Source organism: Streptopelia decaocto (assembly GCF_964273445.1).
Source record: "Streptopelia decaocto genome assembly, chromosome: Z".
NCBI lineage: Eukaryota > Metazoa > Chordata > Aves > Columbiformes > Columbidae > Streptopelia > Streptopelia decaocto.
This window is the reverse complement of record NC_138657.1, coordinates 67579598-67640545: the sequence shown is the minus strand read 5'-3', so window position 1 is coordinate 67640545 and position 60948 is coordinate 67579598. Positions and strand designations below refer to the sequence as shown.

Below are 60948 nucleotides of genomic sequence, written 5' to 3'. Positions count from 1 at the left end.
ACTGCCTCTTCTTCTGTCACTGGGCACCACTGAGATCAGTCTTGGTCCATCTTATTTATTCACCCCACTAGGTATTTGTACATGAGGTAAGATCCTGCAGAGCTTTCTCTTCTCCAAGCTGAACAATTGCAGCTCTCAGCCTCTTGTATGAGACATGCTCCAACTTGTTAGTCATCTTCATGACCAGATCATGTTCCAGATCTGGAACTCTGGCCAGGAAGTCAAGCTAACTGCTTTTGTATGAGATTTCTAATTTCTCTTGCACAATCTGATGACACCAGTACTTTATACTAAAGTCTACTATTTCAGTAGTTTAACACATTGATCTAGTCTAGACCTAGTAACTTGCTATGATTTTTACTTCTTTGTCTAGTGACAAGTCATTTGGAACTAAGAGAGGATCACAAGTCAGTAAGTCTGGAGAGCCTTGGAGAGATGGGATGGTGTCAAAACAGTTAGCCTCTGTTTAAGTTCTCATTGCCTTACCCTTTACTGCATGTTAACAAAGAACATCAACAGAACACTTGCACTTTCTACAGCTGTCTCAAGACCATTACAGCATTTTGTGCTATTAACACGTGACTTCTTGGTGGAATAAGACAATTATTGCACTTAAGACATTTTAATGTTCCATGCTGGAGGGAGTGCATTACATCATTTCTAGTTGGCTTGTCTATAGCAAACTACATTAATAACTGCTACTTTTATAGCAACTATGCAAGATGATGTAAACAGCAGAATGCATGCTGTAACATTCAGAATGGCTTTTTTTTTAATAAAAGTCTGACGCTAATTAAGTAGGGGAAAATGATACTAATTACGTACAGGAAATTGTTTTAATAGGTGAAAGATTTTTCAATTAATAATCTCCGAGCTTTTGAAAGTCCGTGGTAGCAGACAGACTGTAAAATTATGCTAGTTCTAGTGAACTAACACATTTTAAACACACCTCTTGTATAGCGGAAGGGATTCAAATACTAAAAACCAAGAAAGAAATAATCACAAAATATAAGTTTAATTACTACTTCAAAACATTTCAAAAGCAGCCAAGACTACTAAAAAAAGGAAAAACTAACACTGTAACAATACTTAAGTACAATACTCTAGAAGAGCAACACAGCTTTCATAAGATTTATAAACAGCATATCACTAGTTTAGAAAACATCTAACACCACATTTGTGAAAATAGCTTTAGACGTATATCCCCTTGGAAATAAGTTTCAGAACAGTCACTTTGAGCAGAGAAGCTGAAACTTAGGCCTATTTGTTGCTATGTTTAACTTAGTGTTGATGATATCATAAATTATTGATTACTGACATCTACAAATGAAATGGCATTTAAAAAGCAACAGACTATGGTCAGACATCATTTCAAATAAGTTAAAAGCACTTTTGAAATAAGCTATGTATGCATTTTCATGTAAAGGGCTATTAAACATGAGAAGAACAAAAAAGAGTTCTGCATAAAATGCAAACTAGACCAGAAGACAATGTGGGAGAAGTAAAGCAAGTTCTGTCAAAAATTAACAAGCAGTACAAGAGAGACATTTGAACAAATGTTGGATTCAAATACAAAACCATTGACCATTTAAATGCAAGGCTGAAGTTACAAATTAATGTTCTTTAAACTCTATTCCTAGACTAAATAAAGCTCAAAAATAATACTGCTTGCTTTCACTGCACACATAGTTCCATAGCATGTTGTAATAGCACTTGGTACAAACTTGTATAAAGTTGATCTTTTAATCATTGATTGCTGGTGCAATAAGATCTTAAAAATTTCTTAAGAGTTTGATGGTAATAAAACAGACAGTTGACAGACAAAAGAAAATTGCCCAAGCCTAAAAACTGCTGGTTTTCCCAAGATAAAACATTTCAGTCGATACAGTTGTCAGGTATGTTCTCTTGCATTAACATAAGAGAAGCTGTAGATTATTGAACTACTGTTCCAATAGGGACAATCAGTACAGCAATAAAAAATATTAAAGTCAATATTTTGATTTTGCTACTCTGTGAAATGATTGATGCCAAATAAGTTGCTATAAGCTGCATCCTTGAACTCAAAGTACTGCTGCAATCACAATTAGAACAACAACCAGTTTCTAAGACTGTACTGGTTATCAGAATTGCTAACTGCACCCCAACAGCCCACATTATGTACACAACAGTCTGGTCATCAGCTACCATCTCAGATACCCCAGATTTACAGTGGTTTCCACCCAGCAGTAAACTTAAAAGATGTGAATTTAACTTCAGTATTTAAAATTGACTCACTGAAATGAGATCAGAAATCTGATTGTTCTCAGTAGAAACCGTGACCGACCTAATAATCCTGTTGTAATACTTATGTATTCAATACGCAAATGTCTTAGAAAATACTAATCAGAATCAGTTCCAACTTAGCCATGAAAAGTAAAAGCCAGATGAGTGACATTACTTTTTAACAAGCAGTGTTCTGACCTCACAAGAAATACAAGTGATAAATATATGTATAAAAAAATCCACCTATAAGTAACTGGAATAACTGGGACTCGCTTTTCATAAGCAAAAGAACCCTTAACTTTTTGAAAGTGGATACATTTCTGTCAATTGAAGTATTCAGCAGATTAATCTTTAAGTATAGCTTGCTCTAAAAATGAAAGATGAGTCACAATATGCTGTATAGAACCACCCTATTTTAAGCCACCAGGCCTCACAAATCCCAGATTCTTAGAATGCAATAAATGTATTTTCTAGCGACTGGTTTGTGTGTGTGATTTTGGTTTTGTTTGGGGTTTGGTTTTTTTTTGTTTGTTTGTTTTTTTACAATAACTTTTAGCACTTAATGAGAAGCCATACAGAAGATAAGAGTTTTGTCTCATGCGCTGTATTGAAAATGCTTGATAAGTTTTAGAAATGCTGAAGGTTCACTTGAATATGTTTACAAACAATCATGAAAGATCTGGAACATCTATCTCATGGGGTTAATAAGGGCTACCTGCATATACATTGACAGGAAGTTACAGCTACATACAATAGCTCAAGAAACCCAGACTCAACTGAGTAATACAATGCACCCTTGATCTAAAGTTTAGGTAATATCTGTTTCTTAAAAACTGCCTTCTTTTTTTTTTTTTCCTCTGTAAACTGCTTTTAACAGATTAAATAGGAGTATGGTAGTTCATCAGCTGAAAGAAACAGTATGGATGTATCTTATACAGTTAAAATATCTTATAAATACATTTAAACTGTATAAGCATAACATCTAAAACCAGGTTCTTACATTAGCCTCATAAAGGGATAAAATTAAGACAGGATTGTAACTATTCAAGTGAACCTTGGTCTCAGAAGTTCTGAACAGCAATTTCTAGATACTTCTGGTTTTGAGAAACGAGTGAGAGAGTAGTTCACTGATCTCTGAAATGGCATATAGCAGGACAGATAGAGGTGTTATTTCCTGAGTTTTTAACCCATTACAAGAGGAACTTCATTTATTCATAGAAACACATAGCAAACTAAGAAGTAACTTATTGCATGTGTGACAAATTAAGTATATGGTTTGCCAGGAGAACCTCTGAAAGGAAACATGCACGAAAAGCCCATTTTTGTTTGTTTGCCTACAGCAGAGTTTGGTTGCTGCTTTCAAGAAAAGCTGTGAACTGGGAAACTATCATCCCAGGGATTATACCCAAGTTACAAAAAGAAAGTGGGAATCGGAAGTATTTGCAAGCAATCACCTTCTCACTCCTAAAGGCATAGAAGTTTGGCAAACAAGCATTTGCTGAAACACCCACTAATATTCACACTAATGAATGTCACAACCACCTGAAACGCCAGCACTCATGGGAGTCACACATCTGGCAGACATGTTTCAATAGTTACCCCACAGTACCAGCTGAGTATTTGGAAAACACAAAGCACCACTTCCATTCAGACCAAAACAAGATCAAAAGTTGTCATATCCTTTTCCTGTAATGTAACAAGTAATCAAGTATCCACTAAATACATGCAAGTAGTTAGGAAGGCAGTTTAAATTATTCCATCTATGTACTGGAGTCTACACTCCATACACTCTGGAAAAAACTTCCCAAGATGCTCGCTTTGAAAGCTACAAATAGCTTACTGTGTAGACATCTCTTAATCTTCACATCAATAACTTCATTATCAGAGTGTACTATGGCTGACACTATGCTGACAGCATTTCTACTGACTTGGCTGTTTCAAGTGGTTCTCACAAAAGACAGATGCTATGCATGTTGTTTTCAGCTACCAAGTTACACCTTCTTGTGTATTTTGACACCTAGAATTACAGCATCTTACATCCTGTTAACCTCATCTGAGAAAATCTATGAGAAGGGAACAAAAAGCAAGGAAGGATTTCTCCTATTCTGCTTCTTTTCACAGTACAAAATACAGATATTAAAAAAAAACAAACCACTAGAGTGATATCTGGCCTCATGGAAGTCTACGGGAATTTAAGGGACCTTGACAGGGCCAGGATTTCACACTGCATTTTTCTTCCACAGCTACCACCTCAAATATGCAAACTGTTCCCTTTGCTAGCACAACCATATTTATTCAGTATGTATCCTTTATAAAAGCAGAAGACTGGCTGCTTACTTTCATACTCTGATGAAGCTCAGTGTCTAGTGGTTAAACATTCAAGAAAACTTGAGGGAAGGTGATAAATCCCAAGAGGAAATCCAACCCAGGATTTTAAACACGTGTGTCCTGTATCCAACATGGTTTAGTTACAGCCTAGTGTTTTACATAAAATAATAACTTTCTTATAAATAGATGAATTAACAGTCAATACTTCATTTTTAAGCTGGCTTTCCTTTTTTCTTGGGTGGACCTTTGTAGCCTTTGGCCTTTCTCCGCAAGTTTCTCCGATCTACAATGGGTACCTCAATTTCGGCTTCCTCAGAGCTGCTGTCGGCAGCCCGCTCCACTGTTGTCTGCGTGTACTGATCCATCTGCTCACACTCTTCTATGTGCTCTTCAGACTGGTTCTTCTGTTCTTCCTGTCCAGAAGGCTGCTGTAAAGAAACACCCTCCAGTTCAACCACTACCAAAGAGCTCTGACTCAAGCCAGAGGCCTCCTGTGAGTTGTGCCCTACTTCCTCATTTTGATCTTCCAATGAGGAAGCTGTTTTGGGCAATACATTTTCAGAAACAGATTCTTCTGCTGGTTCAGTTGCGACAGAGCTGGGCAGGCCATTATCAGATGGTTCCTCCGATGCTGAAGCAGCCGCATTTTCAGTGGTGGGCTTTTCAGATTCTTGCTGTTCTTCAGTACCCTCCCCTTCTACTAATGGGCTTTCTTCAGTCAGCATTTCTGAATCATTTGCATTTAAAACCTGTAGGGGGGTGGGGGACAAGGGTGCCAAAACAACCAAAAGGGCAATTAACTTAAGATACAAGAGGCTGAACAACTACTGGCCCTAGCTAGCAACTTCAGAGGATATTTTGGCATTCAGCAACTTTTAGTACTATGAATACAGGCAACAAGCCGGTCCTTTCCTATTTTTTGCACCAGACTATTTTGTGAGCTGCATCTGATATCCAGAGTTACTCTCCTATTTTCAAATTCAAATGATTCAAAAGGATTATTCAGGTAAAAATATTCTGAAATTAATCCCATGGTGGGGGGGAGAAAAGTAAAATCTGTTCTAGAAGGGTATTTCACCAGTAATTGATTACTTGTACACTTCATCAGGGCAGAACCACCAGAAAAAAAATAAGGATGTGGCTTTTCAATTCATATCCAACTAATATTATAGTGAGAAAGAGCTCTTTCATTACTGCCAAGGCAAACTGGAGCAATGTAACTTTCTTTTTGGTATTGCATACATACATGCCTCACTACTGCATATTAAAACAGAAACATCAGTATATTCTGCTTATGGATTTACATCACCCAGCCTAACAATTGCTTCTCTCAAAAACTTCATATGATGGTAGGGGCTATGTTCTATCTGTTACTTAACAAAAGACAAACACAACAAGATCTGTATGCTCTGATGGAAAGATTACTTCACATTTTGTTTCAATTCTCTCACCTTCTCTGATACAGTGTCTTCTGAAGGTTTTGCCGGAGCCTCAAGAATTAAGGGAACAATCAGTGTTAAGGGTTCTTCTCCTTGACTCTCAACTTGCAATTTTGATTCACCACCTAGAACTTCATTTGCTGCTTCCTCTTCAGCCATAAATGATGTCTTACCAGTTTCTTCTGTTACCTCACCATTAAGAGGCTCTGATGGATTTCCCTAAAATCAATCAATCAATCAATCAAATGTCTAAGCCATGATTATGCCCAGCCATTGTTCCCCAACACCAGTGGGTGTGATTTAAATTTGCAGCTTAATGTGAGAAGCAGATAGCTCAGGTACCTAGAAACATGTACTAGGAAGGCAGAGCAGCTAACTTAACCAGAGACTGAGCTTGGTCTGTCACCTGCACTAAATTTCTGACCACAGCTTACAGTGTTTGGAGCCAAGCCAAGCAGTTTTCATGCACCTCAGAAGCATACATGCTGGAGTTACTCCTTGAACCCAACAGTGTACGATCCACTTGCCCACTGATCAGTAAGAACATAAAATCCTGGAGGCATTGCTAGGCACAAAGGGTAATTAGATTTAAATTCAAGTTGCTAGCAAGTTGTAGATGAAAGGTAGATCTAACATCAAAGCAGGCAAGTTTTATGTGAAGTAAAAAGGCAAACAGTAGTCATTGAAACATACTAGCTATTGGTTTCTTCAAATAAACTTGTTTTTTTGTTTAAATTAGAGATACTGGATGAGATCTTGACCTTATTCCCATTCTCCAGAATTTTTAAGTAGGAGAACTCAATTACAAAAATTGGGTTGGTAGACAAACTAGAAATTCACCTTACTGAAGATCCTACAAAGTCTGTTGTTCAAAGTAAGTATAATAGAATATTCCCTGAAATTAATTCTATACCAGCCTGCCTGAGGTTCTCAGATATACTTCTCAGCAAAGCACTGGTAAGAAAAAGAGTTGATAGTCACACAGATCAAGCAGCAAGAGCCATATTTAACATATTTAACTGTAGCTGTATTCTAAACTTATCTGCTATCACTATTGCACTTAGCTTACCTCCTTCTCACTCCGTTTCTCAGGGGGTGATACACGTGGCTCTGCTTCTGATACAGACTGGCCTTCATTTTCAACAATCATTTCCTCATCCTTCTCAACAGTATTCTCATCAGATATCACTATGGTATCTTCAGAGCTTTTAGATGTTTGGGTATCACATTCCAGCCTGCAGCAAGTATTAAGATACATCCTTTAATCTTTGAGATTAATCCATAATTTTGGCAATCTCAGCAGTTAAATTCTTTTATGACCAATTATAAAGTACTGTATCACATGCTTGCCATAGGAAATAAGAATGCAGAAAACTACCTACATCTAAAAATGGCTAACTCCTCATTAGGAAAAAAAAAAAAAAATCAACTGCTCTATCTCACTACAACTATCTCACTTCCATTGTATGGGAATAAAAGTCAGAAATGTGTTTGTTATTTTAAATCTAGAAAGTAGTAATCCATTACATATTTGGAAACCACAAAGGGGTGAGAAAGGAAGCAACTTCTCCTAACTCCCACTGTAGAAACATTTAAAAATTACAGAGTTATAAAAGCAAATGTTTGTATAAGTGTTGAATATACATATATTACCAAGACCATGACTGGAAAAGAATTCAAGGCCATAAACACATCATGGCTGAAGATGTATTCAGCTAGAGATTTAATTAAAAAATAGCTAAAGATGAATGCACCTGATGGGTAGTAACACTATCTCAAACATTCAGTCCTCAGTTTTGAGATGACAAAACTTAGATGATCTTGAAGCATTACATGAAAGCAAAGAAAAAATTGCAACAGATTTGCAGGAGGCTGCTTCATGATCTCAAAGGCAGTACTGGAGGGTTTTATCCCAGGTGCCAATCTTGAGATGAAGGCACTTCACCCAAAAGAGCCCCTAACAGAAGACCCTGCTACATTTGTTAATGTGCATGGAAGGTGAGAACAAAGCTGATCCTTGCCATCAGGATTCCCCTTAGCTCTGCTCACAACCACCACATTACACATCTTGTTAAAAGGAGCAGTGGCACCTCACTGACTTGATTTTGCAAGGCCCAAAATACTGACGTTCAGTAACAGGATAGTCCTCTCACATACCAACTAGGCAATTGTTAGTAGTAACATGGCAAAGAATTTCTCAACCCGTGGCAGTGTCAAACCATGCCATTTGGCCTGTCTGAACCAGCTTAAGGGAGCACACTGATAGTGCAGGACAGCAGTGCTTATCTCTGTAGTTCCACAGAGAAATTTAAACACAAAAAAATTGGGCTCCATCTAGCTGAAGACCTCAGCTTCATGTGGAAAAAAAAAACCCTTACAACAAATTTTCTTTAAAAAAAACTAATGGAACAAGTTCAAGGGATTTCCTAGAAAATAATCAGGTTACCTCCAGTTCTTCAATGGGGATTTTGGAGTTGCAGTGGGTTTTTTTGAAAGAACATAAGAGAGAGACACTGGGGGGACAACAGTCAGTGTGTACAGTAGCTACAGGAAAGGGAAGGAAGGAGCAATTTATTTATTTAAAATATCCACAGTTTTGCTTTCTAGATGGAAGCCAGTGCAAATTAGTACTTCAGGCCCCATCTTGTATGAATTCTTATGGCATGCAAGTGTTAAAATTCTTCACATCCTGATTACACAATCATTACACAGGATAACATCCTTTAAACTGGAGAAAACTTCCCCCATGGCCCCCAGGATTTAAGTTTGGATATGACAGTTTTGTATCAGAATTTGTCTAAAGAAAGGGCTTTACTTTGAAGACAGGTGGCTCCCTATAACTCTTTTGTTATTAAGTGACAAGCAGTAACCAGCTCCCAAACTAAACAGTGAGAGTTTATTTTACTGCAATATGCCACCGTAAAAAGAAGTCAGGAAGGGACATCTCACCTTTCCAAAGATCACACAGAGCATTGTGGATACATGTCCAGTTACGTTATCACAAGAAACTATACTGTATGAATACAGATGTTTCTACCTTCACGCAGACTCAGTTATAAGAACACCCTGAGCCCACACTGTTTTCCTGATGTTATTTCCAGTATCTGCTGAGTTTTCAGAGACACTGCATGTTGGTGTAGTCACTCCTCAGGTGATGTCTCGATTTCATTTTTCACATCAGGCTTTATTTTTAGTAATCTTAAAAACAAATAAGTAATGTAGAAAGAAAGCAGAAAAAATATCAAGTAGCACACTGTGAGACACTGATCTAGTATGGGACTGCCCAAGCAACAAAATAAGAAATCAGTAAAATATGGGCTGCTGTACCTGCTTTCTGACGCATGAAGAGCATTTTCCTCATCTCTTTGGGAAGTTCCAGGTTCAGACTCCTGGCATTTTTTTCCTATCCTGGGACGTTTTAAATGACTGCTTCGTGTCCGAATGGAAACGGGAGCTACATTAGGGTCTTAGCGAAAAATAAACAAACAAAAACAAACACAAAAAAGCACAACAAAATAAATGCAAGTGAACAAATACAGTCTAAGATCTGCATGTATTTTCCCCCCTAGTATTTCATTAAAGCAATGGAGTGCAAGTAATAGAGTATTTCGTTGTCATTTTTCTTTTTCAAAATACACATGCATAATATCTTTACCAATCATAACAATATTATCCAAAGCCTTCTAAAAGGTTTATGAGCTGAGCCTCAGCGCCTCAGTGGAAGGCATGTTTTTATACACCTTGCAGATGAACATGCTAAGACTGAAAGAGCCTGCTAACATCCACAGTAAACAATACTGATAATCAAGATTATTTTTACCTTCAGATGTGCTTCCATGGACATCTATTGATTCTTTACCTTTTTGAGGTTCAGACTGTGAGGCAAAAGCAAAGATAACGTTATTACAAAACCTGAACTGACTGAAATACCTTCATCTCCCTATCTGTGGTTGCATCCTCCTGAAGCATCTAAAAAGATTCCTAGTAATGATCCTACGGAAGAGCAGCTACAACTATTCTTAATTTAAGATACTTGTATGTATCTTATCTCTCAAGACATTTTAATTATTTTTATTACAATGATGAATTTTCTTTTCCCTGCATTTTACTTCTGGTCTCACTATAGAAGATAAGACTTGTAAGTAACTTGTCATCATAAACAACACTACCAAGTCTTTTTCCTAACCATTCCATTAGTAACAGGTGTCCACATCATTAAATGCTAGGAATTTTTTTTGTTTCCCCATTCTGTACAAACTCAAGGGATTACACTACAGTAGCTGACAAAATTTAATGGGAAAGCTTTATTTTTGTATCTGTATTCTATTCTGTAGTATTATTTTTATTGTGGCATGCAACAGAATACAGCTGCACATGCCAAAAAAAAAAAAAAAAAAAATCAGACAAGAAAAAGCAGAACTTAATGATTCAGCAGCAATGCAAGTTACATGCACAGCCAGTGCAAGAGGCTGCTTATGTCTGAGTTCTCTCCTCCTACAGCTCTTTTGCCTTTTGTTCTTCCTCATCATCCCAATATTCCCATTTTTTCTGCAAGTTAGCTGAGGACTCAGTGGTCAAGCACTTGATACTCTGGAGTGGGTACAAACCATACACATTCAAATAAAGTTACAGACATTGCTCTTCCTTAGCTGTTGGAAGTAATCTGAACTCGCAATAACCGGCATCTAGGTGTTACGCTGCCTTTCCAGCCCCACTTCCAGTACAACACAAGAACAACAGCAAGAAGTGGCTACACATATATTGTGCTGCTTGACATAGTTCCAAGTGTGTCTTAAATAAGTAACAATTTGCAGACAAATTATGACAAATTATTCTAGCATCAAAACACACAAAATAGAGAGCACTAAGTGGAAGGTGAAAATGAAAGCTGAAGAACGTTTTTTCCTGGTTTGGGGGAAGGTGGGGTATTTTATTTTGTCTGGTGGTCCAACAGTTTTCAAAGCATCACAGAACTGCTTATAGATAGTGCAGATGCCAAGAAGAAAGCTGCCACAAATTCTACCAAGCTATGAGAGTTGGAGCACTTTGGTATCCTCCGTTTTCTTCTTTTGAAAGAAGGCAAGAGACAGGGCTTGCGTCCTTAACTCACAGCAACAAAAACAGTAAGAAATGCTATCCCTCTGCTATCTTCTCTGAGTATACCTATATAGTTCTACAACCAAAACACACATTTTAAGATCATTTTGCCAACATGATCACTATTGGAATCTGAATCAGACCAGCTGCCACTTAAATTGAAGAGATAACAGAATGTACAAACTCTCTGCATAACCCAGGACAGTTCTTTGAGAACTTCAAATAGAAATATCAAGCAAGCATAACATACAGTTGATCAAACACACTAATCTGCTAAAATCCTTCATTTCTTAAATTCAGAATATATTCTTTTGTAGAAATTAAAAATATTTACTGAACATAAAGAACGGGTCAGATGAATAGGACAAGACGCATTATATGAGTATAGAAAACCATATATTTAAAAGGCTTGAGAGCTTTTAAGTTAACAGTGCGTGTACCTACACTTAGCTGTGTTTCTAGCTCCGTGTTTTGTCCACGTGCTTCAGATACAGCTGCAGACTGCAAACAATGATCCTCTGCTTGAGAACTCTTATTTTCTTTCTGTGAGGCCTCTGATGTTAAGATTTAAAAGAGGAAATAGGGAAACGGAAAATTATAGTACATTTATATCACAATTAACCATTCCAAATATCATCTCACAGATCTCAGGACAAAAAAATATTTCTGCTAGTTTCCATAGACAGTGCTCACAGAAGTCACTGTTGTAGAGAGTTAGTTCAATTTTTAGAAAATGTCAGAAAACAACAAAACAAAGCATCCATACCTGAAATTCTGAGCTTTTCCCTGTATATTATAAACATAATAGATGTTCTCTGGAACCAAGATCCTGGTCCTTCCACTTGCCACAAAAGGTTATGATCTGCAGGGTACTTCTCAAGATATTGCTTACAAGCTGAACAAACATAAGAAAAAAACAGCTATATTATATATACTATATACTCAGCTGTACCTCAGTTTTTAAAGTTTACCTGAAAACAAAATAATTTACAGTCTTCCATCATACACACAAACCACCCCAGAAAGAACTGTTCAACAGAACAGATGAGTCTCAAATAAACATAATATTGCTTTACCCTACTCATCCTTCTCAATAAAACCTTTCTTCAAGTTTAAACACTTTCCATTATTATCTTAAAACTGCAAACAAAGATGAGTGGGGTTTTCTTCTTCTTCTCTAGGCACGCACCTGAGAGTTTTACAGCTTCACTGGTCACTGTACCTGCTAACCAATCACATGTCCCAACCCAGGACAGAAGGGCTCTTAGGCAGAGGACACAGTCAAGTGATTTGTGTCACCCCGTGTTATTATAGGCACTTGTGAAAAGCACTCTATGAGAATGCTAACACACTAACATTGCATGGTTTATCACCCACACACTGTCCACTTCTGGAATATTTTCTTCTCTGCTGTCCATCCACGTCTCTTCTCCTGACACACATACTAAACATGCATGTGGAGTGGCATGCTTTGACATTATTTTTTAGCAGCTTCCAAGAAAACTACCATTTTTACCTGATTCATTATTGATGCATAATCTCAGTGGACAATCATAGAATGGAATAATAGAATGTCCTGAGTTGGAAGGGACCCACAAGGATCATTGAGTCCAACTCCTGTCCCTGCATATGACAACCCCACAGTTCACACCGTGTGTCTGAGGCTGCTGCCCAACTGCTGCTTAAATATTTTAAGGTTGCACATTGTGACTGCCTCCCTGGGGAGCCTGTTCCAGTGCTCCAGCACCCTCTGGGTGAAGAACCTTTTCCTAATGTCCAACCTGAACCTCCCTTGGCACATCTTCCTGCCATTCCCTCAGGTTCTGTCGCTGATCGTCAGAGGAAGAGCTCAGCGCCTGCCCCTCCTTCTCCCCTTGTGAGGAAGCTGTAGCTGTGTGTTTATCCAGCTGTAGGCTGGACATCTTGTAGAGGAGGATACCGTGAGAAACACTATCAAAGGCTTTACTGAAATCCAAAAATATCACATCAACAGGCTTCCCTTAGTCTATCAGGTGGGTAATCTTGTTGTCGAAAGAAATTAAGTGTGTTAAGCAGGACTTTCACCTCATGAACCCGTGCTGGCTGGGACTAATGACTGCTTTGTCTTTCAAGTGTTTTTCAATAACTCTCAGAACAATCTTCTCCATAATTCTGCTAGGAACAGAAGAGGATGACAGGACTGTAGTTACTTGAGTTATTCCTGTTGCCCTTCTTGAAGATTTGGACAACATTTGCCAGCTTCCAGTCAATTAGGACCGCTCCAGATTCCAAGAGCATTGAAAAATCACCAAGAAAGTTCTCACTATTACATCGGCCAGCTCTTTAAGTATACTCAGATAAATCCCATCAGGCAGATCTAGCCAGAACAGCAAATAGCACACAAGACTGATAAACTCATAACCATCCCCATTCTCACAGTTATGGTTCTCTGGCCCAGGGCTCTAGGAGTCCCGGAGTCCATTGCTGGTGTTGAAGACAGAGGCGAAGAAAGCGTTAAATGTCTTGGCTTTGTCTATGTCCCTGTTTGTGAGGTGACCATGCTCATCAACTAAGGGGCCAATGTTATTTCTGGCTTGCCTTTTGCTATTAACATATTTTAAAAAGCATTTTTCATTGTCCTTTACAGTACTGGCCAGCTTCAACTCTATTTGAGCTTTAACCACATGCATTTCCTTCCTCTGGTGGCAAGCAGCACCTTTGTAGTTCTGCCTGACCTTGCTTCCACTGGCTAAATATTAGGGTTTTTTTTGCCTTAGTTCTAGAAGATCCCACCTCAGCCAAGCTGCCCTTCTGCCTCACCTGCTTGACTTAGGACATTTTGAAATTGCCTGGTCCTGTGCTTTTAGGAGGTGGTACTTAAAAAGTGACCAGAACTGACAGATCCCAGCACCTTCAAAAGTTTTTTCCCAGGGGACCTTACTAAGTAGTTCCCTGAGCAACCTGAAGTCTGTTCTCCTGATATCCAGAGTTGAGGTCTTGCTGTCACTTTTCCTCCTGTTAGCATACATTTTAAACCTGACTGCTTCATGGTCACTGTGGCCAAGGCAGCCACCAATTGCCACTTCACCCACAAGATCCTGCCTGTTAATAAGCAGCAAATCCAGGAAGGCACCTTTCCTGGTCAGTTCCCTTAGTACCTGTACCAAGAAGTTATCATCCAGATGCTTTAGGAATCTTTTGGACCTGTTTTTACCAGCTGTGTGGTATTTCCAGTTGACATCTGGCAAGTTGAAGTCCCCCATGAGGACAAGTGCAGATGACTTAGAGGCTTCCCTTAGTTCCAAAAAGAATAACTCAGTGTCATCATCCTGGCTGGGTGGCCTACAGTAGATTCCCACAATGACATCCACTTTGTCTGTCCTAGATTCCTGCTGTATCATTCCTTGGCCAGGGAAATGGATTAATCATTAAATTCTGCTCAAGACAGTTTGCTGGTTGAAGCCTAAAAAAACAGGTCTAGTCAGATCCAACAACAGACAGTGGAACTTGGAAATGCAGATTTCCAGGGGCTAAGAAGGCCAGATGAAGATGTTCATAGAAGCAAGTCTGGCAGATGGCCTAAGAGTAAGACAAGTCTTGAGAAACAGAGTAAAGGAAACATGCGTCTTGCCTCAACACAGTCCCAAGCAACATCATTCCCAGGATGTATGCCATTTCCTAGATGACATAACCCTCTTGGGTTGCTAATGGAAGAGCTGTAAGTGTTTTCCTCATACATTAGGACTGTGCCTTTTTATACCCAAGTTAAAACATAGCCTAGTATGTCCATTTGACCAGAAGTTCTGAGAAGGCATGAATGAAATGACCTTGTGAGGCTTATGAGTGAGCAAGAAAAAGCTGCTACATAGACCTTAGATCACACACAAAAACACCTCAGCCCATTCTGGAGGCCTGGGTGGATGCAGTGGTGAACTTCATGGCAGCCGAAAGCCAACGGAAATCCAATAATCTGATCTCATGTAGAGGATTAAAAACCTAATCAGGAACTATTTCACTGTCTTAAACAAATCAGGATTTATAACCTTCAGTGAAGAGCAGAACATTTAATACCAAAAGTGAGGATGCAGCCACAAGCAGAAAGCTTGAATAACAGCACACATTTGGACATGTAAAGAAAGCACAAAGAAGAACAGAAGAATAAAATAAAGAGCTTGCCTGTATACATGAAGGATGACAGTGGGTACCGTAGGCCAAGAGAGTCTTCTTTAAAGGAATCCACAAAGTCTTCCAACATAATTAGACCAGAGTCTCTCTCACGATGTTTCTTTCTTACAAACATTGTGTCCATCACTGGCAGTGTGTAAGTCATATTACGGTAAGAACTGCAAACACTTCCTGAAATAACAGGAGGGGGAAATATCCATCAGTACTTCAGCATTAACATGCTGCAGCATGCATTTTAGTATATTCAAATGAAGAGTTCTGTAATTTATAAGATGTACATGAGAGTATAACTGTAAATCATATAAAATTATATTTTAAATTATTAAAATAATTTATAACATTCATTAAAAATAAATAATTGCTATCAGCCATTATTGCCTCCTTGAGCAAGCTTCATAATGTTGCCAAGATATATTAATAGATTAACATGTTAGAAAAAAAAAAAAATCAATAGTGGCAGAAAATAATAGCAAAGTTAAAGAGAGGAAAAATCTCACTTTAAAATCTCACTATATAATTCCATAAGAAAAATAATACTGAGACTTATACAAATTATGCATTGCATAATTTACTTTTTTAAAAAGGAAAAACAAAACGCAAAAACAAAGACAATCAGAACTAATTAGCTACTAATTCCTATCTTGGTTGGCAGACCAGAATAGGTCAGTGACGCAGACAGTTTACTACTTTTTATTAAAATTTGCAAAGGCACAGATATATGTTAGATGGGGGAAGTCTCCATCAATCCTCCAGTACCACCATTAATCCTGAATTAGTTAACAATGGATACAGATGGAACAAAAATGCCAGACTGTTTCTCCTTGATCCAAATATTTGTATTCTACAAAGCGCTATCAATGTGCTAAACAGCCTAAATTTTATTCTGCAAAACAAGAAAAACACAGTGAATTCCAAAATAACTAAAAGGAAATGATAATGTTTTAGAAAAAAGAGAAAAACAACAAAGTCTGTAACAGTAATAACAATTGAGCCTCCAGGTTTATGTTATCTCTGAGGGAATGCATGTGTGGAATGAAAAGGAATATTTTTGTTATCACCAGGTGTAGTTGAATCTTACAGCTTTGAGCAAAGTTTCTATGATGTCATGCTATAAAATGTTTAAGTGAGAAAGACATCTGATTCTAGAACCATTTGAGATATCATGTCAGATTAACAGCATCTCTGCATTCTGGAGCTAGGTCCAAAAAAATAAACCAACACCACCACCACACACCCCGGGCCCCCCAAAAAACCCACACCAAACACCACCAAGCACAGCCCAATCCCACCATAAACAATTGTTTTACAGAAAAAAAAACAGACAAAAAATTTTGGGGTATACCTCATTTCTACAGTTTTAAATGTATTTTGTGGAATATGAAGAAATCTAAGAACTTTCTTAGATTGCTAAAGCACATAAGCATTTGAGCTGGACATTTTAACAGCAATCTGACCTCTTATGGTTTCAGGAAAACACCATCTCATTAGGTCTGCAAGGCTTGTAAAGTCTACTAAATACAATATTCTTCAAATAAGCTCCCTTTCTCCCCCTATCTATCCCCCCAAATCCCACAATACTCAAGTGTTTTACCTGTAGGTTTAACAGAGTAGAATCCAATAGCCTCTCCTTTTTTCCACATGATCTTAGCATAGTCATTGCTACGATGACAGAGAAATGGGACGTCAGTTCCTTCCATTTCTTGCGTCCGATAGATAATACGATTCAGAACATAAAGAACAATCCTCTCTCCAAGAGAGTTCACCTAAAGAAACGCAGAAGAACATTTTAAAAGAGCGCCCAGATTAGTTACTACTCACACATCACAGACCTTATTTTTCCAAGTCACCAGTTAACACAACTGCAGAGTCAAGAGAAGCTGCAACTGCTAAAGCAGGATGAAGTTCTGGGGTTTGCCTGAGGACAAGGAGATGCTCAGAAGCCCTATCAACAGGATAAATAGAAAGTAGTACCACAGACACAGGGCACTTCACAATTTCTATGTAACTCCTAATCCAAAAGGTAAAAGCTGAGAGAAGTGCTGGTAGAGGGGCAGTAGGGGAAATTCTAAAATTTAAACTCAAAACTTTTTGGATTTAAGAAACATTCACCAAACACAGGAGCAGTACACCAGCCTCAAGACTTTCCAGGCTAGCAGGTAATTAGAGCCCTACAAAGGAGAAATGATGAGCCTCACAGGGCAGCAGGACTTGGCACACTCAATCACTGCTGGTAAGAGTGGCAGACAAGAGGAGATGATGCAGTGGAAGAACTAGGTAAAACCATTTCTGTGGCACAAAACAAAGAACTCAATATCCTTTTCTCTGTCCTGCAGGGTTCCCTTTACATATGAAATTTAAGCTAAGCACTATCCTACCCACTTGTGAAGGAAGAATCAGGAACCATGCTCTCTTCCCAATGCCCAGAGTTTCAGCTACCCTGCCTGTAAGAGACTGACCTTTCATGGTTTAATCACCATCCCACCATTAAGAAGCAAATGGAAAACAAGGCTACAGGGCGAATTCTCTGGAGTAAATAATTTTTTAAATAAATATATAAAATAAAATAAGAGTGCCTGGATTCCATGAGCAGATACAGATTACACTCCTGGAAAAATACAGATTTCCAGTTTTGGAAAAACAAACCAAAACAGAACAAACCTTCTTGCTACCCAGGTGTCAATAATGGTAACAAAGGTCAATGACAAGCAATAAAGCAGATACCACACAGTTTACTTTTCCAAACCTAATGTATTGTCACTGCAAGCTATCAGCTCCAACTCACCTCTATCAAACAGGCCCCTGACAATACTTTTAGCTTACTAGTCTCCTGATGAGACCAATAGGTACTGCTAGGGTACAATGCACCACTGTACTAAGATATTTCAATACAACCAGATATACAATGCTCTAAAGAAGAAACTCTCATCATCATTAACTTTTAAATAGCTTACATATGAAGCTACTGTACGAGAGTCACTCTTGCTCTGGACACTACCTTCACAATGAACTTCCCTTCCCCCTAGTACTTATTCCTCTATTCCCATTGACCTTGCTTTTGACATGAGACAGCCAACTCATTTCTGAATGAAATTAAAACATGTAACATCTCACACACTAGCTATTCATCATAACCTGCTATTATCTTGAAGGATAAAAATAACTGCGAGGTGAATGTTGCAGTGCTTTACCTGATGAAGCCCCTGTCTAGCAGGGACAGATGTTCTCACAATGTCATCAACTGACCACCACTGGTCAGCAAGATACAGGGCTACAGCTTGAAAGAAACACAGGAAATAAAAAGTTAGTGATTCTTACAATTCCAAAAGAAAGATATTATTTAAAGCTGCCAAATAATTAGGAATAACACTGTAATAACCAAGTTAAGAATCTTTTATTTGGCACTATATTCATGCAGCTCTTACTATGCTAGCACAACAAATGTGGTGCTATACACCCCCCCCATATACAATGCTCCCTAGTCCCAAATTTGCTTGAAAACCACGAACAATAAAAACACAGATTTTGTGCAGTACAACATAGAGGGATTGTTTTCAGACATATGCACTATCCTTCATCACTGTGCTCTAGCACCTCCTTCCACTAAAAACCAAGCCTGCCAAGAGAAGTCTCATTCACACATATATTTTAGTTTTGGGTTGAGAATGGCTATTGATATTGAAACTGTGCAAGCTTCAGGGAGTCAGATGAATATAAAAAAGGCTGATGGCCATAAGATTAATAATCAGGAAGAGGTTGATCTACAGGGATTTGTGGCAAACTTGGCAATCATATACATAGCATTTAATGGAAAGAGAAGAAAACATGGAGGACTGGAAAGGAAGGGAGAAATCGGGAAAAAGACCCCAAAAAACAGTGAAATGTCACCTTAGCTAGAGCTATGTCACTACCTAAAGATGGTGCACTTGGTGACGATCAATCACAGCTAATAAAGAGCATCTAAATTAATGGGGAAATAACTGGATACTATGAATTCTCAATAAACTCCTTTTGGAGAGGTGAGAGACCAAGAGATACACGTTGCACTTGATTCAGACAAGTGCCATGTTATTTTGCTAAGTATTTCGTTAAATCAGTAAGTCCAGCTGTACTCTGATTAGCATGCAAATTTCAATAACTTGTGTGTATGAATCCACAACAAAAATATAGTATGGAAACAAGAACACAGTAAACAACAAATGGAAAATGTGGCAAAGTTATGAGATACACTAGTGTGAAATGAGCGAGGGACTGGTTACATCTATTTGTCAAAGAAAAACAGCAGAGATTAAAATCTTAAAATGAAACCTGTGAGTGAGTCCCATGGTGGAAACAAAGCAAGAACTTTGTGTGACTGCTCTTCACCATAAAGAGGAACGAAGCCCACAGTTGACAAGCTAAGAGGAATCTGAAACAAGAGTATACAATATTTCAATGACTCTTGCTAAAAAAAAAAATTAGTAAAATGTACAAAGAATGTTTAGCTGGGTGAGCAAGCCAAATGTTGAAAACCAAGTGCTTAACAGCCAACTGTAAAGGACAAGCATCAGTTTCTGGCCCCTTAGATTGTTCTTCCTAAAGACAGAATACATTATAAAGAGCTCTGACTCTCAAGCTCTGGCAGAACTAGCTACAGTAATTTATACTGTTGCAGCTCTCTGCTGTCAGCAGTTTGTATTTACGTGCACAACTGAAGTAAGATGCGCAAGGAGCCAGCAGTATGTTCACTTCAACTGCCCCAACGATGCAAGCTGCCAAAGCCAACAGAACTACGAGGCAGACAGTCAAGTAAAGAAACAAACTGCTGTTTGTTAACACAAGCCCTAATGTGCTAAACTGGGAAGGCTGGATTCAAAAGAGTTTTCTTCCTTCAAATTGCACACATTTTAGAAATTCCAAAGTCGTCTGCTTGATTTTCCCTCAGGAGCAACATGAGAAGGGTTAAATCAATCTACCCTTCAGGAGCTGAGTACCTTCGTGGAAATGCATTTAGATATAATTTCACATTTCTTCAATATTTAATTAATGCATAAAAACTAGCCAGACATAAATTATGAGGTAAATAGATTTGCTTATCCAATTTAAGAAGATTATGATATGCCATGCCACAAGTGAGCATGTTAATACAAGCAAATACTCAGGCATACAGCACTTGCAGAGAAACGCAGGAAAGTAGTAAAGACTCCGCTTCTGCCAAGGAATCTGCAGCACTAACCTCTTGTTCCCACAGAGTCTCAGCTCACTTATTTTTCATTTAAGTTAGACACCATTGTTTTCACTGGTTCATCTAGACAGAGCCAACATTGACCAACTTAGCACACAAGTGACAAGTGTTTAAAGCATGAAGTGTCACATCCAGTCTACACCAGAACAGCAAGGAATATTTCAGATAAAAAGAATCACTTCTGAAATTAGTGAAACTTGCTGATCAAGAATTGAACCCAACCATGAAGAACACTAAAAAAACTGAGATACAAAGAGTCAGTTCATTTCAGTAAATCCTTAAGTCCTTAGTTAAAATGACAGGTTGTGACTGTAGGTTGGACTAGATGATCTCCAGAGGTACACTCCAACCCCAACCATTCTGTGCTTCTGTGACTGTGAGACAGTGCTTTTTTGGAATTTGACTCATCAACTGAAATTTTAAGGTTTTTAAAAAATTATTTAATGCATACAGACCCATTGCCTAGATGCAGCAAATTGTCACTGATGCCCAGTTTAAATTCAATAACAAAATTTCTTAAAATGTAGAGCTTAACACACAAACAGGAATTGGAAGATACAAAAGCTTTGCTAAAATAATTATGTAAAAATGTAAAAATAATTATGTAATATTTATGGACCAAAAATGTTAGATCTTTTAGATCTATGAGTATGTCAAGAAAACTGGGACTAAGGTATTTGCTGGTTCTTACTTTGCGATGGTTTGGCAGAGACAAGAATTCAGGTTGGTCTGGATTCCCACAGCGAAGGTCAGACAAGTAGTTTTCTGCTGAGGTCTCCAGGTCCTCATGGCTGTAGCTGTTCAACACATCCACAGGGAATGACATCCTCTTGAGAAATAAGCAAAATTATTACTGTTGATAGTTTGAGAGACATGCTGCACTGTTTAACACATAACTAAACACATAACTAAGACTGCTGAACACTCCCCGCTCCCTCCAGCACTCTAGAGCCCTCTATATCCAAGCCAGAAAGGAGAAATGCTGCAGGCACTTAATTAGGATGGTGTCTATTAACAACATCTGTGAAACAATACATGAACCCAACCTGTGTCTGTAAGCAGAAAAGGATGAGTTTAGCCCAAAGATCCTCCCAGACACAAACACAGAAGATTTGCAACACACAAGCCCCTTGCTTGCAGTACATATACCATAGATCACAACATGCTGCCTGAGGCAGCAAGCTCAGTTACCCCCCCTCCCAGCGCATGTTTTTGAGGCCATAGATCAAGCAATAAGCAACCAGTCAAATGAAAAGCAAACAGCTCAAAAGATAACAACAAGGTTAGATAAGACCAACAAGAAAGATAAGGTCATTTATTTTGGACACCTGGCATTTAAATGTATCTCTGAAGAAACCAAAGCACTGTTCAGAACTTCTCTCAACAGCCCGACAGTTAATGTGCCTACTAGTTGGTTGTTTCCAAAAGCATTTCAATCGCTAACAACAGATGCTACAAGCTCACTAAAAACAAGAGCTCACAACAGACCAAAGAGACGCTTTAAGGTGGTGAGCAGACAAACTAAACCACTGAAGACCAACCACAGTGGCAATAACCCCTTGAAAGCTCTTAAGATTCTAATTTTTCTTGTTGAAGTGGTGTCAAAGATGAACAAAATCTCCTGAAATCCACTGAGTCCTCTTCAGCTAAGGCTCTTGCAGCTCTATAAAACTATACACAGAAATAGACCTCTCAGCTCATTTTGAGCTCCAACCCAAAGTCTCACAAGCATGAGCTACCACAAGTTCATGAGAACCTGTTCTGGCAGAACACAGCCATCTCCTTGACCTGTCTCACTCGGCTCCCAGGGACTCAACACTCAAATCCCAAAACCACAAAGCTTTTCATAGGAGATTTACAAATCCTAGTCATCACTATGAAGTACTTTTTAAAAAATTTTATTTTAAATCATAGTCTCCAATGATTTTCTCCTTGATCTCCAGTCTCCTACCGTTAATCCTCCATTCGGTGTTCTATTGACAGAGGTAAATCACATGCAGAATAAGTTTTTATTTCAACTTACCCAGTAGCAATTAAAAAGTCTGCATTTTGAAAGCTTTTTAACAGCAATAACCTACTATTATTAAGCTGCTTGAATAGATAAGGCTGCTCCTTCTACAAAAGAGATTTTTTTTTTCCTGTTAAAATCGAAAAATAAACTTGGACGTGATTTCATTGGCATTTACAACTGCTGGCTTTAGTGCTTTTCGTGATGAAAACACAAATGCTATTGTTTAGATAAACACAAATTGCCACAGCAATTTCCTTTCAAATTCAGCTCATTCCTTCCCCTAATCTGTTATGTGGGTTTTCTCTTGCTTTCTCTTCCAGTCTCTCACACTCCTCCTGCTTCTGGTCACTGTCTCCTTCAGATGCTCTGCTGCAACTCTTAATTTTCCAGCAGTGTCTTCCCACCTTCCAGGTGCTGTCCTTGCTAACAGAGCAGAAGGAAGCAAGAGACACTTGGCACCAGCCAACTTCATTTGCTCCTTCTGTCTGCAAACCAAAGGTGAGGCATGCGTGCCTTTGAATGCAGCAGCAATGACCAGCATGGGAAGAAATTAATCCACTGCTGGTTTCCTCACCTCTAGCAGACACAGTTTTATCCACCCATACTATAGTTCTGAAACACACCAGCAATATCATAATATAAATAAGGTGACTAGCTTGATGTATGTATTTTGGAAGAGAAACAAGACAAGAGGTATAGTGTGAAAGTACATGTCTCAGCTACTACAACAGGATCAGGCTTTAAAGCCCAGTAAACTGCAACAGGCCTGGTAAATTCTGTTTTATAGGAATACAGACACATGAAAGTCACAATTTAATTTTCTGTATGCTGGCAGAAAGGGGAAATCCCCCTCCACTCTTACAGAAATACCTAAGTGCTTGAGTAACTCCCACAATAACAGCCAGACCGAGATGAGTTTTCATTATTAAATGACAAACAGACAAGCAAGCCACAAGCTATAACTGAAAGCCTCTAGGTAATAATTCCTGACATTTTTTAGAATAAAAATATGCAAGACCAAAGCAGAAAACATGCAATAAGAAATTCAGTAGATTATTTGAGTTCCAACCACTATACCACTATGAAAGTAAAAGCAATGACCGTATCTTTGCCTATAAGTAAAAAAAGACAAAAGACTCTATTCTACTAATTAATAAATACATTGAATTGCACCCAACATCATTCAAGGACATTCTTTCTGTTTAGCTGTTTGGGTTACTTGGCACTTTCATATAGCGTACTTTGATTTTTATCCATTCCCAACTCATTTACATTAGTCACTTTTGACTTTTCATCTCATATCATTTACAGAGAACAGGTTGGGGGGGAGAGGGGAGCGAGAAACAAACAAACAAAAAAACACAACCACAAAAAACACCAATACAGAGCAATCTTCAAGACTAAACCAAGCATTCCTGCTAAATAATCATCTATCATTTGTAACATGCAGCACATTAAACATGCATGGTGACAAGCTCTCAAACACTTGTGTGGTATAATTTTTCTCATTGTTGATGAGATGAGAAATACTTTACAACAATTAAGTTCATGAAATCCCTGGAGAAATCAGTAACCACACACAACGTTATCATATTACATCACAGGCATTAAACAGCTGATAAAAGGAGAACATCCCACACCACTCTACAGCAGAGTTGTAAGTAGTTCAACAGTCCAAAATGCAAGCATCTTCATTTTGAAAGGCAAAATAACTTAACAAACACAAACCAAATGGCTTCCAATAGTAATAAATTAATAGATTTCCCTCACAAAAGCACACCTGGTTTTGTCAACATCTTTAACCAAGTAAGAATACAGGTGGCTTCACATCTAGCCAATCTCAAGTAATACAGGAGGAAAAAAAAAAAAAAAGGAAAGAAAAAACAGCTTTTTAATTTTTCTTGACAAGAGCATTACAGATTTTTCTCCACAGAGGCAGCAGCAACAGCAGAGGTCTCTGCAACAGTCTCTCATGCCCTTTTTTGTTGCTTTAAGCCTCTATGTGCTGCATGACTGTAAAACTGTCAGGTCAAATCCTTGTCACACACTGCGGGACCACGCTCTGGTCATGGGGTACCACTCCGATTGGTAACCAAACAGTCAGGATGACCGAGCACATACGATGTAGCCTTAAGCAACCAAACTCATCACGACCATTTGTACAAAAGGCATATTAAAATGTGTGTTTGGAGGGGGGGAATAAAATTTATTTTATTTTTTAAATGAGGCAAATAATGTTTTTCATGTTTCAACTGAATGAAAATAAATGTTACACTCTTCAAAACCGTATCATTTCACATAACAGTAATAAAGATTGTATGTCTTAAACTCACATGAACAACGTTTGCTTTAATGTGGAATTGTATCACTTTCCCCCTTGTCAACATTACGCGAGCTACTACGGGACAAATGGCACGTCCTTTTTTCAGAACAGCTGCAGCACCAGAGGTTAACAGAGATCAATTCAAGAACACCAAAAACCACACATTTAATGAAATGAGTGAACACATTCCTGTACAACTGAGGCTGTTCTTTATTCACAAAATCTTTATTACTATAAGCGTAAGGCTAAAAAAATACCTTTCAGTAGAATAAGTGGGCAACGTTGCAAATTGATTTAATTATACATTATAGCTGCAACTCCTATTCTATCTTAGAAGTGCATGAGGGAGAGATGCACAGTACATGCAGCTTCCAGCTCATACGTGAATTTCAGCAGGAACTAAGAGATCTGTTCATCCCCTTGCTGACTGTCAAAACAAGTCACACAAAACAGCACGAAAAAGCCAAAAGCTGTATTATTTCTTACAGCACGTCAGAGGGCTTAAATGCAGCTTAAAACTGTTTTGGGTACATTGATCTTAGAGGGACTGAAGTCTAAGTGGTTTAGATTTACAGGAATCAGGATTAATTTCCAGCTCTGGCAGACTTCACGTGAGCACATGTTATTTGATCTGCCTGAACTCCTCATCTACAAAACGCAAATAATCATTACCTTATAGCAACCAAGATCTTGATAGACTTTACCAAGATCTTGATAGACTTGAACACAAATTGTTTCAAAACTTGACAAATGCTGGAAGTAGACAATTACTTACACAGCACAATTTAAATGCACAAACAATCCACTAAGGACTTTTCAACATAGAAAAACTGGGACAGATAAAGATGCCTGGTATAATGAATATGTGCAAAATGAAATCAACAGCTACATAGCAGGTGAACAATCTTCAGATTTAAATTTGTGCTTAACAAGAAATAATAATTAGGGGTTTTTTGTTGGTTGGGTTGGGGTTTCTGTGTGATTTTTGTTGGTTGTTGTTGGGTTTTGTTGGTTGTCTGTTTTCAGGTTTTTTTGTTTGTTTTTTGTTTTGTTTTGGTTTTTTATTGGTATCTGAAGTCTAGAGAGCAGATACTGGGGTGCTTAAGCTATGACCTGCAGAAATTTTCTGGTAAACCAGGACAACTAATCCAGCCTCAGCCCACAGGACACACATCAGGTCCAGTCCTGTAATGAAGTATTGGCCTATGGGGACAAAAAGTAAAAAGCAGTAGTGCCTGACCTAAGCTTTAACCTATTTAAGCAAGCGCTGAACTACTGTATCACAGAACTCCTCAAAGACTGCCACACATTCCTTCATAATCATTGCACACCTTGAACAAAGTTCTATCTTAAAAATATAATCCTACCACAATTTCCTAGACTAGCAATAAGCTACACCTGCATAGCATAATGAGAAGATACATAAACAACAAACTAAATATATATCTTCATATATACCCTAGCTGCTGATGTTCCAGAGAAAACAAAGCCATGACTGCAGAAGTCTCAAGCCACGCTCAGGAACCAGATCTGATGATGCACCAAACCAGCAATAATCCTCTCAAACAGAGCAGCAGGAAGGAACATCATTTGCCATGTCAGTTTCCCACCCTGAAATGTCCAATTGCTGGATTGGTGAAAGCTGTGACACTATACAAAAGTTGGATGCAAAATAAAAAAATTTAAAGCTTCAACTACAAAAAACAGTCTCACATCTGCCCCTTCTAAAATTGTTAAGCTCCACTAACACTAATTCTATTAACAGACAAATTATATAAGTGTTTCTGTTCTTAGACTACAAGCTGTCATATATACAAAACATTTTCATGGCTTTTGTTTCTTCTTTACTCAACATCAAATACGTTAAATTGGGAGAGGTTGTTTTTAAATATCATTTTTTCTTGTTTCTATCCAAACACGGTCTGAAACATTTAATTAAGTAAAAACGTTGTTCATCTTTTTCTAATATAGAAATAAGTAAATTTTAAACCTATGTTAAGATATTCAATCATTCAAATATGTTTTATGGTGACTCCGGTAGTTTGAAATTCCTAGAGAAACCTGTCCCATAATTAACAGTTTAGATCACTACTGTAAAGAGGCTTTCACATTTTATAAATATCCCCATGTCTTTTAATTTGTAATGTAACGTATCTTGATTGTGGTAAGAGAAAGACATTTAGGAAAGGCAAGCTGTTCTTTGAACACTAGAGCATTTATTAGGATTTCTTGAAAATCATACAGGCTCAAAGAAGCAACAACAATACTCTATTTCATCTGCCACGCTGAATAGACAACTCAAATCCTCCTTGCTCAAATAACTACATATTTAAAGGTATTTTTTCTTGGGTTTTAATTTTAAAAGCTTGGTTTTATACATTCCTAAGTGATCTTCAAGCCATTATCTGCACCATAGTACTAAGTCACATAAATACTATTTCCTGCAGCATGGCTTCTGTTCACGTTTTTAGAGGATAAAGACACATTGATCTTAAATACAAGCTCTTGTCAACTCAGATATATTTGCTCTGTTTTAGGGTTTGTTGTTTTGTTTGGGTTTTTTTTTTTTTTTTTCTAAAAAGGAAGAAACTGAGGTTTTGTTTTCTGTTTTGGTTTGGTGTTGTTGTTGTAGGGTTTTTTTAGAAAAGGAACATAAAACCCCAAACAAGGTCTATTCATACACGATAAAATCCCAAATAGAAAGTTCTTAAGGAAATGCAGGACAGTGGTCTAGAAATTGTTGTCAACATCCACCAAAAGCTATGGATTAATACGTCAACCACATTATCCGTAATCTGCTTGAAGCAGCTTATGCTGCCCTGCATTTCTATCAGAGACACAAATCTAAGGTGTTGCTTTGAATGCAAACAAACAAAAATAAACATTTCCACTCATTAATTAGCCACCACAATTTAACTTTCATTTTCTTGTATAACATGGAATTATGAAACCTACAGAAAGGATTCAATTCCCTAGTCCTGGTATAAAACACAATTGCAGTGGAGATCAGCAAGAATTATGGTCAAAAGGTCTATGTGACTGTGTTCAAATAGTCTCCTGTCAAATGAAACATAAAAGAGTCCTCCACATTAAAGAAAAAAAGTATTTGCACATGACTTCTTTTCAATTAAAAAAATAAAGTTTGAAAAATGTATATTAATGTCATTAAAAACAAATTACAGTCAGAAAAAAAGTATCTAAAAGTTCATCCTACAATTAAATATATCCAGGATGTCCTAACATGTCATAAAAAAAATAACATCTGGTAGTTCTAAAGGACTAAACTGCAAGCAAAATGTGCTACTATAAAACTTGACGCTCCTAATTAAAGTATAAGCAACAGCATTAAAGAGTACTTTCAATCAACTAGTGGATAGACTTGCAAAAAACATGAATGCATAGAATGGAATTACATGGCTTTGATGAAAACAGGACAGAAAGTTGACAAAACTGAGGTGACAGAGTAGTACTGGGAGAATATATTACACAACTTCACTTTCATACCCACCTTAGGCAGGTAAGGTTCTTAAGCATATGCCTGATTAAACACCTGTATAACACCACTGGCATTTTGCTCAAGTGATTAAAATTAGGTATTTGATTAGGTAGCCTATTTAAATCGAAGACTAAGTTTTAGGTATACAAACTACTAACCTGTTATTTACATTTTTCTATACAGTCTCACATTTTAATGAGATTATCATCTGGTTTCTTGAAGAGCAATTTCTTCAGTAGAGAGTTTTGAGAAATTAATATGTGCAAGCGATTCCTACAAGGAAAGGGTGCCGGAGATTTAATAAATCAAAATTCTGTGTTTGAGACTACTGAAAATAGCCATAATTAACAAATCAAGTTTTTCTTAAGCCTTTCATGCCTTCCCTTTCAGCTTCTCAGATTCAAGGTGACTACATCCATACACAAAACGAAAATACATTCCAATTGTGTTTGAAAATAATGAACAAGTGAAAGACAGGCATGCAGGACAAAGTTGGATTATTACTTCCTGCATCAGCCTCTCTGACGTACATCTGATCCCTCCTGTACTCAGCACTCACTCTTCTTCCTAATCTCCTTCTTTCCTCTGTCTCCCCTTCACAAGATAAACCTGCTTAGGGTCTAAAAAACATAACACCAAAACCCACACAGATACCCTTTAGGGACCCACCTTTCCTCTCTGGCCACTGCTTTTTCTCTCTTCTGTGCCTCAGCAGTTTAGAGCAGCTGTTTTGCAGTTCTCCAGCTCCACCTGCAGCTTCCTCCAGTTTTGCTCCTGCACTTTATACCCCACAGCATCTGCTCTTACAGGCTCAGCACTGGTAGCCCACACTTAGCTCCCTTCCTCAGGTGGCTGCTGGCCACCTGGGACACATCCAGCCATGCTGCTCTTGCCCCTGCTAGTCTTCCACAACTACACATCCTTACGTTGACCTTCTGCTTCCCAAAGCACCTCTTCAAAAAGGCAAAAAGATGCATCTCCTCTTTGTTTTTCTGCATCTTTATTTGCCACTTGTTATCAGAAGAATATCTCCTACTACCACTTGGTGCCCATGTTTCTTGGCAACTTGTTCAGTTTTCAAACCTTCAAGGCTTCCTATAACATCATCCCTACAGTTTGGAAGGGCCACCTCAGAAATACATCTAGCTATTTTAAAGATAACTACAATAAAGCAAACTCTTCTCTTGACCATACTTACAAAAAACCCCACTGAATCTGGTTAGACAGCTGGTGGACTATCAAGCCTAACATAACCAGCCTAACACTGCAGTGACACTGGTGTTGCAGTAAACCTATGTACAAATTTGCATACATTTTCAAAACGCATGGTTGTGCCATCCCCCCCCCTATCACCACAACTGGGGTGGACTTCAAAGCTGAATAGATCAGGCGAGACAATTGCAGACACATGTTAGCACAGTCTAATGAGTTACTGCTCATCAAACCAAAAAACAGCAACTCTCTTTATGGCTGCTTGGAGGTTATTCCACATGCAAATTCAAATGTGATGGTGACCATGGTTACTAACGGTGAGCAGCATGTCATTAAGCTTTGCAATCATACCCTCCATACCCGAGGAGTTACTAAAGCAGTTGCCTGAGCTACAGCTACGCCACATGAAGTCTCGGGATGTTGTGGCTTTCAGCAGAGGAGCTGTAGGAAATTCAAGTGGTATTCAGGCTTTTTTTGCCTCTTTTAAATTATGGTTAGGTGGGTTTGTTTTGTTTTTAAAGTCATTCGCAGCAGGAGACCTGTAACTAAGAAGGCAGCAATTGCCTTGGCTTTGTGGTGATTCAAATGAAAATGCAGAAACTGGGCGGGGGTGGGGGGACGGGAACACAACGCTGGGGGGTGGTAGAAATTAACATGGGATCTTCCCAGGAGTAGGAGTAAATCACCGAAGTGAAGCAGAGAAGGCAAATAAGACTGCAATAACAGATCCCTGTCAATCAAACCAAAACTTCCTTGCAGACTAGGCAAATCAGTGCTACAAGAATATATTTGGAGCAGTAGGAATTCAAACCTTACTGCAAATTAAGAATTCCTTTTTCCAAAAAAGGGAGCAGGCAACCATCCAACTGCTATTACAATTATCTTCAGAGGATGACAGATGGTTAAAAATATAGTGTTTAATAAAAGTAAATGCTGAATTTTACCTGCTGTTTGTGGTCTGTGTTCCACAGTAGCAAACTCTTTCAGCTGCACACAGCTGGAGTCCTGACAATGTACAACAAAATTATGGATGTCCTGGCAATGCAGTTTGTGGATTTACCAAAACAGGGTGGGATCAAAGAACACCAGAAGAGCCAGGGACACAGATAACTAGAAATAAATCTACCCGCCTTTCTTGAGGGACTGGTAGGGTGAAAGTCAAATGACAAGAATACTACAGACATAAAAAACAATGTTCAAAGAAAGTAATCGGGGCTTTCACATACCATGCTTGGGCCACAGACATGATGAGTAAGTCATAACTGTGTGGCTGTCTGAGCGCAGTCACTTTGTGAAGAGACATTTCAAGCTACCATCCCAGCTGACAGATACCATTCTCACAAATGCAGTAGTAAGTGTAAACATCTCCATATATCAATGCAAAACAGCACCAGTGCTTCCTCACCTTTACAAAAGCCACACAGACAGACTACCCTAATCTATCTCACAGCTCGACTTAGCAGTAAGTTTGTCTTCTTCGCCCCATTTTCAGAAGGAAAAAAAAAAAAAAAAAGGCACATATGAACTAAAACTATAAAACTACAAATAAACTCCACCCTCTGAAAAATAAGCATCCAAGAAACACAAATTCAAACCCAGCATCAATGTGAGTAAGAAGCTATGAAAGAGTCAGGCATCTTGTAGGCTCTTCCAGATAGAAGAAAAAAACATGTAGCAAGATCTGGTATTTCTTGTTTACGTAGAAGTCCTGTTCACAAAACAATGGAAGAACAAAGCATCAAAAGAGTATTTCATTACTCAGAGCCCTCAAGAATATGTTCAAAAATCAACTGACTCACATCCCTCTTCTCTAAGCCTTCCAATGGGACCACACAAATGAGCAGCAGCTTAAGGCACATCATCTTGCCCAAAATGAATCTTTTCCCCTCACTATCGATACCTGCTGCCATCAAAACCTATATTTAGCAAACTCCTTAGCTGACAGAGCACATTCCTGAGCAGCTCTGTGTTTGCCTTCACTTTCAGCAGTCTCATACTTGTAGATGGTTCACTTTTGTTTCCCTCAATTGTCTGGGTACAGCTACTGCTGGTTTAGTTCAACTCACCACAGCGGCATTATAAAAAAATATTCATTACCTTGCATTCACTAGCTATGAGTAAACATGTTACCACAGGACTCAAGTTCTGTGTCTCAGAACGTTGGCAAGAATGTCTCTAATAGCAGAAAGGAATTCACACACAACCTCCTCCCTGGTGTCATCCTGGCCTTATCTTGTTCATCAACCACCCTGACATCCTTCCAAGAACCTGGGCGCTTCTGTGAATACACATTTCTCCTGCTTCTCACTGTACTACACATTTGTTAGGTTCAAACTTCTAAGCTACACCTCCTAGTACCTAAGCTATCCTGTTACAGATGTACTTTATTTTTTTAAAGAATTCCTTAAAAGTTTCAATAACTGTTCTTCCCTAGAAATACAGACATTACTTTCCCATTATGGATTGGTTTAGAAGTTAGCAAGTTAATCATGCCTCTGAACATATCACCATACGACACTACACAAAAAACAGCAACAGTATTAGCACTGCTAACTCATTATATTAACCCTAAATTAGCGTTCAGCTTTAAGCCTGGGTTGCAAGAATCAGGCTGTTAACTCCTGCTTCTTCAGAAAACTCTCTTCTGCAGCTTCAGACTAAAGGCTCACAAGATGAACTCTAAATGCTGCAGTATCAAAAGAAATAAAATACTACAACACTTTAAAATCCTTTCACATTGTCTGTGCTGCACTGTAATGACATTTACATTGTTATTGTTAACATCCCCAACTATTTTATCACTAGCAACTCACAAATAATTTTAATTCCACACAGTTATAACTATTGCTGGCTAGTTCTACAACAGCTTTCAAGCTACAAAGCCTCACAGGATTTGCTTCCTGCAAGGGACAGATAAAAGACTGGTCTTCTACCAATACATTTGTTAACTTAAATACATTTCACATTTTTACACCTGGTGTATTGGAAGTATAAAGATAGGGTTAATGAAGAATTTCGTACCATTCAAAGGTCATGGATGCTCAGTGTTTGGGCAAGACCGGTGCAGCTGCAGGCTCACAACCACTGCTATGCTCTAATTTCTGAACAGGCTGTGTTTGCCTAGCACTGCCTCAGGGGCTACCGATTCAATGGAGACCACACCTTTTACCAATTATTCTTCCTCTTTAGTGATCCACAGAATCAAAGAAACCTGCTTAACCACCCTTACATGTTTTGGTGAAGCCTAGAAGAAAGAGTAATGGTGACTTCAATTCATCCCGGCCCACAAACAGTTTCTAACCATAAGTAGGGGCGAGAGATACTGGCACTGTAAATACACAGGTCCCCTGTTCTATAGCGCAGGACCAAGAGCGGAACAACTCAGATTTGAAAACAAATCAAAAATCTAAAAATGCTATTTTGAATAGCTGTACAACACACAGTCCAGTATGCAATTCAGACAAGTGCATCTTCCTAGATTTTCAACTCAATGAATCATTTTATTACACACAGATGTATAATTTAAAACACGAGTAGGTTTTCCAGTTAGTTTTAAAAACAATGAAAAAGATATGTTAGTCCTGACAATTCTCACTAATTTCAGTGAGATTTTAGGAAAGATTTGAAAGCTCATCATTGTTTTGGGACAGGATTCTTTTACAAATTTTAGGGAAATATTTAAAACTTCTTTGAAATCTCATGCTCACTGGAGAACACCAAGTAAATTTACAGTGATTAAATAAATATATGCTGTCACATGCCATGTTTTTTTTTTTTTAAAAAAAAGCAATACCAGACAAAACTGCAAGAATGCCAGAGAAGAGATATCAAGACACTGCATATGCCATTTCAGTCATATTTAAAACAATGAAGTAGAGGAAACACATTAAAGCACATGTTTCCACTCAGGATTGTTTAATCGGTACTGTAACAGCTGGAAGAAGTTTGAGAGGATAGTTGAATTTTGCTTGATTTATTTTTTGTTTTAAACCCAATTTTATTTTATGAGAAAGGTTTTGTTTTTAAACAGTTTACAAAATTATTACCCAAGAGACACTGATTAAAGCAGTTCCAAAGAAAAGAATGCACCTCTACCATAGCTGTCCCAAACTTTACTTTTCACAGATGCAAGGATGACTATAGCCTTCTGGAATGTACAGCTGATAGAACTGATCACTAGATTACAACCTGGAGAAAGGTATTTATCTGTGAGGAAATGTGAAGTGAGTACTTGAATAGAGAAATATTTAATGAGTAACAATGTGAAAATAAGCATAAGTAATAAGCAAGCACTATTTCAGTTCTGTAACTACTACTTGTATTTGAAGTTTAGAAATATAATTGAGAACACCTTCAGATGATTACTACTACTCGATATTCATTGATTGCTACAAGACAGAGATTTATAAACCAAGTACTACTAGACCCAAGAATGAAAGCAAGGGCTCTTCTAATCTGATGAGTTTCTCTAATACTACCAAATTCAGTGCTCTTTTCTTAGTGATTTCATATCAAACATTTCAAATTTTCACATTAAAAAATTAAAAGAAGAGCATTAGTAAGTGTCAGCCTTAACATTGATGTGCACTTCATCCATCTTTCCCTGGCAAAGATTCTGCACTGTAATAGGCGTCCAGTTTAAACCTACCTGCACAGATAGGATGTTTGGATAAGTAAGGAGAGTTCCAAGTTCATTCTGAGTTGTGCTCTGCAAAACCAATAGGCTAAAAAACCAAACACACACACACACACACACAACCAAAACACTGTTTCTAATTATTGAAGTGAAGAGACATTTTTCGACCTTAATATGCATACAGAAGAAATTAAGAGTACTTTCCAAATAGTTTCTCAGAGTAGTGCCTCTTTGTAAAGGAGTTATGAAACACTCCAAAAGACATGTCACTGTGTGCCTCAATCACACATTGCTGGTGAGAATAAACTGGAAAACTATGGTAGAACCCCATTGTAATTACTCATCTTCCAAACAGTAAAGAAAGGCACTGTAAAACATTTGCTTCCATACAGAGCAGATGCTAAGATCAGACTGGGGGAAGAGGATTGGGGGGCAACTTAAACACCTGTCTGGTAAATATGAGTCCCCAGTGGCTTTTCATTTATTAGCAGTGTTAAAATTGAGATGATCACCAAGATTAATAACTGAATTTAAGCATTTTTATTATAAACCTCTGTCTGCCCTGATGTTTTCCCTCTATGAAGTAGATGCCAAAATGACTTCTTAATAGCCACTACTAAGATAAGAAGTGAGAAGTTCTTCACTATTTAAGTCAAGTGGAGGTCAATTAAATAACAAGAAACCAGCTGGTGTGCTTAAGGAGAGAAGATGCATTTAGTTCCCATACAAAGCACTTGAACAACTGAGACCACGATCACTCTGATCTGCAGCAATCTTTTACAGGTCCTCCATAGAAGCAGCACCGCTCCTCTTATACTGATCACTAACGCAATAATTATTCCCCTAAAAAACTGGGCGGTTGTCTACCAGCCTATGACAATGGTGCTCCGAACAAACAGAACAGGTACCTGCACTCAAAAAGAATAAAAAAACCCCTCCACTCTCTTGCACGCACGTACACACACAAAAAACCCACCACTACAGTATCAGCAGGACAGTGCCTCCACACCACAGGCTAGTTTTTCCAGTTTCTCATTGTTAATACTGAAAACTCCACAGCTCAGAAACACCTAAAGATGACTCCTTAATGGCTTCCTCTAAATAGGACATTGTGTATAAAATCAGTAAGCTAATATATTTCGTTTTCCATTAATGCTACTAAAAGCTTTTGCTCTAGCTCCCAGAGTAACCCACCTTCTCAGGTTGGATTTAACACTCCATAAGCAGGATAGCAATGCTACGTCAACAGATATCTTAGGCGAGAGGCCTCCTGTTTTAAGAGGGAAGACTCAATCTTACCTCAAGATAAAATTAAAAGAACTCCACACATCACGCATAGAAAAATGGAAGTATGCATGACTGTGTGTCCACACATATTCACACATACATGCAGACACACAGCCATCTTTTGTGGGAGGCATCTATTGTAGCATTGCAATTCTGTTTTCATATATATACATAAAGGTATTATGTAGATATAACAGATCTTACCTATGTGTGTGGCTATAATACGCAAATTAAAAAGCTACAATAGATGCTGTCACAAAAGATGGCTGTCCCTACCCAACACGGAGTGGCCTGGCCCAAAACTCACACTGAACTCGGCACCACGCAAGCCCCGGCCCCCACCCCACGGAGGCCAGGCGAGGCGAGGGGCGGCTGCCCGGGCCGAGGGGAGGCCGGGCCGGGCCGCTCCCCACCGCGGGAGAGCCTGGCCGACCCCGCCGCCTGACACAGCCGCATCTGCCCCGCTCCCGCGGCCGCGGCGACCCCGCCACGGCGAGCTCGCTGCCATGGCCGCGGAGGGCGGCGGGGGCCGAGCGCTGCCCCCCGTGAGGATGCCCTGGGGTCGCGGCCTGCCGCGGGCCAGGGCCCGGGGACCGGCGGCTGCTCCGGCCCGCCCACCTACCTCCCGCTGGGCAGCACGGTCCGCGCCCACCGGTGCGGCCGGGGCCTGCTTCCCTTTCCCCAGCCTCTGCAACCGGCCGCCCAGTCCCCCACCCGCCCGGCCAGGCCCGCTGGGCTACGCGGAGAAGCGGGACGCCCCAGCAGGTCACCCCTCACGCTCCGCCGCGCCTCACCTCAGCCGGCCGGGCGGCCTCCCGAGGACGGAGGCGCGGAAATGAATGGAGGCGGAGGCAGCGTTCACAGCGGTCCCTGGCTCACCTCCGGCTTCGCCCAGTCCTGCTGCCCCGCGCCTGATACCGTCTCCCCCGGCGGCCTCTCCGCCCCTCGCCGCTGACGCACTCCAGCTGCTACGCCCGGAGCCGCCGCCGCTCGCCCCGCGCCCCCCGCCATGGCGGCTGCTGGGTCTCCCGCGCCATCGTCCCTTGCCGCGGCGGGTAGGGCGGTGGTACCTGCGCCATCGCCCCCCGCCCTGGCGGTTCGTGCGGTGGTGGTACCTGCACCATCGCTCACCGCAGCGGCAGCTCTGGTACCTGTGCCATCGTCAGCTTCGGTGGCTGTGATGGAGCCCACGGCGTCACTCACTGTGGTGGGGGTGGAGGTACCTGCCTTGCGGCCCCGGCACACAGAGGGAGCCCAGGGCTGTCCTGGTGATGGGTGGTACCTGCAGGGAGGAAGGAGCAAGGCCGCGCAGAGCAGCTCGCCATGAAGCTGGGCGTGAAATCTTCCCTGTGTGAGAAGGCCGACCTCACGGCCTCAGCTGGGAAGGGCTGCCTGCCCGTCTCCAACAGAACCCGCACCAAGGGCCAGCCTGAAGCCTCACCACTGCTCCCGTTCACCAAACTGGGGAGCCAACTGAATTGCATTCTTTGCAAGGGCATGTTTTCCAAAGGAAAATGGTCAACCCTGTTTCCCAGCACTGACCACCACTGCCCACGGCACAAGAGCTTCCACTCTCAAGAAGGTCTGCGTGCCGGGGAGCTGAAGAGCAATAAATCAAATGGGTTCTTGCAGGAGGACAGTGGTGGCCCTTGAATCAGGCCATGCAACACACCCTTGCTTTATAGCACATGATCCTTTGTTCCGAGCTGGGGAGGTACTAGGTGCACAGCTGTGGTGACATTGGTGGGACAGAAGAGGCTGGGCACAAAATGAGGTCACTGCTGGATGGGGCCAGCAGTCATTCCACCTCAGTGCTGTCTGCTAGAAACAAGTTTGTCGCTCCAAGGGCCAAATAAGCAGCAATTCAGGGCATTAATAATGATTATGTGTGTGTCCAAAATAATTTCACTTTGCTAAAACTATCAGAATACGAGAGCAGTTTTGGGACACAGCACAAACAGAACTTTTTAAATACAGTGATTACCTTAAAAATCTGTGTATGACCAAGCTTTGACGAAAGATCTGTTGGCAGCGGAAAAGTAGATTAGTATGGGGATATCCTTTAGGTCATACTAAAGCACACCTATTCCACCAAGAATGTGAGCTCAAGCATCAACTCATACAGCCCGATGTAGTAGGACCAAGGTTTATGGTACTTCAATTTTTTTCTCCTTATTAGAGTAATACTGATTATGTTTTGTACTTGCTTTTCAAATAAAGAAATTGTATGTGTTATATAGTGAAATTTGTTATATAGTTACATAGTGAAAATTGTTCTGCAGTATGTAGTAGAAAACAAGACATGCTAATGGAGTAAAACTAGAATTTGACCCTGCCAGGAAATTCTTAAAATTAGTTAATTCTGCTTCCTGTATTTTTTGTTCAAACAATAAATGAAGGAAAGAACCTAGCAATTGGTTGTATGTTTCTATCTTCTCTTTTGCTGACAGATTAGTGGAAGGACCAAGAATCTTTGGGCCTTTCTTGATGAAAAATTTTTCATGCATTTTTTATCATAGTTGTTTACTGGGTATTTGGAATGAGATAACGAGACTTTAACATACAGAATGTAATTTAATAAAAATATTCCCCTTCTTACTTGCTTAGGATATGGATGTGCTATTAAAATCCTGGCCACAAAGTCTTTTAGGAGAAGAAATACAAAGACAGGTATGAGCTTAAGGCAGAAGAATAAATTCAGACAGAAATAATTCAATAAATTATTGCCTTCACAAGCCACCTCCAATCTGGTTTAGAAATAGATTTCCATTTTTGTTTCTTTTTTTCCATTTTTCTTTTTCTTTTTTTCCTGTTGTTGCTTCTTTCATGACATGTTTTATGTCTGGAAGAACCTTTGTGCAAAACCCACAAATGAAGATGTGCTTTCTGCTTTGTCTTTAACTTCTGTCGTAAGGCTTACAGAAATCTTGATAGAAGGTGCTTGGTCATGACTAGTTCTTATTCTGATAGTCATATTAATCTCCCTGTGAGTTTGTGCATCCATTCCTTCTCTCCTATATCATGTTTACATTGCAAATTCTTAAAAGTATATTCAACATTACTAATAGGACCGCTCACACCAATAACATTAAATATATGCAGTGGGGGATCCTACAAATTACATTATATAGAAGTGGGATGATCCCCTGTGCAATACGTTGTACAAACACACATTCCCACTGCCACAAGGCTGTCCTTTGGTATTTTGGATTGCCATGATAATTTTTCCCGCGAAGACCATACCCCACCACAGCCGTGGTTGTGTACAGGAAAAGGAGATGCTCCTACAACTAAATACTTTCATAAAACCTTTGCACTAAAGAGAGAATGTAGAATTGGAAGGTCTAGCATTTTACCCTGTATTTTTACATCTTCTGTCTCTGGTATCTTAGAACAATCAATACTTTCCAAGAAATGTCAAATTGGAAGGAAACTCAACAAATTGTCTGGTCCATCTTGCAGAGAGGCAAGACCAAGACTGGGAGATGTTTAAGTTGATCTTTCATAGATCTCCAGTGAGGGAGGTGCCCATAGCCTACCTAAGTCGACTTCTAGATTAGATTTTTTTCCAATAAACAAAGAGTAAAATGAAAGGTGGCAAGTTCTTATGGTGCTATGGTCATGGCTGTTGCATGCTAAATGTCAAGCATGCTATGTAGCTACAACATACATATCTGACTGTGCGTTTGGCACAGCTTCCATAAATTGTACTCCAAACACATGTTCCAGTGACATATGATGTACTTAGAAACATATAATCGTAGAATGGTTTGGGTTGGAAGTGACCTGCGAAAATAATCTAGTTCAACCCCCTTTCCAGGAGAGGGGACATCTCTCAGTCGATCAGTTGCTCAAAGTCCTGCCCAACTTGCCCTTGAACACTTCTGAAGATGAGACATCCACAACTACTCCGGGCAACCTGTTCCAGTGTCTCACCACCCTCACTGTGAAAAATTACATTGAAATATACTTATTAGCAGATGTTACAGCTAGTGATCCTGGGACTTGTCACTAGAGAAAATCAAGAATTTAACAGACAAAATGCTGGGGTTAACAGTGGGAGACTTAGGTTTGACAAGTAGAGAACTGGTGGCAGGCATTGCTGAGGGAGCTCTGGTGGCTACACACTTGCAGAGGTGCACAGGTACGGCCAGCAAGATTTGGCAGTCAAAAAGAAATTAGTGGTTTATTGCTAATTGTTTGGGAGTGCCTAACCCATCTAGAAAAAGGGACAACCTGCTCTTTGCAAGATTTACGTAACAGACCAAAGCATGACAAACCAAACGCACAAAACATGCAAAATCACAGCTTCTGACCATCTTGCTGTATTTTTTTTCCTTTCACTCTTAGAAAAGGGCAATCTTAGGAGTGTTATTAAATTAGCTATAAGGAAATAAAGATGTATAGAAAGAAATGTGCATCTTGCAATTCCTTTTACTGACAGGTTCTTTTAGGGGACATCAAACAGCTGTGTCAGGTACATCTATCCTCCACCTTTCTCTTCTTTAATCTCTCCCACCACCCTCCACAGCATGGACAAATACAGCCTTGGTGTCCTTTGCAGAGCCACGTTCACTCCAGTAAAGGTGACGTCATTTGACATTTTCATTTATGAGATTTGGGGTCCATCCATGTGACTTATTAGTTAAAGACTGTTCCATTGTGGAGGGTTGACCTTGACTGTCACACATGCATACCAAGTCACCCTATTGCTGCCCCTCCTCAACTGGACAGACTCGTGCATCAAGATAAGGACAGGGAGTCATTCACCAGTTACCATCACAGGGAAACCAGATTTGACTCAGGGAAGTTAATTTAATTTACTACCAGTCAAATTAGAGTAGGATAATAAGAAATAGCACCAAATCTTGAAACACCTTTCTCCCACCCCTCCCTTTTTCCATGGCTTGACTTCGCTCCTGACTCCTTTATCTCCTCCCCCTGAGTGGTCAGTCCATCATTCATTGTCTCTGCTGCTCCTTCCTCCTCACACTCTTCCCCTGCTCCAGCATGGAGTCCTACCCATGTGAGACAGTCCTTCACAAACTTCTTCAATGTGAGTCCTTCCCACAGGCTGCAGTTCTTCATTAACTGCTCCAGCATGCTCTGTGCAAGATCCTCCAAGGGCTCCAGGGTGGGTGTCTGCTCCACCATGGACCTCCATGGGCTGCAGAACGACAACCTTCAGGTCTTTACCATGGGCTGCAGAGGAATCTCTGCTCCAGCCCCCCCAAGCACCTCCTCCTTCTCCCTCTTCACTGACCTTGATGTCTGCATAGTCTCCCATATTTTCTCACTCCTTTCTCCTAGCTGTCGCATATCAGATTTTACCCTTTCTTAAATGTTATCACAGGGATGCTACCACCATTGCTGTTTAGCTTAGCTTTGGCCATCTTGGAGCCAACTAGAACTGGCTCTATCATACATGGGGCAAGCTTCTGGCACCTTCTCACAAAAGCCACCCCTCCAAGCCCTACTGCTACCAAAACCTTGTGACACAAACCCTGTACGTCCATAATCACATAATAAAGTTTGCTTCTCCCTTATATTCCTGCGGTAAAGCTAGAAATATCTCCCTTTCTGGCGATCTTATTCCACATGCAAAAGGATTTTACTGTGTCATCACAAGATGAATTATCCAACAGCATGTAACAGAAATAACCATTCTAAGTTAACGCCTCCTTTTAAATTTCCAGTTTCATAGCTTGAAATCTTCCCTTTCTCTCCAAATACTGTATGAGTTTTGTGTTCTCACTCTGAACTTATTTTGCCTAGCCCTTGCTTTCTGAAATACTCCACATTCTGTCTTCATTATGAAAACATTTTTGTGTAGTTGTAGTAAGTTTTACCAGGAGATTAAGACTTTTGGAGTAATTCAGGATATTTCATAAGCCTCTTTCATCTACATCTTCAATTTCTTGTCAAAATTTTCTTACTCCCCAAGTATAGAAGGGGCATTTATAAAACCAAAAGTGCTGTAAATGAGCCAAATAGAAAGCTTTATCTTGTAAAACTGGGAGGGAAAGAATAAAATCTTGATAATTCCTCCTTATATTGTTTTGAGGGGTCATATCATCTGTGTGGAGATCATCTGACCTCAGGCAAGTGGAACTGCATTGTAAATCACCAATACAGATCTCCTCTTGTGCCGTGTTGATACTGCAGTCAAATCTGTGATTGCCACATAGGCACACATAGGAATGTGCATATAGTGTCCAGGTCTTTAACTACATCAGCCCTGCTATTCATAGCAAAAGGGCATTAGTGATGCAGAGACCTCTAAGTGTGTTTGAACATGATACCACATGGAAGTGTAGATGCAGAAAGTTTTCTAGGACGGCTCCACCATCACAGAGCAACGCAGGAGAAGACATTTCACAAAGGCTGAAAAACAGCTTCATCATTCTAAGACTGCACCTTGTTCAAACATGCAGATTTTTTATTGTTTTGCCTTGTACATCTTCCATGATTAGGACTGCCTGCAATCAGTAGTCTGGCCTCTGCAGGATGCATATCCCCTCTCCCCCATCTCCCTCTACAATGCTCTTACTATGCAGTTAATTTGAAACCTGGCCTTGTGGCCCCTGTCCTCTTGCTGGCCCCATGACTTACTGCTCCTCTGGCCCCAAGGCTCATGGCCTCTTGCAGTTATCCTAGTGTGAAATGAAATACCACAGCAGTCCCATCTGCTCTGTGCAGCAGAAAGTCAACCAGGCATTCACTAGTCACAGTCTTCAGCAGTTAGAGAGGCCCTGTGCAGGGCACATGTGGGAAGAAAGAGGGGAAAGACACAAATGGAAAAAATTGCAGTTAAATTGCACAGAAAAACTTAAATCAAATTTACAAGATATTACTTAAATGGTGAAAAGCAGAAAGAGCTAAGGTAAGAAAGCTCAATTTACCTGATCTCATGTGTGAAGTTAGTGTGAAGCAAGTCTTGGTGTGGATTTAATTGATCTATAGTAACTGTCCATGAGAATACCTTTTCCCAATTATGAGTATGAGGACAAGGAAGTTACTGCTTTTGTTTTTTTAAAAACAAAACAGATTTCTACTATGCTTTTACCCTAACTTAACCCTGAGATGCTTGGTAAAGTTCAGCAAAGGGTGACAAAGCTGGTGAGGAGTCTGGAGCACAATTCTGATGAGGAGCAGCTGAGGGAACTGGGGCTGTTCAGCCTGGAGAAAAGGAGGCTGAGGGGAGACCTTATCGCTGTCTACAACTACCTGAAAGGAGGTTGTAGCATGGAGGGTGTTGGTCTCTTCTCCCGAGTAACAAGCGATAGATGAGAGAAAAGTGTCTCAAGTTGCGCCAGGGGATGTTTAGATTAGATATTAGGAAAATTTTATTCACAGAAAGGGTTGCCAGCCATTGGAACAGGCTGCCCAGGGACGTGGTTGAGTCACCAACCCTGGAGGTGTTTAAAAGACGTGTAGATTAAGTGCTTAGGGACATGACTTAGAGGTGAAGTTGACAGTGTTAGATTTATGGTTTGACTTGAGCATAAAGGCTTAAACAAAATGATTCTATGAAATACACACACTTCCCTTTGCACTTTAGAGATTTTTTCAATAAATACCAAAGCAGCTCTCCATGGCTCCCTTCAAGTCTTTTCTTTATACATTTTCTGTGTGTGATAGCTGACTACACTTGATAGCAGACGGGTAGCCACTAGTGGGCTTGAACCACTCCTGGTCAGGCTGGTCCCTACTGTGTCCCTGTTGCCTCATGCTTTTTTGTTAACCCATAAATCCCAATGTTTCTTATCATGAGACTGTCAGTTCTCTAAACAGTCGGGTCATAGATAAGACCATTCCCCATCAATGGCAGGATTAACATTTTATAGCAGAGGAGAAAATGGAAGGACAGCCATTGTCCAAAATAACACACAGGAACTACCACAGAAAAACAGTAATCCTGAAGCCAGGATTTCATCCCATAGCTTCAACACAACCAAAAGAACACTAGGTTGTTGTACATGTGACAGGAATGTTGCCTACTCTATGCTTTTGCACGTAAAAATGTCTCACAGCCTTATCTTTTCACTTGCCTAAGAGAGTGATTTTTAAAAGGAATAGGTATCCCTGTGGATTTGTGACAACTTTTAAGGGATTTCTGAAAGATAACTTAAAAAAAGCAAGTTTGCTGTCCTTAGACTTAATTTTGCTATATAGAAGTGAACATTGCAAAGCAGAGATCTGCAATGTGGGAAAGAGTGAAAACAATTGCTCTATCTGAACACATTTTTAATGTCAGAGCATTAGAAAACACCAAACTCTTTCTTTCATCTTCTAATATCTGTGTATATTTATTACTACAAAACAGGAATTTGGTAATTGTTCTGATTAGCTCTTGGCACTTTATTTGTTCACGTGTGTTTTCACTTGAAAAGCTGTGACCTTACCTACTGTACAGACACATTTTCAGAAATAAATTATTTTCTGCTTTTTTACTCTCAAAATTCACAGCAAAAATTGCTTTTACAATTCACTTGACGCTCTATCTGAGTACCACTTGTTTCTATATTGAGATTCCCCTGTGGCTGGGGAGGGTATGTCTGTACATCCTGGTGCACAGAGCAGTGCTGGCATCAGCACTCACTGCTGTGTGACCATGCTTATGCTCTCCCACTCCATAGCAAGTGCCCGTGTGAGGAGAGCAGTGTGCTTCTGAAGTGAGTAGATAAAAATGTCAAGTCTTCATTTCTTGCAGTCTCCATCAAATAGCATTCTGTGTGAGGAATAAGAGAGATGACTTGTTGGGGAGATGGTAAGAAGAACTTCTGAAGTTGTGTCTGGAAACCTGGGGAATGTCCTTCAGCAGCACTCTGAAGGGAAGCACTTAGATGACAGCAGGTAGGGGGGAACTCCCACTGAAGGCCAGAAAATCATCAATGCACATGAAGGAACCCACCAGAGCTCTAATCATGGACAGGGAGTGTAAGGCCACAGAAATAAGAGTTTAAGACCTTGGTGGGGATGTAAGCAGGACAGAGAGTCTGTCCGACAGTCTAGCATTATTTTTCACAGTTTCTTTTTCTTCTCCATCTGATAGCAGGAAGCCCTCTCTCAGAAACATGGGACTAAAATGACTCCCAGTCCATCCCTTTGTACTGAGAGATGAGTGAGTCTAGGCAAAACTCTAGCAGTTACTAGTGTAACCTTGCTCTTTTAGCCTCTAGTGAGGAAGAATCCACAAAATCAGCCTTGCATTTTAAAAAAAACCTTTCTTTGATGTCTAATAGAACACCATATCAATGTAAGTAAATTATTTTTTGTCCCTTGGCATTGTGTCCATGAGCCTGATTGATCACAGTCCCCTTGCAGCCTAAGAGAACATTTTTATGTGCAGTGCTGCACATTTTTTCTTATTTTCTTCGCTAACCACCCCATGCTTTCATGCTTGACTCAAGGATCATGCTTACAATCTTCTTTTCACCCTTTATGGTTCTTCTCTTAACATTGCAACTTGCAAGTTACACTTGTAAGTGCAGTACACCAACTGGAAAGAATATAAAAACTACAAACTGTAAAACTGAGACTCCAACAGCACAAGTAGACCAAAATAATTACCATAGTCATCATCACTTCTCTTAATGCATCCTGGAAAACTGAAACGAGACATTCTGACAGGGTATAAGGAAAGACTTTTTAAATGATGAACAGTCAGGCTTGGGAATAGGTTGACCAGAGGGACTGTGCAGTCTCTGTACATGAAAGTTTTCACAGTAAGACTGGGTAAGGCCCAGACAAACTTGGTGTGACCTCCTAGGTGACCTTACCTCAAGCAGGAAGCTGGACTAGAGACTTCCTGAGATCCAACCTGAATTACCTTATGGTGCTATTGCTTCCCTGTCAGTAGTATACCATTGCTGACCCATATTCAGTTTGCAATGTACCATAATATAATACTTAGGTCCTTTTCTAAGGACTGCTACCTGCCCTGTTAGTCCCTATTTTATAGGTTTGCATTTGATTTCTCTTTACAAATGGGGTGCCTGTTCTTCTTACTATTGCCCCCAAAGAGCTCCTCTTTGCCATTTCCTAAGTTTGGTTACATTTGTTTTTTTCTGAAGTCCACTTATCATTCTGTTGCTACTATATCTTCTCCTTTCAAGAATCACCCACCAGTTTTTAAGAGATTTTTCCTATACTGCAGAGAAACTGCTTTTGGCACCATGTTACTTGTGACATGCAAGCCACGTTACTTACAAGCCTTTTGCTAAGTCAGATTAGCAGGTCTGGAAGAATCTGAAGCACAACGATGGAACGATACTTCAGCCTGGGACGTCCTGTGGAGTTTCCTGAAAAGCAGTAATATCTGTACAAGTAGGTAGGCATTGTGGGCTTAGTGATCTAGTCTTGAAGGCGACAACTTGAATTCCAGTCAGAAATTGATCTTCATGTTCCATTCTCTTCAAATTACACACGTCCTTTTATGCTTCCAAATAACAGTCTGAGATTTTTTACCCTGAAAAATCGAACAACCAAGAGGATGAGCAAATGTAAATATAGAATGAGATGAAGCTGCTGTGACAGTGACTCTGAACATGCCTTACCTTGAAATGCTATAACCCTCTAACTTGGATTCAGATCTTCTTTTTTTAAGGACAAACTCTTGAAGAAGCTTTGAACAGAACCTCATCACCTGGAAAAAGGCAGATCTCAGCACCTGCCAAGGAGGATTTTTCAGCTTTCTGAGAGCAGTGATCTGCAAGAAACTGTTCTGCTTTGGAGTGTTTGTGGTCAGGAACCCTAAACCTCAGTTTATCTACAGAATTAAAGCTTTTTCATAAAACAAGGATAATCTTGTGCTGGTTTTACTAAGTTAATTTTCTTCATGCAGTTAGAAAACTTTCTTTTTCATAGCTAGTACAGTTGTTATTTGGACTTAGCTTGAGAACAAGAGATAACACCCCAGCACAGAGATAATGTTTTTAATTGCTCTGGTCTAAGAGCCAAGGACATTCTGAGCGCTCTGCCCACAGGTGTGAGTCAACGTAAAGCTCTCTGTGGCACCTTTCAAGCTGAGGGAAGTTACTGCCTAGGGCTATGTGACTCTTGAGATTGTGCTGGTTTGGGCTGGAATACAGTTGAATTTCTTCATAGTAACCTATATGTGGCTATTTTGGATTCGTGCTGAAACCAGTGTTGATATCACAGGGGTGTTTTAGATCTCTGAGCAGTGCTTACACAGAATCAAGGCTATTCTACTTCTCACACCACCCCACCAGTGAGTGGCCTGGGGCTGCACAAGAAGCTGGGAGGGGACACAGCTGGGACAGCTGACCCCAGGAATACTCCATACCATATGACATCATGTTCAGCAATAAAAGCTGGGGGAAGAAGAAGGAAGGGGGGGACATTCAGAGTGATGGCATTTGTCTTACCATGTTGTCATGGTCCACTTGGTGATGGACTCATGATGGTTCGTTTGCCTTGATCTCAGAGTGCAAAATTAAGGCAACCAAAAAGCCAAGGGGTTACAGCGTTACTTTATTAATTTGCCCGTAAAGCAGCACGCAACAGAGAGGGAGAGTAACACAAACAAAAAGGGAAAAGAAACAGGGAAAGAAAAAGTAAAGATGGGAAATGAGGATGCGTTTACCACCAGTCGAGCTTCAGAGGTGTCCCTCTGGTCTGCGGTCCTGTAGAGTCCTGCTGGTCCTCCGTCGTGGTTCGGGATCCTCTGGTGGGAAGATCTTGGCAGTGTCCATTTGGGAGTCATCTCTTATGCTTCTTCACCCTGCCTCTCTCCCATTGTTTGAGGCCAGTCTCCACCTTGATTTCGCAACCCAGGCTTATCCTGCGCAGGCTCGAAAGATCCACGCTTTCTTTTGCCAGCGCTTACATGTTCAGGTGTCTTTCTCTGGTCCATTGGGTGACCTCAGGACCCCTGGTGAGCTTCTGGGAATGCTCCTTTTCATTGGCCATTGTTTGGGGGAGCAGGTGTGGGACAGGTGTTACTGAGACTGCAGGTGGGAACACATCTTCTGGACGGCAGCAGTTGTCCCTGTGTCGAAGAGACCCTCATAACAATAGCCTTCAGGAGGCCGGGGCTGGTTTGGCTGAAGCAGCAGGTGAAGTCCATACAGCGGCCATTGTAAGCAGCAGCCCGCCCGTATCAGAGAAACCAGTGCAGCACAATGCTTCTCCTTGGGCCTCTCTCCAAGTCACTGTCTGCGAGGGCGAAGAATCACGGACTCCACACAATCCAATATGAATTCCAGCGAAGCCGTTTATTACTTGTTATAACTCTCCTTAAATATCTTTTTGACCTGTCCACGCGCTGTCCATGCATCAGAAGGCTGTTTGTAATTGGTCAATAGCTACTGTTCACGTGCCGCAAACTAATAGGTGATTGGACTATACAATTCTTACATAAACTCTAATATTAAACAAAATGTATCTATATTATAGCTGACTTGCTGATTCTTTTCTTCACTAGACAGTCTTTCTTTTGTTTTACCCAAGGTTGTATAAAGTCACGTAAGACACATAGGCTGCTCGACTCTTGCTCTCTTGCTCTCTTGCTGAATACATAGGCCTCAGAGGCCTGTTCAGTTCAGTTCCATACAATGTCCATTAACTTCAAGAAAATCACTCAAATCACCCACAATTCCCCCTTTTTGTTTCTGAGCCAACCATAGACCTTTCATGGATTTTTCTACAGTTTGTTGTACACATTGTAAGATACAAGGAATAACCATTAATATTACTAAAACAACTATCAATATGATCAGACCATTTTTCAGTAGAACCTTAATCCATCCTGTAATACCCCAACCATTTAACCACTTGTCTATACCCCAGTCCTCGTAGGTCAACTTCTTGGTCATGTCATCTAACCTCCTAATTGCTTTGTGAATTGATTCAGAATGATCAGACAAATTCATGCAACACATCCCTTCAAATTCCTGGCAGCCATGTCCATGAGCTAACAAGAGAAAATCGATAGCTGCACGATTTTGTAAAACTGCATGTCGTAAGCTATCTACATCATTGGCTAGGCCTGAAAGAATATCAGAGGTTGTGTTGAATTCTTTTACAGCCCAACAGGCTAGTCTTTTAATCTTATTCCAATTGCTTGCAGCCATTCCTCCAGGTAAAAAGAAGGATAAGGCTATAGCAGATCCTAAAGACCCTAAGTTGACTTGGTCGTCACAATCTGGACCTAATCGGCGTAACGACCTTTTTCTTCTGGAAGATGGGATAGTAGAAGAGTTAAAGAGGTCTCTCATGTGGGGTGCAAATAAGGTAAGCTTCCCAATATAACAAGGACCTCCTATTGGCTTGTAGGGGATTCCTGGCCATGCTCTATCTCCACAAATTAGGAAATATCCCTCAGGTAGCTTCACTTGTCCCGTAAAAGTTTTACCAATGTACATGGAGCCCATATTGCGTGACACATTCCAGTGGAATGAAGCACCTGATACATTTTGGTATGAAATTAACTTGCTCAATGTTTCTGTATCACCTTCCCGTACAAAGTAGCTTTCAAGTAGGTCCCCAAATTCAATCACTCCAGTCCCATTGACCGGAAGTACCTTAGGGCTAATGAGAGAACAGTTCTTCCATCGACTATTCTTCCATCGACTAACATCAGCCCAGCCCGTCAAGGGTGGAAAAGAGCCCCATAACTGCAGCTCTTGTACTGGCAAAGGGCTAGAAACATTAAGCAATTCAATCAGTCTTTTCTGATAAAGGGCTCCCCTTTGTGCTGGCCAGTCATTTTCCTTATAACATCCTTCCGCTTCATAGTCATTTTCCTTATAACATACCCCCCTTTTTCTTTTAAAAAGGAACAAAACCAAAACAAAAGCACAGTTTAGAATTAGATACGTGCGTTGGACCTTGACTACGTACTCAGAATCACAAATCAAATTTAGAGGTTCTTCTTTAAAAAGCTCTAAGTAATTTAAAGCTGTGCCAAGTTCTGCTAATTGGGTTGAGCCTTCAATATTTTTTTTCAGAATGATGCCAATTGTTATCTTCACACCTCCCAGAATCATCAACAAAAACTTTGCAAGTACGTAAGATCAGACCAAATACAAGTATGGCCTATGACCTGATGTTAAAGACTTGCAGGTTCTGCAGCAATTTACATTTAGGCATGCCAAAAGCTGTGCTGTGAAGAAAACCAGCTAGTGCAATTTATAAAGACATAGATTACAATAAAAAATCAGAATTACATTTCACAAATGGTACATATATGACAAAAGGATCATGGCCTATTAAGACTTAAATTCATTCCCTGCATTTTCTTGATCAGAGTGACAATTGGTATATAACAGTCGGTATATCGGTTTGCTAGCAGTCTCATCATACTGTCCCACGATAGTCACAGGTTGTTTCCATGTTGTAACTATAGACAAATCTGCAAGTCCAATCGAATGCAGTCAGCTTGTAAGGTTGTCATAAATTCATTCCTCAAAGTTTCTAACTTCATTTTGGCTGTCATATTTATCGGATATTGTTTCCCTTACCAGATCGAAGTCCTGTCTCAGATCAATCAGTGTAGTACTTGCTTTATCAAAACATTGGCTGTTAATACTAGTGGAGATACAGCATTTGAAATTTCCTTGGAGATTTCTCACTTGCGGCAAGCAGATCTGCACCATCCCAGCAGCTTCTTGTAGGCCATGCAACTAAACAGAATTCTCAGAAAACGTTATTTGAGCTCACAATTTACGTAACAAATCTTAATCTAAGAGAGGTATAGGACTTTCTGGCAACTACAAGAATTCATGTATTAAAACTTGTTCCAAATTTGGCATTCCATCGGCCTCAAAAACTAGCATGGTGAATTTACTAAGAAGTTTCTTACAACTAATTACCACAGAATAAGTCTATCAACAAATTTTCGGTTTAATTTTCCAGTTTCATTAGAACTATGGGTCAGCTAAGGATGCCTTTAAACTTCACCCTCAGACTGCTCCATTCAGTATTACATTGCTGCAGTGGGGGGGACCCCCCCTTTTTTCCTTCTAAAAGCAGGCAGCCAGGTTTTTCCATTTTTGCTTTTCTTTACTTTCGTGCTGCAGTTTAGAGATAACCAAGGTCACCCAGCTGGCATCATGGCTGGTACGAAGTGGGAGGCTCTGGGAAACTTCTCAGTTACAATGAGCTGCACACAGGCCTGGGATGTTTTGGTCTTTTGTTTTCCCATTTCATTCCAGCCATAATACACTTTATATGCAATTTCAAGTAGCTCAGCAATAGTTACATTCCTTAGCTCCATTTACCTTTTACAATTAGACATGTCAAAAACAGTATAAACCAGTATAATAAACCTCAATCCATTACTCTATTTTCCTAAATCTAAATCAGTTAATATTCTAGCAACTTTTAAATACAACTCCATAACTTCATACAATACCAAGTTCACATCCATTATAGCATTTAAAGTATCATTTCAAGTTTGTCTCTTTTAAAAGCTACTCTAACGTGTAAGGATGCATCCTAAAGCGAAGCAAGGCGGAATTCTAGCAATGGAACCGGTTCCCATTATAAATATGCAAATTAAAATACTGAGCTCAGATGTGAAAACCAAATACCCAGTTCAAATATGCAGATGGATCACAGTCACACTAATTAAAGACAATATCTCAATTTTTGCATTGCACCTTTGAGCCACTCACTGCTCAGGCAGGTGGAGGTACCTCTGGGTCTCCCTGACAAAACAGGTCAGTGGCGCCGGAGCCCATCAGCACTTGCCGCCGGACTGAGCAAGGCCTTCCTTTTTGCTTTGTTTTGTTTTCAGTGTCTCATCTGGTGCGCTACAACTGTTATTCCAAAACCTGGATTCTTTACTTGATGTGCATACGAAAAAATCGAATCTAGTGCACCGACATGAGAGACAGCCTGTCACAGAGTTGCGCAAGTCTGAATGCTGGAATAAAGCTAGCATGCTGGAGAGAAAAATAACAGCTACTACATGCAAAATGTTTGCGATCACATTCACGCAGTAAAGAACTAAATTACTCATGATCTTCTGAATTATCACAAAATGCACATTTTGAGTCAATGGATTCTCATGATTTAACAGACTGTGAACTTATCGTACCATACAGCACAGACCTACCAAAATCGCAACATACTTAAACAGATACCCACAAAGAACACAGGTTAATGAGGAAAGAACCTTGCAGACTTTAACAAGTTTCGCGACCTGTGTGTTATCAGTTAAGTCTCTCAGCTGTCTGAGATGATTTAATGATCTCTTGCAGGGATTCATTTTGTCCCGCTCTGCTGGCCTCAAAAACAACATTAGTTGCAACAAGATTCTATTCTCCGGACACTTTCCCTAATCATTTAACTCATACAGCAGCAAACACTGATTTCAATATTTAACAAGATCTTCCTTCCTTATAATTCCGAGTGCTTTCCCAAGTCTTAAAACACCTCACAATACTGATTTTTTAGGAACACAGCTGAAAACAATTATTCCTGACCCCATCTTGCAAGTAAAAACCTTGAGAAGAGGGAGGGAGGGAAAGGGGGGGGGGGGAAACGCACAGGTCTGCTTGAAAACAGTTAACTCACATTCCTGACAAGCCGCTTGATTTTCAGAGAGGCAGTACACAGAAACACACAATATGTACTGTAAAACTCGCAAATAACATGTTGATAGCAAACATTAGCATTCTCTACTGCTAATTGAAACACCAATGCTTCCTCAGCTTCCAAGTTTTCAACCTGCTTACTGATGGCCTCTTGAAGATGGTCAATAAATTGCATGTAATTCTCATTGGGACCTTGATTAACAGTTGCAAATTATTTGGCTGCTTGTTGGTTTCAGGCACCTCTCTCATAGCTTGATATGCAAAATCTGTTGACTGCCTCAGGATTTCAGAAACTAATCATGCCTGTAGTTGCAGTGTGTCAATTAGTGTCTCTTCCAGGAGTTGTGGGATACCTGCCCCTTTCAAAGAATCCGCATTGCTCTGTCCTAAATGATCTATAGCTGTTACCTTTCACAGAGTTCCTTTGCCCAGTTCTCATCCGGTGACTCCCTCTGCTCTTTCGTAGGGGTTAGAGGGTTAAAAAACAGTAAAAGCAAATTGGTAAAATTGGTAGAAGAACTGATAGTACACTCGTTTACGACTTTAGCATTCTCAGCTTTCACAGGGTCTTTGAGTAAGTTGTCCGACTCCAATCCTCTGGACGATGGTACAGGAGGCCACCCGCTCGGCATTTTTCCTCCCACCGCCCCGGACTGCTGAGCCATCGGGGGCGCCGACAGTACAACAGGGGATGGAGTAGGGAGGGTATCGCAGACACAAGCCGGGTAAACTTCACAGCAACTTTCAGGATACTTATCAGGCTGCAACGCTGCAAAAATTCCGGCAGCAGCAGATCGTTCAGCCTTAAGGTCTTTTAAGGCAGTCCCATGATTTCCATTGCTGACTCTATCCCATTTTTTCTGCTCTATATTGTCCCAAAGTTCAAGTTTTGAGTCACTAATGCTCGTAACAGTCTTTTCAGGTTCTAATTGCTTCACTGTAGTAATTATCAGTTTCCAGGCGGCTACAAGGCCGAGAATATATTTTTCACCACGACTAACTGCCTCCCACAAAACAGTTCCTGCTTTTTCCCAAGTCTCTATCTGAAAAGCTCCTGTCGGATCAGCAGGAAATCCATTGTCCCTACACCAAATTAACAGTCTTTTGAGGTTACTCTCCTCATACTTCACTCCTCTCCTAGAGAGGATATGCGAGAGGAGACGCAGTATTGCTTCTTCTTCTTTTGATATATTTTGCCCCATCTCCTCTCGCCCCCGGCTGCTCACCTCTTTGGGTGTCCGTTGCGCAACGATATCGGATCCTCTATTCCTCCTCCGTCGCTTCTGCAGCGATCATTCAGGAGGTACGCAGCCCGCAGACTGCGTCCCGGTCACGGTCCAGCCGCGCCGACTCCAGCCAGGGCTCGTTCCTCACAGCAGTCGTCCCCTTGCCGCAAATTCTCCTTTCGGATCACGTCGGGGTCACCACTTGCGAGGGCGAAGAATCACGGACTCCACACAATCCAATATGAATTCCAGCGAAGCCGTTTATTACTTGTTATAACTCTCCTTAAATATCTTTTTGACCTGTCCACGCGCTGTCCATGCATCAGAAGGCTGTTTGTAATTGGTCAATAGCTACTGTTCACGCGCCGCAAACTAATAGGTGATTGGACTATACAATTCTTACATAAACTCTAATATTAAACAAAATGTATCTATATTATAGCTGACTTGCTGATTCTTTTCTTCACTAGACAGTCTTTCTTTTGTTTTACCCAAGGTTGTATAAAGTCACGTAAGACACGTAGGCTGCTCGACTCTTGCTCTCTTGCTCTCTTGCTGAATACATAGGCCTCAGAGGCCTGTTCAGTTCAGTTCCATACAATGTCCATTAACTTCAAGAAAATCACTCAAATCACCCACAACTGTCCATGTGTTCTTTCTGTCAGGACCTCAGTTCTCTCAGTTCCTGATGGCTATGTTCAGGCAAATACTGCTCCATCTTCAGACCGACTCTCACACATGTCACTGTGATGTGTGGTGGATCCCTGCTTTCTTGGTGATGGCTGAGCATTTGCCTGCTGATGGGAAGGAGTGAATGAATTCCTTGTCTTGCTTTGCTTTTGTGGGGGGCTTTTGTTTCTCCTATTAAAATATTCTTATCTCAGCTCATGAGTTTTTTCACTTTTACCCTTCTGATTCTCTCCCCCATCCCACTGAGGGCAGTGAGGTTGGTAGTAAGTGAGCAGCTCTGTGGGTCTCAGCTGCCTGCCAGGGTTAACCCACAACAGGGAAGAGCATTTGGGAATTGTTTAATATTAACTGAAGGATGTTTACCAGAGAAACCTAAGGCGGGGAAAGCAAAGTATCAACATGGTTTGCGGAGGAGTAGGTGTGGGAAATAAGGGGACAAAAGAGGTTGTGAGACATAAACGTGGTGCTGCTCAGCACACTTACCTGGGCATGTCCTGGTGCCTGGTCACCACAGTCTGTACTGACTTCTCAGTAAAATCTGTTTCTAAGCATTGTCCTGGGTGAAGGACTTTCTACTCTGTGTACACGTGCAGGCAGTGGTGTCTTGAGTGTCACCATGACTGGGGCAGCGACCACATGTCACAGGGACCCATCCATCCATGGTGCCAGTGACCAGCATGAGTGTGGGTGTGTCAATAAATATGGGAGCTCTAGCAAAGGTTGTGCTAGACTGGGCAGCAAGCAGGGGTGGCATGGGAGCTGGGGGTACATGCCTGTCTGAGTGAGCCCACAGCAGGACCTGGCTGAGGGAGGAATCAGGGGTCCAGGCCAGACCATGGAGTTTTGGGTGGATGGAGAGACCTGTTTGCATCTGTATGTGTGTGTCTGTTCAGGGCAACTGGAGACAAGAGGATCCAGGTGACACTAGGGGATCCATAGCATGCTTGCGTCTGTGAGTGGGGCTGCAGGCACTGAGGGCTTGTGTGCACAGGTGCTAGGAACTGTGGAAGCTGAGGGTCCAGGACCAGTTAGTGATGGTGTTGGTCAGTTACTGGAGCAATCCATATTTAATTTATATGTATGGATATGTTTCCCACCAACAGACCTTTATCCTGATGAGCCACAGAAGGGAACAGGACAAGGCCATTGGTGCAGCTTGTGTTTATATGAGTGAGGATTTCTCTCGCTGTGTTCACCAGTGTGGCCAGTTATGTATATATGTGTATTTTATATGTGTGTCTGTGTGTGTGCCTACTGGGACTACGCGCTCAGCCTTGTTCCTGGGTGGGAGCTGCAATGGCTTCACCTCTGTTGGGCTACCACGTGTCCTCTCCGTACAAAGTTTTGACATCATATGAACATTGATTTAATCTCATTGCAACCGAAGAGCTGAAAATTTGTTTATAATAATAAAATCTTCCCTCAGTCTCAAAATGCTTTGACTAGGAGAGAGTTTGCTTTCTCATTCCAGTCCAGAACAAAAAGAATCCCAAATATGGAATTTTTAATGGGGAAAAATAATTCCTAATAACTTGTATCTCTGTGACATCTTGTTAGGCTATACTTGAAATGAAAAACAATTATCATAGATTGAACTGTGCAAACAACTCCATGGTACAGTTATGAAGTACTGGCATCTGCATATCTGATCATTTCAAAAGGCCCAGGATGACCCAAAGAGAATATCCTCATTTTACCTCAATCACTTATGCCGCAATTGAAATGTTGTTGCCCTAGTTGCACTGCAATTAAGACTCCGCTCATTAGTCCCAGCAAAAATTTCTCCTCTTACAACAGCCCTTGTGTACTATAATAAATGAGGAACAGACCACTCCAATATTGTATTTCTGTTGAATGAGGACTAATACACAGCGGCATGCCAAATATCCTCCTGCTGCTGCTGGAGCTGAAGGATCAGGCCACCATGAATGCAAACTGCAGTTTAGGACAAGAAACATCTAGTGTTCTGTCTATCTGGAGTTGTAGGGCAGAATTTAAATAGGCAGAATCCAGCTATCCAGACTGGTATCAGAGTGGACCAGTAAGAAAACAAAACAGCTAGTTTTGGGGATTTTGTTTGTTGGTTGGTTATCTGTTTAGTTTTGTGGGTTTTTTTGTTTGTTTGGTTTGGTTTTGGTTTGATTTGGGGTTTTTTGTTTGCTTGTTTGTTTTAACTGGGAAAATCTGGAGACATCTAAAAAGCTTTTGTAAAGATTGCAAAAAAAGAACTTTGATTCTGAATGTAGATTTTAGATTTTTCCAAGCACATTTTAGGTTTCTGCGATGCTGCACAGATTTTAAAATGAATACAGATGTAAAACACAGTAGTTTTATTAGTTTTGTTTACCATCTAATACTGCATCTAGAGCTCATGAAGTGGGCTATCTGTAGAGACTGATTCAGGAGGATATTCTTAGTTTTCTTACCTAAAATAAAGTGTATTACAAAACTGATCTTTAGTTCCTGATAATTGACAAGCTCTTAAACAGGCTTAAATTTAACTTGGAAAGTTCAATATTGACCCAAAATATTCATCAAATTCAAAAAAATTAAAGGTAAGTATTAATAGAAAATATTACTCTTTAACTCCATGTCCAAACATGATCTTTTAAAGTAGGTGAATATTATCTTAATCAATATTTATGGATCAAACGTAATACTAAAGTTGTCTTTAACACCCCAAACTAAGATTTAAATTGAGGCTTTCAAATACTCATAAGTAAATCTGACATGATGCTTGAATACAGTATATGTTGATTTTAGTACTTCACTGATTATTCCTGACTTCAGTTGAGCTCCCAATAAATTTCCAGAGCTTCAGGATACAGCAATGCCTGTGGTGTGATGACCTTACATGAAAGCAAGATACCTCCACCTCCTCAAAGCTACCTTTATTTCAGATTACTAGAGCTTATATTTGTGAAGTGACATTTCTTACACTGAGGGAAAGAACATTACCAGGTAGTGTACACAGACTTAAGTTCTGGAACAAGGAGATTTGGGTTCTCATGCCAACTTACTTTTTTTGGTGTAACGTGAAGTCAAGTAATTTAGCTGGGTATTCAGACCATCTCATTTTACATATTAAACTTAACACATGAAAAGGAGCTCAAACTTCTCATTGTTAATCCACCTTTCAGGAAACAGTTTTAGTAAATTGTGTAAACACAGCCTAATGCTCTTTTTGGTTGGAATAATCTCATCTAACCTTAAGTGTCTACTGTGTAGAGGTCTATACATCAATTACTTCCCATACACTCTTACCATCAGTGGAGAAACCCGGGTATTTTTCTGATTTAGGATGAACTGCCCACTTCTCTCCACTGATTGTAACAGAAGCCAGAAGTGATTAGCATAGAAGTGAATGCCTACAGACTCCTCATGCTATTTATCACGATTCCCTTGCTTGTACATGATTGTCAGAGGCCAATTAGTCTAAACAGTATAGAGCAAGAAGTAAGAACAATCCTTCAAGAAAATTGCTTTCCTTTTTTAAAAAAATAGTCATGTGGAAACATACTGTTGTGATTATTAGAGTCTTCTTTCAGGAGAGGATCTTTTACCATTATGTCTCTTCTGGAAGGTTCTTAGGGTACCAGCAGTGAAAGAGGGATTGTAGGTGAAAAAAACAATGCTGAGGGGAAGAGAGACAGGCACCATTTTTCCTTTTACTGTAAAATATTCTGTAGAAAATTTACTAAACAAATGCAATTTTCCTTACTAACATCATTTAAGTCAGCCAAGTACCACCTAGATAAGGAAGGTCTAGGGAATGGGTTATCATCTGCATCAAACAGGTGTTTCCTAGAAACAGATATCTCAGTGCCCTGTAGGTCATATATTATATTTCAAAATACTTGAATGTAAGGCTTAGCAAAAGGTACGTAAATATCTGGTACAATTTCCATAGGCTATAGGGTTTTGCTGTGCTCCTGTGTTGTGAAAAAAAGGAACTATCTGACCAGCCAAAGAAGGCTGATACCTACCAAGAGGTTAGTAAACACCAGTATCCTTAAACCTGACCCTTGTGCTGGGATGGTCTTCATGAGGTCATTGGAGATCTGTTTTCAGATGGTCTCCTTTTGGTTCTCACTTGGCCCTGTGGAGCCTGAGCATGAACCTCTGCTACTGTCTGTACCCTCAGGTCATTCCTTCTCCCCTCTCAGGGGATTTTCTTGAGACACAGCACACTGGTCTCTCTCTTCTAAACAAGAAACCTCAAGTCTATTCAAGTTGCTTCACCTTTGTGCTGGAGCTCACACTGTGTCCTCCAGCCAGAGCTCACTCTCTGTCTCTCCCAGCTGACTCCTGCCCAAAATATCACTCTCCGGCTGGACCTAAAGTGATTCGGCTGGCAGAGAGGAAGGATCCTACAATGCACATCTGACCAATTTCACAACTAAAATAGTTAATCAATGTATTGAAAAGGCAACAATGGTCCATTATGGCCTTTTATACCATATCCACCAGGATTATATAGGTCACTTTACACTGTCCATAAGTAATGCGGTAGGGAGAGAGAGAGGAAACTGCCACAAAATGGAGAACATTACTTTTTCACATTTATCCTGCTGATTGCTGCTTTTCATCCCCAGCAGGTACTGTGCGTAAGGGCTTGTTTGTCTCCACTCCACTCCACTCCACTCCACTCCACTCCACTCCACTCCACTCCACTCCACTCCACTCCATTGCCTGGGGACAGGAGGGAGCTCCAGGCAGAAGTCCTGCCTGCCTGAGTACTCAGTTTCCTTAGATCAACTGCCTTTGCCTAGTGTGTACAAGAAGGAAGTAGCTTCAACCTTCATTCTGCTTTTTTCCTTGCCTCCCCCATCTCAGAGCAAGCCAGCCATCCATCCATACCCTGCAAGAGAATTCATGAAGACAAAAGCATTCAGAGAACTTAGCCAGCTTCACTCATCACACCCCTCTGCTTGCTCATCCTCTGGGAATTTCTAATGTACTTCTCTCCATGCACCATCACTCACACTGAAAGGTCCATAATTGAGTCCCTAATTGAGAAGAGACAGTCTCAGTGGCTGCTGACAAAAAATGATGGAAGATGTTACCAATAACAGGCAATACATGATAGCACTCATCAGCTCCCTGACTATCTTTATGTACATTGAGGTGAGTAGTGTCCCCGTTTCAGGTTTCTCTAAACCTGACTTGGACACACTACTGTCAGGATACTTGGGCGGGACAATGACAAATGCCACATGAGAGGACACGCAGAGCAGACGGAGTCAGAGGGACCGTTTTGTCATCTGGATGCCAGGGCACAGAGACCACACAGGTCAATTTCTGCTATTTAACAACTGTTCTGCAGCCAGGCAACTATTGCAACTTCTCTCTTCTTTTTAATAAATCAATTTATTTACTTAGCAGCTATACATTTAACCTCCTCAAGAAAGGGCAGTCATTTCTAGAAAGACTTTGGGCATAGCAACTGGATACATTTCCTTTCAAATACTTTTGTTACACCTACAGTGAAACTGAGATCTGTTCCCTTATCCTGTACTGACAGCTGTCTGAACTCCTAGAATCATGGAGTCATTTTGGTTGGAAGAGACACTCAGGATCATCAAGTCCAGCCATAACCCAACTCTAGCACTAAACTATGTCCCCAAGAACGTTGTCTAAATGCCTTTTAAATGCCTTCAGGGATGGTGACTCAACCACTTCCCTGGGCAGCCTGTTCCAATGCCCGAAAACCCTATCTGTGAATAATTTTCTCCTAATATCCAATTGGAACCTCCCCTGGTGCAACTTGAGGCCACTTCCTCTTGTTCTATCACTTGCTACTTGGGAGAAGAGACCAACACCCTCCATGCTACAACCTGCTTTCAGGTAGTTGTAGACAGTGATAAGGTCTCCCCTCAGCCTCCTTTTCTCCAGGCTGAACAGCCCCAGTTGCCCCAACTGCTCCTCATCAGACTTGTCCTCCAGGCCCCTTCATCAGCTTTGTCACCCTCCTCTGCACTCTCTCCAGCACCTCAATGTCTTTCTTATGATGAGGGGCCCAAAACTGAACACAGGATTCAAGGTGGGGCCTCACCAGTGCCAAGTACAGTGGCACAATCACTCCCCTAGTCCTGCTGGCCACACTATTCCTGATACAAGCCAGGATGCTGTTGGCCTTTTTGGCCACCTGGGCACACTGCTGGCTCATCTTCAGCCAGATATCAATCAACACCCCCAGATCCTTTCCTGCCAGGCAGCTTTCCAGCCACTCTTCCCCGAGCCTGTAGCGCTGCCTGGGGTTGTTGTGACCCAAGTGCAGGACCTGGCACTTGGCCTTGTTGAACCTCATACAATTTGCCTCAGCCCAGTGATCCAGCTGGTCCAGATCCCTCTGTATAGCTTTCCTACCCGCCAGCAGACCAACATTCCCACCAACCCACTATGCATCTGTGTGTTGTAAAGTGTGGCAAATTATTTTCCATCACCAGTGGAAGGTGAAGGGTGCTGTTATATGAAGCAATCTATTTTTGAGTCTCCAGGCCATGTCTTATTAGCAGAAGGAAGCATAGCACATATGACTGACAGAGGTGAAAGCATTAGTTGAAATCGGACTGACCCTGGGTTAAGTTTTAACCGGATTTAACAAAGACAGATAGTTTGAGCTTGACTTGTGGAAAAAAAAAAAAAAGGATGACACTGTTTGGAGTGTTAAACAAATGAAGTTTTATTAAAAGTCTCTTGTTTGTCCTCAATAATATAATGTTTTGTGGGAGAGACGTGAGCAACGAGAATGCACGTAAAAGTCTTCTGGAGAGGGTCAGGCTGAGATTCACAGAATCGGAAGAAGAAAGAATTCACAGAATCTTAAGAATGAGAAACAGAAAGAAGATGCAGAATCGGAGTATGGAGTTCAGTCATAGGTATGAGCTGAGATCCCAAATGAGCTAGTGCCTGCTTATCAATGAGTCATGGAAAAAAAGTTGTGTTGGGAATTATGCACTCTTCTCTCACCTGTTGTAGAAGAGGCAAA

The 60948-nt window shown here is 40.4% G+C and overlaps 1 protein-coding gene across 3 annotated transcripts; it reads right to left on the bottom strand.

Moving 5' to 3' along the window:
• Nucleotides 1–996: 996 nt before the first annotated feature.
• On the bottom strand, nt 997–36792 carry FAM169A (family with sequence similarity 169 member A). Of its 3 annotated transcripts, none has more exons than XM_082074268.1 (13): nt 36592–36792; nt 21203–21340; nt 19596–19695; nt 18479–18564; nt 16882–17053; nt 15282–15461; nt 11893–12021; nt 11571–11680; nt 9850–9904; nt 9357–9495; nt 7099–7264; nt 6042–6248; nt 997–5339 (listed from the first exon to the last, which is right to left on the bottom strand). In XM_082074268.1, exons 1-13 carry the CDS (start codon nt 36598–36600, stop codon nt 4803–4805), a joined length of 2028 nt encoding a protein of 675 aa, XP_081930394.1. In that variant the 5' UTR covers nt 36601–36792; the 3' UTR covers nt 997–4802. The 3 variants fall into 3 exon arrangements, with proteins under 3 accessions (XP_081930394.1, XP_081930396.1, XP_081930395.1); XM_082074270.1 differs by lacking the exon at nt 36592–36792 and adding an exon at nt 36356–36398; XM_082074269.1 differs by lacking the exon at nt 36592–36792 and adding an exon at nt 36271–36377.
• Nucleotides 36793–60948: the final 24156 nt, after the last annotated feature.

Excerpts from the sequence above, each read along its gene's own strand:
- FAM169A (XM_082074268.1), bottom strand. Across the intron at positions 19,696-21,202 it reads CTCTGCCAAACCATCGCAAA|ATTCCTCTTAGCTTGTCAAC; the intron begins GTAAGAACCAGC and ends CTCTTGTTTCAG. Across the intron at positions 9,496-9,849 it reads CCATGGAAGCACATCTGAAG|ACCCTAATGTAGCTCCCGTT; the intron begins GTAAAAATAATC and ends TTTTTCGCTAAG.